The sequence below is a fragment of the Coffea arabica genome, chromosome 6c (genome assembly GCF_036785885.1).
Source record: "Coffea arabica cultivar ET-39 chromosome 6c, Coffea Arabica ET-39 HiFi, whole genome shotgun sequence".
In the NCBI taxonomy this organism is placed as follows: domain Eukaryota; kingdom Viridiplantae; phylum Streptophyta; class Magnoliopsida; order Gentianales; family Rubiaceae; genus Coffea; species Coffea arabica.
The window spans coordinates 15,725,229-15,797,317 of record NC_092320.1 but is presented as its reverse complement, the minus strand read 5'-3'; the positions used below and the strand labels follow the sequence as shown (position 1 = coordinate 15,797,317).

The 72,089-nt window shown below is 34.7% G+C and overlaps 4 protein-coding genes across 12 annotated transcripts; 1 reads left to right on the top strand and 3 right to left on the bottom strand.

Moving 5' to 3' along the window:
* Positions 1 to 23,704: 23,704 nt before the first annotated feature.
* On the top strand, positions 23,705 to 25,270 carry LOC113693779 (F-box/kelch-repeat protein At3g23880-like). Its single transcript, XM_027212463.2, has one exon. It carries the CDS (start codon positions 23,735 to 23,737, stop codon positions 24,947 to 24,949), a length of 1,215 nt encoding a protein of 404 aa, XP_027068264.1. The 5' UTR covers positions 23,705 to 23,734; the 3' UTR covers positions 24,950 to 25,270.
* A 345-nt stretch (positions 25,271 to 25,615) lies between these two features.
* On the bottom strand, positions 25,616 to 32,955 carry LOC113693778 (uncharacterized). Its single transcript, XM_072053105.1, has 8 exons — positions 32,649 to 32,955; positions 28,870 to 29,999; positions 28,486 to 28,780; positions 27,921 to 28,130; positions 27,380 to 27,553; positions 26,898 to 27,095; positions 26,683 to 26,796; positions 25,616 to 26,225 (listed from the first exon to the last, which is right to left on the bottom strand). The coding sequence occupies exons 2-8, from the start codon at positions 29,952 to 29,954 to the stop codon at positions 25,878 to 25,880; spliced, it is 2,424 nt and encodes an 807-aa protein (XP_071909206.1). The 5' UTR covers positions 29,955 to 29,999; positions 32,649 to 32,955; the 3' UTR covers positions 25,616 to 25,877.
* Positions 32,956 to 46,253: 13,298 nt separating this feature from the next.
* Positions 46,254 to 53,534, bottom strand: LOC113692473 (uncharacterized). Of its 9 annotated transcripts, XR_011815905.1 has the most exons (7): positions 52,350 to 53,534; positions 50,494 to 50,825; positions 49,858 to 50,400; positions 49,505 to 49,609; positions 49,108 to 49,128; positions 48,829 to 49,004; positions 46,254 to 48,733 (listed from the first exon to the last, which is right to left on the bottom strand). XR_011815905.1 is itself a non-coding variant. In XM_072053103.1 (4 exons), the coding sequence occupies exons 1-3, from the start codon at positions 52,928 to 52,930 to the stop codon at positions 49,898 to 49,900; spliced, it is 1,416 nt and encodes a 471-aa protein (XP_071909204.1). In that variant the 5' UTR covers positions 52,931 to 53,534; the 3' UTR covers positions 49,027 to 49,609; positions 49,858 to 49,897. The 9 variants fall into 9 exon arrangements, 3 of the variants coding, with proteins under 3 accessions (XP_071909204.1, XP_071909205.1, XP_027066688.1); XR_011815904.1 differs by lacking the exon at positions 49,108 to 49,128; XR_011815906.1 differs by lacking the exon at positions 49,505 to 49,609.
* A 190-nt stretch (positions 53,535 to 53,724) lies between these two features.
* LOC113692474 (transcription factor bHLH48-like) lies at positions 53,725 to 60,592 on the bottom strand. The gene is made up of 7 exons (XM_027210888.2): positions 59,460 to 60,592; positions 59,239 to 59,370; positions 58,918 to 58,983; positions 55,461 to 55,529; positions 55,284 to 55,355; positions 54,375 to 54,582; positions 53,725 to 53,969 (listed from the first exon to the last, which is right to left on the bottom strand). Exons 1-7 carry the CDS (start codon positions 59,943 to 59,945, stop codon positions 53,932 to 53,934), a joined length of 1,071 nt encoding a protein of 356 aa, XP_027066689.1. The 5' UTR covers positions 59,946 to 60,592; the 3' UTR covers positions 53,725 to 53,931.
* Between the last annotated feature and the right edge of the window lie 11,497 nt (positions 60,593 to 72,089).

The following is a 72,089-nucleotide window of genomic DNA, read 5'->3' as shown; positions in this document are numbered from 1 at the left end:
ATCCTTGTCAAATGTTTTGTGCTTGGTACGTAAATAACAAGTGGCTTAGTTTGGTTTTAATAGGTTGTAAATACTTGGCCGTAGTTAGAGCCAAATTTCTCCCTGGAAATCACTGGTAAGACCTATTTCCATCATAACTTGGAATCCTAATAGTTCAATTTCGAAACAAAAATTTTGAGGGATCGCATTACAATATTCTTCAGAAACTGGCACGAATGTGCACTTGAAATATATTAAAGTTTCATCTATTTTCTATACCGCACATATGTCAGCATAATCACTTTTTCTGCTTCTAAGTAAAGTAATTAATTCTTTTCCAAATAAGCTAACTGTCATTATTTACATTTAATGCGATGCTATTGAATTTGTAACAAACTATAGATACTGACAATTTACAAACACTCCTTGAAGTTATTAGCTTAAATCTTTTAGGAGTTTTTAGTTCAAAGGAGGAAGATAAACAACTTATTGCACAGTTTTCCCTGTTGCAAAATCTAAGGTATGATAGATTTTCTAATTTTTTATTTCAAGCATTAATACTTGAAAATTTGTGAGTGTTCAGTCTAAATTTTTTTACAGGTTCGGTTACCTTCGATGGCCTATTAATTATTTTGGAATCATGATTGAATTAGTTTCTTGTCATATCTTGGGAACTTTCATTATAGAGGTATCTCCAATTTCATTTGATTCATTTCATTGTTTATCTTTTTTTTACAGGTCCAATCTTTTTGCATATTTGCCTACGTCTGGTTTATCTCTGTAACACCCTAGAGGTCTATTGGTAAGGAAATTTTGTAATTTAGAGGCAAAATATCTCATTTGTAATTGATTATTTTGAAAAAAAAATAATTGAAAGAAAAGGTTTTGGATCTAGATATTCCAACCCAGTGATGTAAAATTTGTGACGACATTCGAGTTTTACTATCTTCATTCCTTTGAAGAAAGTTTTGCTGATTCACAACTATTATTACTTCCCTCTTCTAAAGATTTTTGTTCTTTTTTCCTTTTAAATGTGAAAACTAAACTTTAGTTTGTTGTTTCTCCAACATAGATTGAGTACATAGGGCTAAATTACCGTGACTTTGTTACATGCTCGAAATCCTTTTATTTGTTTGTTTTCATATGCATCCTATTTCTTGAATTTTTTATTATTTATAAATTACAAAATTTATCGCTATTACTGAATTCCGAAAACTTTACCGTCATACATAATTATTTATTTTTTTTGCTCAAGTCCTTGAAACCTAGAAAATATAGTTCTTGATGCTTTAATTTTCCCATTGATTTGTCTCTAATTTTTTGCAGTACATGCAGTTGAACTTAATTAATTTCTGTGAAAAGCACCTTGACATATCCTCACTAGTTGTAATCTTTCAAAATCATTACCTGTCATTATAACTCCTATTGTTCGCCAAGAATCAATGATTCTTATTAAGGTCCTTATGAGAAAACAGAAATTAATTAAATACCTTTTATTTAGTAACACGATTTAGCACTTTTCTTATGTACCATAAATTAGCTAACCAACATTTACCGGTCAGAAATGAAATAATAGTAACTAGTAAAGATAGATTCTATGTCAATACTATGAATAGTTCCAATTTCTTAAAACCATATATCCGATATTCCACTACGGTAAAGATATATGCTTTTATTTTGACATTTTGAACAATGTTGTCCAAATGAATTAGGGTCATGACTTCAAGTTCAACTGCTAATGGGAGCCCTTTGGCTAATCAATCTGCTGCTGAGAATTCAGTGAAGAGTATTGCCCCAGTAGTTGCATCAACTCAGGGAGAAAGTTCAAAACCATCATTGGTCAAGGGACCTACTTCAGCTTATATTGGAGTGAACAAGTTAGTGCCATATATATTATCTTTCATTCTAGCTGCTAATTACGAACAATAGCTATGGATTTATCCTAAATCCATAGTTTTTTTTAACTTGAGACAAAAATGTACGTGAAAAAATGGATTTAGGATAAATTTTGATGGCATTATTAACACTTGAAATCCAAAATGTAGGGCCAGAGGCAAAGATCATGTGTATACCTCCTTTGCCTATGTCAAAACGAGAGGTCGCTCAGGTAAAGTTTGAGACTTGTGACTAATATGCAGTTACAAGAAGATTATGTTAGCTGGCATTGCCAAGAAATATATATCCTATATACTAACATTTTCACCCCTTTTTCCTGTCTGTCTTTTTGCAGTGTATTTGGGTGAGTGAAAGCAATTTATAGTCTCCAACTGCCAAGGGATTAATTGAACTTCATTTCTTGTTTTTCCTTTTCTTTTTGTTTAATAATGGGCCTGTTTTATCATTGCTAGTTGCTCATACTGGCTAGAGTTTATCTTGAGCAGGTAGATATGCTGATGAAGAGGAGGCTGCAAGGCTTCATGACATTGTCACTCTAAAGTGCTCCGGAGCAAGAGCAAAACTGAATTTCCCGGTATATTTATATATGCAGCTCTTTCTCAATTGTTTCCGCATGTGTTTGTTTTGTGCAGATTTCGTGTGTCTGCTTTGTATCAGAATTCTTGGTTTGAAACTCTTGGAATTAGGTCTTTCCTTCAAATCTTGTGGTATATAAGAAGATTATCTGATCATTTGTTTTAGTGAACCCGGAGTATATATATTAGCTCTCCCTAGCTTAAGTGCATATTTTCCTCGTTTATTTATAGCATCACTAAGTGCATATTCCCGAGTCTGATCCTTTCTTCTTCAATTCGTTGATGCCTCCTCTATTATTAAGCATGATGAAGTGACAGTAGTGAGAGAGCTTTAATTTCTGAAATGTGAACTTATGAAATTGTAGGCAAGTCATTACCAGGACATAATGAGAATGATGAGAGACATGGATGATGAGGAGGTGCTCGCTCATGTTAGAAGGTAAGTACACCTTCCAAAAAAAAGAAAAGAAAAAAGCTTACTCTTTTTTTTTTGGTAATTTTAAAAAAAAAAAAAAAACAGCTTACTTCTGCCATAAAGTTAAGCTTGATTTTATTAGTTTTTAGAGAAAATTACAGTTTTGGTATTAAATATTTTGAATATCGGCAGTTTTAGTTTTTAAAGTTTGGATGAAAACAAATTTAGTACCAAATGTTTCAATTTTTAATACATTTAGTCCAATTGTCCGGTTCTGGTAAATTGTTACCGGAATCTGGTTGTGTGAGTAGCATGTACCGGCGGCTAAATTTAAATAAAATTTTTAAAATTTTTTGGCCGCCATAATATGTAATTAAAGGGTACTAATAAGTCATACTCTGAGTAATTAGTCTTAAAAATTAGTGCCCTTTAATTAGACTAATTACTCAGCATATGACTAATTAGTGCCCATTAATTATAAATTATGCCCACCAACATTTTTATCTTTCTTTCTTTTTTTTTTTCAAAATTCAGCCATTGGCACGTGCTACTCACATGACCAAATTCCGGTAATAATTTTTCAAAACCAATCAATTGGTCTAAATGTACTTGAAAATTGAAACATTTGGTACTAAATTTGCTTTCATCCAAATTTTAGGGACTCAAATTGCCGATGCCCCAAACTTTTGTTGCTAAAACTTCAATTTTCCGGTAACATTTCCAAGTTCCCTCTAAATGTTATCTATAAAACTTAGTCTTTAAGTCTTTTATTTTAGAGTACACCTCTCATATTCATCAACAGCCTAGGATCAACTTCATGATAATGAGTATCATTCTTCTTTGGTGATAGCTAACAACCCAAGCCTACAAAACCAAAAAGTTCATACTTCTGCCTTTTTTCTGCTCAAATTATATGTGCTTCTTTGGAAAAATCTTCACTGTTCAATTTATGATTCCTGACATTGTGAATGTATTTTTCATTTACTTCCAGGTCTGGCAGCCGATTTGCAAGGTCAGACTCCAATTATCGTGGAGTCACTAGGTCCGTATTCATTCTTAAAATCTTCTCTCTCTTTATTCTCAATTTTTGTTAGAATTTTTTGCATATACGTCAATTAATCACTATATTAGTCGTGCTCTCGTTTTCTCTGGAATTCGTGTATAATCGATAGTTATTGAATAGCAGGTACTCTCAAACCGGCGGTTGGTTCTCTGGATACCATTCCTTGGTGCATCAGGATCAGATACCGCTCTTCAGATACTCGCAGACTGTGATGCACCTCCTATCCGCACATCCGAATTCCCAAGCTCACAATGCGTTTGATTCCAGTGCACAACACATGTTTTCGCATTGCAGCTCCAGCCCCTTCAAGCCCTACGTCAAAAACTGACTTATGGTAGGGCTAAAAGCACTACACATAAGCTGATTCTGATATGATTCAGATTCGTAAAGATGTAGTGCTTTCAGATTTGGAGTGGTTAACTCCAATATTGACAGCTGAACTGTGTTTTTCTTTTTCATTTTTCTTCTTGGGGTTAGTACTTCTGAAGTTTATGCATGCTAGCTGCTTTAAGCTTTAGACGTTTATTTAGTAGCAAACAATATGCAAACTTCTATTTTTGCTATGGCTTAACTTTTCTCTTGTTCCTGAACGTACGAAGCTGCATAATTTGGTGCAAATATTTATGTTTCCTCATGGGTATTTCTACACGTACGTGCAAGCTGCTGGAACCATCTCAAGGTTGGGATTTCTTCTAGACGATTAGTGCTTAAGATAGGCATAAAACTTCACTTCTTATACTTTTTTCTTTTTCTACACTAGTAATAATTCATGTACTTTGTACGTGATTATATTAACCCAAATATAACATCTCTTAGAATAAAATCCATGGTTAAGTTTATGATGAAATCAGGAAATTTTAACAGATGAAAAATTTTCTATTAACATTTTGAATTTTATTTGTGATAATATTTTGAAACTTCACTTATTATACTATTTTTTCTACACTAGTAATAATTCACATACTTTGCACATGATTATATTAATCCAAATATAACATTTCTTAGAATAAAATCCATGGTTCAGTTTCTAATTTCATCAGCAAATTTTAACAAATGAAAAATTTTCTATCAACATTTAATTTTGAATGTTATTTGCGATAACATTTTGAAACTTCAGTTATTATACTATTTTTTTCTGCACTAGTAATATTCATGTACTTTGCACATGATTATATTAATCCATATATAACATCTCTTAGAATATTTTGATGTGAGTTAAAACAAGGCATGAGTGAATTTTGAGTTAAGAAAAATTTTAATTATTTGTTCATGAGTCCTTTTTTTCCTCTTTTTTCCTTTCCACATATATTTTATGTATTAAAATATTTTTCACTGTACATGTTTTTTTTTTTTTGTTTGGTTGCCAAAAAAGTGACTCCATAGTTAGTTGTTTTCCATTACGTACCTACTATTCGTCTTCTGCGACTGATAGGAAAGAGAAAGGCTGGAATGCACGAACAAACTTCAGCGGACGCGGGGCACGGACGGTTGCACCTGCAACCGTCCCTGCCAATTGTAGTCATTATCAACTGGCCGTAACTCTCTTTGTACATGGTATAACTTTTTTTTCACAGGATGTATTTTCACAACAGATAGTGGTGGGCCCCACACATGGCGCGGAAATCGAGTTATATCTTGTTATCTCAGCCGCACAAATTTTTGAGAGGGAATCTGGGCCGTTAACCGTGCAGGGACGGTTGCACCCCGTCCCTGCCCCATTTCCAACTTGAGCCTAGCTCTGTATGTGTTTGGTGTGGGCCAGCCCATCTGTGGGCCAACCCACTTATGCAAAAAACTTGAGGGCTTCTCAAACTTAAATACAAGGAGCAACCGCACGTTGCAATTAAAAGCTTCGGTCTTGTGCGAGAAAAAAAAAAAAAACCAGCCGCCTTTGAGAGAGACGAAGAGAGAGAAAGAGGGAGAGCTAGAGAGAGAAAATTCTTTGCAACTTTGAATCCTCAATTGAAAGGTGATTTGAAGTCCGATTGAGACGAAATTTTACACATGGAATTCTCTCATCAAGCTTTACTCATCTATCGATTCAGATTTTGGATTTCCTTTTCGTTTGGTAACACCTTTCCAAATTCATTTCTTTGACAGTTGTAGTTTTTGGGGGTGATTTTATAGCATATTTGCTTGGTTGATAGTGGTGATATTATTGTCGTCCGAATATTTCGGATAGATATGTGTATTTTCATTATTATAATAGTGGAGATTTTGACTGGACTAGGTCCCGTCGTTTTTTTCAATTTGGGTTTTCCACGTAAAAATCTTGGTGTCCTGTGCCTTTTATTTTTCTTGCATTTTATTATCACTGTTAGTATTATTACTTGGTGATTTGGTTTATTTCTATTTTAACTGATACTTGGCAAAAGAGAAATTTATCTTGGGCTAACTCTGATATTGTGTACCTGTACTGGTACCCCTTTCCCAACAAGTGGTATCAAAACAGTCAGGTTAGTCTGCTCAATTGTACCTTTTAAAAATAGATGATTCGAATAGTAGTTGCATGATAAAATTGAACGCTACTAACTATTCGATTTGGAAGCCTAGAATGGAAGACTACCTGTATTGTAGAGATTTGTTTGAACATGTTCTAGAGGATAAAGACAGACCAAGTGATATGAGTGATGCAAAATGGGCTAATATGCACAGAAAAACTGCTGGTAATATTAGAAAATGGATTGGTTAAAATATTTTTCAACATTTTGCTAATAACACCAGAGCTAATATATTATGGAAAAAGTTTGAAAGTATGTATGAAAGAAAAACAGGTTTAAACAAAGCTAGTTGTCTGTAGTAGATTACTCGAATGAGATATAAGGATGGGGAAGATATGACTGAACACTTGAGTAATTTTCAGGAATTGATAAACCAGGCAACTACATTAAATTTGAATCTGGATGATGAAGTGCAGGCTTTATTATTATTCAATTCACTACCGGATAGTTGGGAAACCATGGTAGTCCCCATCAGTAATTCAGTTCCGAATGGTATGTTGACCGTGGCTATTGCAAAAGGGGTCATGATAAATGAAGAGTTCAGGAAAAAAGAACAAGAAATTGTCTATGAGTCCCAAACCCTGGTGACAGAAGGGAGAAGCAAAAGTAGAGGACCCTACAACAGAAATGGCAAATCCAGAGGTAAGTCTGAGTTGCGAAAAAATATTGCATGCTATTATTGTAAAAAGAATGGGCATTATATGAAGGAGTGTAGAATCCTAAAATGGGATCAGGTTGAGAAAAAGGATAAGGTGAAGGAAAAAGATGATGAAGACACTACAACAGTTGTGACAACCCATGATGACATGTTTGTGTTCTGTGATGATGTTCAGGTGAATATTACCCATTATGACAGTGACTGGATAGTTGATTCAGGTGCATCCTACCATGTTACTCCTCACAGGCATTTCTTTTTAACCTTCACCGAAGGAGATTTCGGATATGTTAGAATGGGAAATGAAGTCTCATATAAAGTTGTTGGCATGGGAGATATATACTTGGACACAGATACCGAGTGTCAGCTGATATTGAGAAATGTTCGACATGTTCCTGATATTCGACTTAACCTTATTTCTACAGGAAAACTTGACGATGAGAGCTACTATTACTGATAAGGTGGAGGCAAATGAAAACTCAGCAAAGGAAATCTCGTTGTTGCCAGAGAAAAGAAGCATAGTACCCTCTACGTGACGCAAGCCAAGTTGAGGAAGGGAGAAGTAAATGCAGTTCATGATTCCTCAATTGATCTTTGGCATAGGCGATTTGGACACATGAGTGAAAAAGGGATTCAGACACTTGTTCGCAAACAGCTCCTAATTGAAGTTAGAGGTAATGCGCTTAAACCTTGTATTGACTGCATTTATGGGAAACAACAGAGAGTTGTATTTCAAAATTTTCCTCCATTTAAAAAATTGAATCCTTTAGAATTGGTGCATACTGATGTCTGCTATATGAAAGATAAGTCTCTTGGTGCTGCTGTTTATTTTGTAACCTTTATTGATGACTTTGCTAGAAAGGTTTGGTGTTTTGTTATGAAATCCAAAGATCAGTTTTGAATGTGTTTAAAGACTTTCATAGCAAAGTTGAAAGAGAAACTGGTAAGCAGTTAAAGTGTGTATGTGCTGATTGGTGGTGAGTACAGATGACCATTTGAAATCTATTGTAAGTCCCATGGGATCAGATTGGAGAAAACTGTGCCAAAAACTCCTCAAGAGAATGGAGTGGCAGAGAGGATGAACAGATCCATCACTGAATGGGTCAGATGTATGCTCTCTAATGCTAAGTTGCCAAAATCTTTTTGGGATGAGGCAATGAGAACTGCAGTCGATTTGATTAATCTTTCTCCATCGGTTCCTCTAAATAGTGATATCCCAGAGAGGGTGTGGAGGGAAAAAGATGTATCCTTTAAACATTTGAGAGTTCACTACAACAAAAATGATCTTTAACGGCATTTAAAAGTGTCAGTATAGATAATCTAACCCGACACTTTATCTTTCCTCACACCTCGGACAAGTGTCGTCCTTTCCAATGTGGGGATAGGTTCGTACTATTCAAACGTGTTAGGAAAATTATGCTGTTATAGCATCCCATTTGCCAACAAAAATTGTTTTTCTGATAATCGAAAGTGTCAGGATAACCGTAATCAGTAACAAGTAGGAGTTTTTTAAACTAAACTATGCTGACATTTTTAACTGCCAAGAGTTTTTTTTTCTTTTTTTTTTTTTTGATATAGAAGCAACCTACAGGTTGTACTCCTTACAATACATTCCGTCAATCAGAAATTCAAAGGACTTGTAAAATTATCCCAAAGAACATAATGCATATAGTAATCTAAAAGCAAAAGTCAATAGTTAAATATAATTTATTGAATTAAAAGCTAGTAACAAGTACTAACATAACAAATCCCTAACAAATACAAACTTGAAAGATTCTCTTGTGCACAAATTAAAAGATTCTCATCTCTAACAAGTAGAAAAAACTTGCAGTAGCTTCCAAACTTTCCAATGAAATGAGAGCCTTCCGGCATAACCACGAATACCCCATCAATCTTCAATTGGTTCCACCTATGTACAAAGTTTGTTGGGATCATTAGATCATCGTAGCTAGCAATAAAATTTCAGAAAAGCCACAATATAAGTAAGTGCATATATTACTAAATGACAAGGCCAAGCAATTAGTGCACCAAGTGCATCTTGAATTGTTTGTTGCAAATCATACGGTCTAATCAATTGCTCACTTGGGCTTATTGCAGTAATCAAGTACTTACAAGTTCTACTTGTCTGTCAGCTAGGAATGTGATAAAAAGTGCAGAATTTTTCAGTCCGGAATAAATAGAGGGAACCTAACATCCCATGCATCAGGGATAGATCCAGGAATTGTCTAGATTAGAAGGGACCTAAAAAAAATGAAGGTTGATTTGACAAGTAAATACTGTACGAAGATTCAGCAGGGCCCCCTTCAAGGGTAAGATAAGGATTCTTGCCTCTTTATGCTATCTTTAGTATTGAGATACATCACATAAAACAAGGAGGTAAATAGAAATTTTCTACCCACCTTTTATTTCTCAGCTGGAATACTTCTAATACAGAAAAAGCAATTCTAAAAAATCTCCTTATACTATGACGTAACCTATGAACCATATCCAAGCAAAATATTTCTGCGATCAGGTGATTTTAAGGTTGCTATCAGAGATAAATAATCTATAGCTCACAAAAAGAGTGAATAAGAGTGGCATTGCCATTTTTTTCCCATGTTGTCAGCAATGAACTCTCAGCTATTCTTCTTTTATCTTCCTGCAGCTATCACAGAAGAGTTCAGTTAACGTCTAAAGAAGATAATAGATTCATTATGTTCAGAAAAGCACGTGGATGGCTTTCTCTTTTCAATGTGAGACCTGAGAATTTGTGGAAGTCTTTCACGTCAGTCTAGAGTTCAAAAGTTTGCCCCCTTGCTTAAGTAGAAGGTCATATTGTTGCTTTGGCAGTCTACTTTTGAAATCAGCTGATTGTCAGGATAAAAGCCTAACTGACAAGTGTTAAGGTCTTATTAAACTGGCTACTAATGTAGTGACATATGAAGCTATTACTCGTACTTTCCATTCCATCACTATAATGAGACTTCAGCATTTACGTCCCAAAATAAAGCTCCTTATTTTCCCAGATTGGATATAGGTTAGACTGATTAGGCACTACTTGCAAGGAATTCATACTAATAAAACACTAGAAAAGATATTTCATTGTGGAGAAAGTGCACTTCTTCTGTCTCATTAACTAAGGTATTCAAACAGAATTACAGCTTTCTGTTTTGGTGTAAAGACAAAATAGTTAAACCCAAAATGTTCAAGAAACTAAGATGAGATATTTCTAGGACAGAACAACTTAATCTAAGTCCTTCACTTGTTCTGTCACTAAACCAACAACATAACCATAATCATATTCCAACAAGGGGACTGCATTTTTTCATAGATTAATCAGAAGATAACAAAATTTGAAATACAGTCAAAAACAACGGAACATGTGTATCTACCAACTTATAAAGCAATGATCATAATACTTGCACATTAAAAAAAATTACAAGTTCAGCTCAACTTATCACCTTCGAGTTAACAAGGAACCATACACTTATCAGCAACAGAGTCTTATGTGAGTATATATATTGACACAATTCGTTACTCATCCTAGATTGATTAAATTGACGACTATATGTAGGGGTGTGCATCGAATTCGAATTCGATAATTCGGAAGTTTGAATTCGAAATTTTTCGAAATTTTGGCTTCAATTTCACCGACCGAATTCGAATTCGAAATGGCAAATTCCGAATTCGAATTCGATACCGAATTGAATTCGGAATTCACCGAATTCCGAATTCACCGAATTCAAATCCCCTTTACCCAAGTTAGACTTTTCATCAAGGTCACTGATGTTCTCATGTAATGTTGTGGCTTCTTGCTGACATGGTTTTACCCCATAAGGAGCATGGCCGGTTGACTTCAACTCAATTGGATAGCAGAGATTTGTGTTGTTCCATGCCCCAAAACGCCTCCCCATTTTCCCATAAAACAGCTCAGAGAATTTAAGCTCTCCTGTCAGATAATTTCCGTTCAGGTAGATAGCACTAATGTTGGGTAATGCTCCGATTCTTGGTGGGATATCCCCAGAGACTACTGCAGGAATAATGCCTTAACTTCGGTGGGCTACTGTGTTTAGATTGATAGCAGCTGCTGTAAATGCCCTGTCAAGAAGAACATGCCTTTAGCTCCGCTGCAGCGCCGGCTCACTTTTATTCGACACCTTAAACAACACTTATCCGGTCACCTCCGTTTCCCCTCAACTCCAGCGTCTCACCATTCAACCCTCCCCCTTCCTCCGTTTCCCTTTATTTCACTTCCCCTATCCAGAACCTAATTCAGAAATGCTTGGAAGCTGTTTGATGAAATGCCTAAGAAAAATAAACTAGAAACATAGATGAAAGCTAAGTAAAATTACCGGCGTACCTCAATGAAGGCTGATGATGTCTGTCTCTGTTGGGCTTGAAGGTGAAACCGAGAGAGTGAGACAGTAAGCTGAGTCGGAGGCAGAGGAAGAAAGGTGACGAAGAGGCGATGAGGAAGGAAGGAAGGCAGTGACGACTGACGAAGAGGAAGAGGGCGGCGGAAGAGTAAGGAGTAAGGTGTAAGGACTACGGTGAGTGAGTGAACAGATTAGGGTTTTTGGCTTTTTGCAATATCACTTATTATTTCAATTATAATTTCAATTATTAACTTATTATATTATATAATATATATTATATATGTATTGTTAAAACTATTATAGTATATTATTGTATATAAATGTTAATATTCGAATTCGATATAGAATTTCCGAATTCGAATTCCTATTTCGAATTACCAATTCGAATTCGGTAATTCCGATTTCAAAAACTATATATTCGAATTCGACCCGATTTCGATCAATTCGAAATCGGATTACCGAATTCAACTACCGAATTACCGAAATTTCGAATTCGAAATTCCGAATTCAATTCGAAATCGATTCCGAAATCGAAATTTTTTGACTTTGCACACCCCTAACTATATGAGTTATTTCAAGCTACAGTAGAACATAGCAGTAAACATTCATTGTTGCACAAAATCAAAATGATCTCCATGCCAAAGTAGCCAGTAGAATGAGAATACTGGCTTCTAAATAGGGATTTACTTCTTGTGTTATTGTCAAAGCTACAAATTAGTGTAGTATCGATACTAGAAAATGAGTTTCTTTTCACTAAATTTCTATTAGTGTATATATTATTGAGTAAATTAATATCAGTACCAAAGGAAAGAAGGTTGACATTTTATCGAACAGGTTATGGACAACAAATCCATAAACCTGAACACGTACGAAAGACGAGAAAAATCGCGTAGCTGTGTGTATTATTACCTTGGCTTGGAGGACGACGACCTTATATCAGCAATATTTACAGTAGTAGGAAGAAGGACAAAAAGAGCAAAGTAATTTAACAGGGAAAATTTTGACCTTACCCTGAAGCTTCATGTCCCAGAATTCGACTATACACTCTTTGAGCTTCATTCTTTTTTGATTCCCAGGATTAACGAAGGAAACGTACATGTCAGATCAGATGGCGGCCAATACCCAAGAGTCAATTCAATTCAATTCAATTTACCATTTAAGCAATCACAAATCTATCTGTGAATCAATTTAGCGAAGCGAAGTTGTCGTTATAGGATGGTTTGTCTCATACCGTGCCTAGCCAAGCGCTAAGATCGATGTGGCAAATTGAAGTGTAGAGGATTTGGATACGGACCTCCATTTTCTTTGGGGGATCCACTAAAACATCTTGTATCACCAGAGGTTGCCCCAGACCGTAGACCACCGCAGCTTCAAAACAAACAAAAAAATTCATGAGAGACCGTACATACCTTCAATAGGAAAGCAAGGGTAGTTTGATTGCAGAGAGATTCAGTAGAAAAAACTTCGTGGAGAAAGGAAGATTTTGGCCGAGAGTTTTGAAAGATAGCTTGCAGAGAGAGAGAGTTTGTGAGAGAGACGAGAGGAACCAAAATTTCAATGGCCGGCAAAATGAAAGTTTTGAGATTTCACTAAGTGTTTTGGCATAGGAATCTTCCGCCAAAACCAAAATCTTCTGCCAAAACGACATGATTTTATGTTTTAATGTTTTTGGTGTATCTCACATTTTATTAAGTGTCATGATAAGGGATCTAAAGACACATTATTACTTTTATATCAAATAAAATAAAAAAATTTTAAGTATATATTATTGAGTTGATAATAAGTGTGATGATAGAAGTGCTATAATGACAGAAACCAGCAAATGTCCCTATAGTTGTGTCAGGAAAGGCAATTTTTGTTGTAGTGGTTTTTGGTTGCCGGGCATTTGTTCATATCCCCAAAGATAAGACGTCAAAACTTGATGTAAAATCAAAGCAATGCATTTTCTTGGATTATGGACATGAAGATTTTGGTTATAGGTTGTATGATCCTATTGAGAAAAAATGATCAGAAGCAGAGATGTCGTCTTCTTTGAAGATCAAATCATTGAAAACATTGATAAAGGTGATAACTCAAAATCCTCAGATGATATTCTTGCTAGCACAAATTCAGATCCAGATCCAATTCCAGTACCTGTTGATTTTAATCAAGAGGGAGCTGAGACGGAGCAGAGAAAGGATATTAATGATGGTGATAATCCTACTGCTGATGAACCTGAGCATGACGCGCCATCTGCACCATCACCGCCATCACAAGAAAAGTTTAGAAGATCTACCAGAGAGAGGAGACCTTCTAGCAAATACAATCCTCATGAATATGTGTTGTTGACAGATGGGGGAGAGCCCGAATCCTACGATGAGGCTCTAGAGTATGAGAATAAAGAAGACTGGTTACGAGCCATGCAAGAGGAGATGGCGTCCCTGCATGAGAATCATACTTATGATTTAGTGAAACTGCCTAAGGGTAAGAGAGTTCTGAAGAACAAATGGGTTTACAGGTTGAAAACTCAAGAGCACAACTCACAACCAAAGTACAAAGCAAGATTGGTTGTGAATGGATTTAGTCAAAAGAAGGGTGTAGATTTTGAAGAAATTTTTTCTGCTGTAGTAAAAATATCATCAATTCGAGTTGTTCTTGGTATTGCAGCCAGTTTGAATTTGGAGATCGAACAACTTGATGCGAAGACAGCCTTCCTATATAGCGACTTGAAAAAAGAGATCTACATGGAGCAATCGGATGGGTTCAAAGAAAGTGGTAAGAAAAATCTTGTATGCCGTCTCAAGAAGAGTTTGTATGGGTTAAAACAAGTACCGAGACAGTGGTATAAGAAGTTTGACTCCTTCATGACAGACCATGGGTACCACAGGACTACATCTGATTACTGTGTTTATGTGAAAAATTTTTCAGATGGTGATTTTGTTATTTTCTTACTATATGTTGATGACATGTTGATTGTTGGTCGTGATACTGTGAAGATTGACAGGTTGAAAAGGGAGTTAAGTAAATCCTTTGCAATGAAGGATTTGGGTTCGGCTAGACAGATACTGATGATGAAAATCTCACGTGACAGGCAAAATGGGAAACTCTGCTTGTCTCAAGAAAAATACATTGAGAAAGTGCTCAACAAGTTTAACATGAGCAATGCTAAGAAAGTCTCAACTTCACTTGCAGGTCACTTTAAATTGAATATTAAATAGTGTCCTACAAGTGAGAAAGATAAAGAAGACATGAAGAAGGTTTCTTATGCTTCAACTGTTAATAGATTGATGTATGTTATGGTTTGCACCAGGCCAGATATTGCTCATGCAGTTGGAGTAGTCAGTCGGTATCTCTCTAATCCTGGTAAGGAGTATTGGAATGCTGCCAAATGGATTCTCAGGTATCTCAAGGGAGCTTCTAGATTATGTCTATATTTCGGCAATGGTAAAACTATGTTAGATGGATACACTGATACAGATATGGCAGGTGATCTTGATAATAAGAAATCCACATCTGGGTACTTGATGATTTTTGCAGGGGGAGCAGTGTCATGGTAAAGTAAATTACAGAAGTGTATCGCCCTTTCTAGTACGGAAACAGAGTATATTGCAACCACTGAAGCATGCAAGGAAACTCTTTGGTTGTAGAAATTCCTTCAAGAGTTGGGTATGAAACAAGAGAAGTATAGTCTTTATTGTGACAGTCAGAGTGCTATTCATTTGTGTATGAACTCCACATTTCACTCTCGATCCAAACACATTGATGTGAGGTATCATTGGATTCGGGAAGTATTGGATCCCAAGTTGTTGACGCTTGAGAAGGTGCATACAGATGATAATGGTGCTGACATGTTTACCAAAATATTGCCTAAAGAGAAACTCTTGTTTTGCAGACAAGAAGTAGGTTTGGTGGAGCCCCCCAAATAAGCTGGAGGAGGAGATTGTTGGGTATGGACCAGCCCATTTGTGGGCCAACCCACTTATGCAAAAAGCTTGAGGGCTTCTCAAGCTTAAATACGAGCAGCCGCACGTTGCAATCAAAAGCTTCGGTCTTGTGCGAGAAACAAAAAACCAGCCGCCTTTGAGAGAGACGAAGAGAGAGAAAGAGGGAGAGCTAGAGAGAGAAAATTCTTTGCAATTTTGAATCCTCAATTGAAAGGTGATTTGAAGTCCGATTGAGACGAAATTTTACACATGGAATTCTCTCATCAAGCTTTACTCATCTATCGATTCAGATTTTGGATTTCCTTTTCGTTTGGTAACACCTTTCCAAATTCATTTCTTTGACAGTTGTAGTTTTTGGGGGTGATTTTATAGCAGATTTGCTTGGTTGATAGTGGTGATATTATTGTCGTCCGAATATTTCGGATAGATATGTGTATTTTCATTATTATAATAGTGGAGATTTTGACTGGACTAGGTCCCGTCGTTTTTTTCAATTTGGGTTTTCCACGTAAAAATCTTGGTGTCCTGTGCCTTTTATTTTTCTTGCATTTTATTATCTCTGCTGGTATTATTACTTGGTGATTTGATTTATTCCTATTTTAACTGGTACTTGGGAAAAGAGAAATTTATTTTGGGCTAACTCTGATATTGTGTGCCTGTATTGGTACCCATTTCCCAACAGTATGATATCGCTGGAATTCGTGCAGGAACCGCAACCCACCAATCATTGAAGAAGTTGCCAAGTACCTTCAGTCGGCAATAATGTGCAGGTCTTCGGGAGAAGATCAAGGCCACAGTTCGTCTGGACACCATTCCTTGGTGCATCAGGATCAAATACCGCTCTTCAGATACTCGCAGACTGTGATGCACCTCCTATCTGCACATCCGAATTCCCAAGCTCACAATGCGTTTAATTCCAGTGCACAACACGTTTTCGTATTCCAGCTCCTATCTGCTTTAAGCTTTAGACGTTTATTTAGTGGCAAACAATATGCAAACTTCTATTTTTGCTAACAATACGCAAACTTCTATTTTTGCTATGGTTTAACTTTTCTCTTGTTCCTGAACTTATGAAGCTGCATAATTTGGTACAAATATTTATGTTTCCTTATGGGAAGTTCTACACGTACATGCATTCAAGCTGCTGGAACCATCTCAAGGTTGGGATTTCTTCAAGACGACTAGTGCTTAAGATAGACATAAAACTTCACATATTATATATTTTTTTCCTACACTAGTAATAATTCACATACTTTGCACGTGATTATATGAACTCAAATATAACATCTCTTAGTATAAAATCCATGGTTAAGTTTCCAATGAAATCAGGAAATTTTAACAAATGAAAAATTTTCTATCCACATTTTGAATGTCACTTGCGATAATATTTTGAAACTTCACTGATTATATAATTTTTTTCTGCTCTAGCAATAATTCACGTACTTTGCACGTGATTATATTCCCCCAAATATAACATCTCTTAGAATAAAATCCATTGTTCAATTTCTTATGAAATCAGCAAATTTTAACAAATGAAAAATTTTCTATCAACATTTTGAATGTTGTTTGCGATAACATTTTGAAACTTCACTTATTATACTATTTTTTCTGCACTAGTAATAATTCACGTATTTTGCACGTGATTAAATTAATCCAAATATAACATCTTTTAGAATAAAATCTATGGTTAAGTTTACAATGAAATCAACAAATTTTAACAAATAAAAAATTTTCTATCAACATTTTGAACGTTATTTTTTTGTTCTTGCTTAGACAAACGAAATATAATTTTACAATTATAATTCCTATATGAACCTCTACTGATGGTCTGCTGATGGTAGAACCATCCTCAGAAGCAACCAATCAAAGGGACAAGGTTCCCTGAAGATCATAGACTTGTTGAAACAGAATCTGACCAAGTGTCCATGTCAAAGGAGAAAAGATGGTGACAACCAACCCAAAAGAGAACATCAAGTTGCAAGTCCAGGCACCACTGGAATAATCCATTATATAATAAGGCAACACCTAGTCTTCTTGCCACTGCAGTAACCAATGAATTAAACCAATGGTTTAATTTCTGATGAAATCAGCAAATGTTAACAAATGAACAATTTTCTATCAACATTTTGAATGTTATTTTCGTGTTCTTTCTAAGACAAATGAAATGTCATTACACAATTAGAATGAATTAGTTATTTAAAAATAAAATATATGAAATGTGCTCGTGTCCAACTTCACATGAACATTTAATTATTCTACTTTATATCTTTCCAGTTGAACATTTCAATGCTTTTTTATGAATTTGAATTGAATAATCTAAGGTGCATTGTTGAATTTGGATTTTTTACACTTTTTTCTAAGTGTTGTTGAGATTAATAAAGAATGTAAATGATTTATACTGCTCAAATTATCTTATATTGACTATTTAGTTGTCCATTGAAATTCAATTGATAGCAATAGTTGGATTCTTTTATTTTTGTAGCTCTTCATATTGATAAAAGGTACATAATTATGCATTTGTCTTGTGATATTCACAACAAAATTCTCCAATGAATATGGACTCTTTTTTTCTTATATATTTCTCTTTTGTTCTAAAAGCATCTATTTCTTTGATACTGCTATTTTTTATAATTTCAAAACTATGGCTAATGTAATTGGTCACACTATTTCTAATAAGAAATTGCTTTAGATAAGAAACTTTCACGCACATAAGAATTAGAGATGAGTGCAATGGTCACTAGATAGTTTTATTAGAGAGTTTTTTATTTTAATTACTAACATTATTGAGATTTAATCATTTGGAATGTTTTATATTTGGAGTTATTACCCCAATTAAATGCCACAACTTTAACTGAAAGACAAAAGGGTACTATAAACACAACAAAAACTAAGATAAAATAGTTCTTACACTCTATAATGCCAAAACTCATCATATTTTTAACATACTTTTAACATAGTAATAGATAACAAATAGATAGATAGATAGACAGACACACAGATGTTTTATTCACTTCTTTACATGGTGAAATAACATTTGAATTACATTTTGTGTGTCAAATTTACAATGTGTGCTTGACTTTGTACTGTCTATGTATTTGAGTTGGTTAAAATATACAAGACACATTTTAAAAAAGAATTCTTAGTAACAAACTCTAATTGAGCCCCCAAGTCACAATAACATATAAATAGGGCTCAGGACTGGTATGGTTTTGCACCCAATTTACTGCACATTGTAGTTTCGCCTATAGAATAATGTGAACGTTTAGTACTCAAATTTTTAAATTTTTACCACAACGACTCAAATGATAATGGACGATAAATTCCTTCGCATAAATTACTAACCTAAGTAGTATGCTAATGCTAGATAATAGGAGATGGTGATGTTTCTCTAGCTAATGATCTAACTATATACCCAATTGCACAATTTCTGCCCAAGTATAACACGTTTCAATTAGCAATTAGATCTTGCAAACAAAGTTAAAGCCTTTTACTACTATTTAAGACCACGAATTGGAGGTTGGAGTGCAAAACATTATAACCCTAACTCTGACCACAATGGAAAGTGGTTACAGTTCTCGTTTATACTAAACTAAATGCTGCCACTCTAATAATTTACTCTTATTCTTACTGGGAACGAAACCAAGATTTGTAGAAAAGTGGCAAAGGTGAAATGTACAAGGATTGAATAAAGTCTAATAAAAATCACAATTGCTTATTAAAGAGTTTAGCATAAATGGACTCGGCACTCTGGCGGAGGATAGTGAATGTGAGTCGACAAGTAGAGCTCTCTATGCTATGGGTGGTCAAATACGGAGCATGTCATTTTTGGTACGATAATTGGTCGGGGGATGGTGCTTTGTTCCTCCAAGCAACGGTTGTCCCAAATTTATCGTTCGAAAATTTCATTATCAATGGGCATTGGGATGTAAATATGTTATGTCAGACATTGCCAAACGAAATGGTGCCCTCCATTCTAGACCACTCAGTCCCGGAAGAAGGGGGTGAAGTTGAAGTGATTTGGATGTCCACGACATCTAGAAAATTTTCTCTAAATTCAGCTTTTCGGGATATTAGACAAGCCCGTAACACGTCGATGGTATTTGAGAGGATCTGGCATCCTAGGCTTCCTTTGAAAGTTTCATTTTTCATGTTGCGAGTGTTGATGGGAAGGTTGCCGGTACCAGATAGATTATGTAAACTTGGTTTTCACTTACCTTCAAAATGTTTTTGTTGTCATTCATCATCTTAGGAGTCAATTGAGCATCTATTCTCTAATGGCCAGATAGCCTCGGAAGTTTGGAATTATTTTGGAGGAGCATGTGGTCTGGAATTCCCAGCATCATCTTTGCAATTCCAAAGCATCATCTTTGCGGCCCCGCATAGTGAGTTGGTGGCTGAGTTCACATGATTCTGAGATACGACGATTTATTGGATACATTCTTTCCAGTATAGTTTGTTGGCAGATTTGGAAGGCAAGAAATAAAGCAATGTTTGAGGGCGCCCATATGAGGTCTTCTGCCATTTGTCATGCCATTTTTCGGAAATACAGTCCATGGTGGGAATTCAATTTAAACAAGGTTTTCGAGTACAGTCATTTCATCATTGATATGATTTGTTGTATTCATCTAATATTGGGGTTGCATACAAACTTGTTCGATGGGACAATAAGCAATTAGGTCGATACATTCTTAATACAGATGGCTGTTCAAAGGGTAATCTAGGAGTGGGTGGAGGCAGTAGGGTTCTTCGGGATTCAAAGGGCATGCTTCTGATTGGTTTTTCGGCATGTCTTGGAGAAACTACATGTCTCCGTGCAAAGGCTAGGGCCCTTCTTATTGGTCTTCAAATATGTGTACATAAGGGTTTTGGAAATCTATATGTGCAATCGGATTCTTTGGTATTAGTTGGAATTCTTCAGCATCGTATTCATTGCCCCTGGCATGTTCGACGGGAGATCAGGCAGATTTGGAAGTTCGTGGAAGATTCGGATCGTTTCTCGTACTGTTACAGGGAGGCTAACACAGTTGCTGATGCGTTATCCAATGTGGTTGTATCGCATCCAGAACAACAACTCAAGATATATGAGGCCTTTAATTCGTTTCCAAGATTGGCTCGTGGGGCAATTCGTTTGGATAGATTAGGAATGCCTTCAATCCGGAAAATTAAACTCAACTAATCTCCTCATGTATTTATTTTGTTGCTATTCTAATATAAAAGAAATTTTATTAAAAAAAAAAAAAAAGGAAGAGTGTCAAGTGTCTAACACAAATGTAAGTGAAAAGTGTCAAGTTTCTAATACTCATTTATTTTTTATTAAAAAAAAGAGTTTAGCATAAAGCAAAGCATGTAATTGATACAGTAACAAATTCTCAAATAGTTAATCAATTATAGCATAATATTCAATATAAAATATTTACATCTAGCAAAATAGGTATTAACTTGCTTCATTATAATCCATGAAATCTAGGCATTCTAAATTGTCCATGCTGTTCTTCTGTAGAGTGAAAAAAACATCAGTCTAATTTAGACCTGTGCCGTTACTTTGTACTGTCATTCCATCCATATCATAATTTGTAATTTGGACTTGGGCCACTATTTCTGTATTACCATTTTATGCATTTCACGAAGTTTGTGGGGGAATTTTATCCAAAAAAAAAGTCCTTTTTGTTGTGGGCACCAGGAAACTAAAACCAAAGAAATTTCTTCACTCTGAATACTAATTACATCAAAAGAATTTTACAATTCTTTTTTGGGATGGGGGAGCGGCCCCTCACTGCCCCCTGTAGTTATGTAGGAGCTTAATTTCTAGGGAAAATTGTTCAAAACATCCCTCACATTTTTAAAATAACTTTTTTCGTCCATCACTTTTAAAAGTATAATTTTACGTCCCTTACAAATTCATATTGATCAAATTTGGTCCCTACCTAGGTTTCTGACTAGAGTTTAGTTGGAATCCATTACGTGTCTTGCACGTGATTATTTTTAAGGGGCAAAATTATCAAATTAAGTTTTACATAATCCGATCCATAATCCCTCACATTTTGCAAAATGAATTTTTTCGTCCCTCACATTTCACAAAATGAATTTTTTTATCCCTCATTGACTATGTGTATGAATAGTTTTTTTTAATCCACATATATCTATTTGATTTCATTTGAATAATACGAATAGCATGTAATATATCTCTATTTGATTTCATCTAAACAAGTTAATTGTAATTGTACACATGCTATTCAATAGATATATACATGGGTTTAACACTAGCAATTTTATTTTAAAGTCATGAATATATTTATTTGATTTTACCATGTGAATTTGTTCAATATTTATACCCTTTTCTCTTTTAGTAACAATTCATTTATTTAGTTGTATAATAAGGTTATTTAATTAATGGGTCCTAAATCGAATTCTGTAGTCATACTAACGAATTGCAGTTTAAATTTGAAGTTTCTACTCACCACCTTTAAGACCAACAATTGAATTACTTATCTTGTGATTGTCTTAAAATTTAAAAGTGCCAATTACTTTTTTTTTGTCATATTTTTTCTTTGATTTTTTTAATCCAAATTTAATTCGATATAAACACTCGATAATGTCCAAATTATTTGATTTCATCTAAATAAGCTAATTGTAGTTGTACGCATGCTATTTGTATTGTTAAAGTGAAATTAAATAGATACATATATGGATTTTAAAAAAACTATTCATACACATGATCAATGAGGGATGAAAAAAATTTATTTTATAAAATGTGAGGAATGAAACAATTCATTTTGTGAAATGTGAGGAACAAAAAAATTCATTTTATGAAACGTGAGGGACAAAAAAATTCATTTTGTGAAATATGAGGGACTATGGATTGAATTTTGTAAAATTAATTTGACAATTTTGCCCTTAAAAAATGATCACGTGTAAGACACGTGATAGATTCCGAGTAAAAACTAGTTAGAAACTTAGGTAAGGACCAAATTTGACCAATATGAATTTGTAATGGACATAAAATTACACTTTTAAATGTGAGGAACGAAAAAAAGTCATTTTATAAAATATGAATGATGTTTTGAACAATTTTCCCTAATTTCTAAAACTGCCCCTTGCTGGGGCCGAAAAAATTCTATGTGGTTTACTTTGTGTAAAAGGTATAGTCCAACTAAAGTGCCGGTAAAATTGTTAAATTGACTAAAATAAAAATACAGAGACTAAATTTATTTGATAAAAAAGTTGAAGGAGTAATTGAGCAATTTTCATTTAAAGGTTCAAATGGACGTTCCACGAGTGGCTATAACATTATTGTGGCAGACAATTGCGAGTGGATTCTCCAACATTATGTCAAATATGCCAAAAATGCCAACCTACCATGTAGATGTCCCCAGTAGGACAAATAATTACTGTGTCTTTTTCGTTGAAAACCAAAAAAGAATAATGATAATAATGAAAGAGTAGAACGTCAAAGCTGAAACAGAGAAAGAGAGCATCTTTGACTGCCTATTTTTCTACAGTCTACACTAGTCTTTGAACGGATAAGGGGTACAAACGGTTGCAGGTGCGCTTGTCCACAAACGATTGAAGATGCGCTTGTCCACAAACGGTTGCAGGTACAACCGTTTCTGCCTATTATATTCATTTTTCACTGTGTGTAACTTTCATTGCACACGACGTAATTTTACAACACTTTTTTATGAGCCCCACACATGACGTAGAAATCGAATTACAAGACATGATTTGAGCTGCATAAAATTTTTTGACCAAATCATGACCGTTCCTGCCCCATTTCCTCTTTGAACCATCATCCATGACAAAACCAAAGGGAAAACCCCTATTTTAATTTTTTTTTTCCTTTAATCGGCCAATAATTTGTACCACTTCTGCAAAAGATCTCTTTAAGATATGTTTTATTTTCTAATAACAAATATTAAGTTTCCCTGTACGGTATATTTATTAAATTGACATATGTTGGTAATTTGCCAATTAAACATTTTCTTGAAATTGTCATAAAATTAATAGAAATTAAACAATTTTTTAGATAATGTACCAAATATTAATAGTATAAGCAAAATGTAAAAAAAAAAAAATTGAAAATTTGTAAGTGTATCGGTCACTCAGTAATGACCTATACATAGCTTGTATTATTTTATTAATTATTTAGATCTGTTATATCTATGTACAATTTATGTGATTTGATTTCTGCTATTAGTCTAGATTTAACAAGATTATGATGCTTATAAAAGAACAAAAGCTGTATTGATCACTGAGTGAGTGGTTAGGGGTTTAAATTGCAATTAGCTTATAAACTAAACGTTTAAAAGATTGTTTGATAAAAGGGGTACTATCTTGTTAATAAAAGCCTGGAATATCAAAGTAGAAAACATCCCATGATACCGCCCATGGCCACTGAAGGCCAATCCATGGCTCATCCACCAGAACAGGATTCCGTCCAGTCTATATTTTCTATGCCAGTGCCTCATTTTCCCCAAGAAATCATCACTGAAATCCTCTCCTGGTTGCCTGTAAAGTCACTGGGACAATTGCAATGTGTTTGTAAATCATGGTTTTCTCTGATCTCAAGCTCCAACTTCATCAAAAACCATCAAAAATATTCATCTAGACATCCCAAACATGCTCTGACTAAACTGGTTTTACAGGCCAGTGAAGACAATCCTGATATCCTTTCAACTTTTTCTCTTCACTCTTTGCTCAATGGCATCTCCTCTATTGAAGTTGTTGAGCAGCTTGTGCTTGATTCTACTATTAAAGAAGATCCATATGACATCGTGGGTTCTTGCAATGGATTGGTTTGCTTAAGTAGCATACCTGGAGTTCTGACTCTTTGGAACCCTTGTACAAAAAAATCGAGAACTTTGCCATATGATTATCATGAGGTTGAGATACTTTACACTGGGACGAATATTTCTGACAGGGTTAGGGCTGCAACGGATCGCAGTTATTGTGCGACTCATGCCTTTGGTTATGATGACTCTAATAATGATTACAAGGTTGTCAAACTGTATAGTACTCTTACTTACAGTTTTCCAAAAGTAGAAGAACAATACGTGTATGCCTTGGGAGTTTATAGTTGGAAATCTGATTCTTGGAAGTTGATTGATGACGTACCAGATGGCTTTAGTTCCTGGGATTCTAATGCTCTTGTGAATGGAGCTCTTCATTGGAGATCATACGAAGATGGCTCAAGGAGTACCCCCGTGATCATGTCACTGAACTTGGAGGCAGAGAAATATGGGAAAATTGCAGTGCCGGATAATCTACGTGGTAAGTTTGATTGGAAGTTGAGGGTTGTAGATGGATATCTTTGCATAGTTTGCACCTTCGATGATGGTACAATGGAAATCTGGATTATGAAAGAATATAGTGTGTTAGAGTCATGGACTAAAGTGGCTTCAATACCAAATTCTGCGATATTAAACAACTGTGCTTCACCATTGTTTGTGTCAGCTGAAGGTAAGATTCTGTTGCGGATTCTGTCGCAAGATTTAACCTTGCTGGACACAAGAAACAAAAAAGGAGTGGTTTATTACTCGGAGACAATTCATTGTGCTTTTCTCTTTACTGAAAGCCTAGTTTCGGTCTGATTCTCAAAATTATAAAGCTCACAGAGTTGATTTCCAAGGTCTTACAGGAGATGCAATCAAATCCTTCTTCTCAAACGACAAAGAAACGCAACCTGGAAGAGAAACTAAACTAGAGGCTTGCAGCTTTTCACCGTTGTTTTTGGATGGAATTTGTTGATATTTTACCGGCTTGTAACCTACTTATCTACTTAGTATTGAAACTCCTCTCTTCTTTGTCACCCCTACACGTTCCTCCCTTCACCCCTTGAACAGTGTTGAATCAAATTCCAAGGTGAACTTCTGTCCCAGCTTCAAAGAATGTGAAATATTCCTTATTGGTCACTTAGTTGTTTTCCTTGTTGCTTTTGGACATTGAGGCCATAAAAAAATCTGATATTCGGAAATTGGTTTTCTTTTCCCTTTCGAGGCTTGTTGAGGATGAGTTAAATGATGGTGATGAATGAAATGAATGAAGCGTTGGAGAAGTTTACATCAAGTGGTGAAGATTGTGCTGCAAGGAAATTGGAGGACTTCGTCAAATATAATCAACCAAAACTTTGGTTTTGGTTCAAATCTAAACTTCATTTGAAAGTCCTGACTTTTCTGATTGAATGCCGCTTTCTCCCTAATCCTTTTCCAATTATGTCATGAATGGTCATTAACAAAAAGCCGGACCTCAGGCGAACATCATATAATGGTTTCAGATTCCCAATTTATTAATCTACACTAAAAAGCTGACGCAAGGTCCTTCCGGAAGCGTTTACAACATGAACTCAATCTCAGTGTGATGCTACCAATTATCAACTGCATGAAAAATATACAAAACATCTGCCAATTCAGCTGCTAAGTATTGCTTTCTTGATCACACAGACAACGCTTTTTGACCGTAAAAAGAAAAAAGAATAAATTTTGCAGCCGAGGGGAACCAAATTCCCAGCAAGCATGCACCCTATGTTGCTTGCCAAACCTCGCGAAGCAGTTCGTACCTTGCATTCACTCCAACATGACTTGTATCCTGCTCGTTTTTCTGACTTCCATTTGGAATTAGATGCTTTGGAGAAGACGAAGACTTGTCAACGATAATTGCCAGGGGAGAATCCAATTCCACCAGGTCCTCATCACTGGTATACCCCTTGCTCTGTATGGTAGATGCATTCCTCGACAGCTGTGATTTACTACCGGCCTCAGCAACTTTTTCTGCCACATCAGAGGAGGATGGGGGTGTATAGACAACCGAAGCCGCAGGATAAGGAAAAGTACTAGCAGCGTCTCCTGAAAACCTCCTCTCTATGATGCACTGCATTTCAAAGTGGAAAAAGTAAGTGAAACAATTCCAGAATTTTAATAGTTGGAAAAGGTCGTCATCATGCAGACAACCATTCAGATTATCTACAACTACGTTTGGAGGTGTGGTACGACGAGGACAGAGGACTTCTAACCATTTAGTTAGTCAACAGCTTAATATACTACCAAAGACATCTCTAACACTGAATCACATAATGTAATCATAAACATGGCTGTAGCTTCAAAACACCACAAGCATGTAAGCATCTTTTGCTATGTAATGCTGGAACCTGCTAAATATGTCCATGTAACATGAAGGTTCTGTCCACAGATTAAGATCACTTTTCTGCATGATTCTCTCATGTTAGAAATTCTGCAAAATTGTGTTCTATAATAAATCAAGTCATTATGAATTCTTTTTATCATTATCAATTCTCTACTTCTCTGTTTGTCAAAAGATATGCTAGTACCTCAGCGTTAAGAGCCTCTAATACAGCTCCTGGAACAGAATCAGGGCAGAACTCATCAGGGGTAAAATTGCAAAGTATCCGTTTAACCAATGGAAGACTGATTTGTGGGCATACCTGCATATTACAAGACACAACAATAAACTTCCCTAAGAGGTCCACCTAAAATAAAATAGAAGGTAACAAGTGGAATTCATCAATATAAACAAAACATGGACCTCCATTCGAATTGTTCGATCCATAAGCATGTCTTTTGGAAGCATTAAAAGATCACTCAAAGCACTAAGAAGATAGAAACACTTGGGTTCATCTGCACCTCCCTGACCATCATCCTCACAAATGTTCTGATCATCTTTGATCAAATCACCAGCACCCATGCCAAACAAATCAGTTAGCCATCTTGTCCAATTGCCAATCTGCAAAGGTAATATATCCTCATTGTTATAACCCGTACAACGTACAATATGAAATGTACTTTTATAAGATATGAGTCTTAAAACAGCTACTTTTCCACATTTCAGTCAGACTCTCCAGAAGCCTCCAGAGTCAAGGGGACGGACTAATTTCATGCAACCATTAGATAAAGTAGCACATATCTTGGCATATGGCCAGATGCAAATGGATTCTCTTTGCCTGAGTTTCAAAAAATGCAATCTGTATGAGGTTAGAATTTATTCAGAATTAGTGAGAAAAAACTTACAGAATTTTTGAGCTGTGCACCAGAGCCAAAACTTAAGTCTCCAGCAGGAATAGGCAAAACCCTGCAGTCAACTATGGGATCCGATACTGGATCAGTTGGGATTTCATGTTCTGACTCCCTAAGAATAGCGTTGAACATGGCCACATCTAGTCTGGCAAGACATTGTTCCATGACCTAATGAAAAATGCAGCATCTAGTTAAAGATACGACAAATATAAACAAATATGGAGGTTAAGCACATGAAAACCCAAAAGATTTAAAAGCTACAACAGTTGAAGCTAATTTTGCAAAACCAAGCTCCACCAATACAACCTAGTCACTGTCAGAAGAAGATATGAGAAAAAATACAATGGATAAAAAAAAAAAAACAGAGAGAGAGAGAGAGATAAAGAACCTGACAAGAAAAGAAAGTGGTAACTGGAAGGGATTTTCTTTTCCCCCAAAGGGAATGGGGATTTTTTTTTTTTTTTTTGGGGGGGGGGGGGGGGGGGGGGCGGTGGGGGGTGGTTGCAGGCTGCCAGGCAAACATAAACATACACACCTTCCTCGCCAACACAGGCAAGCACCCACATTCATGGCCTCCTGCCCGAACAGGACAAAGTCTCCCAAAAGCATCCTGGAAAGCATTTTTCCATAAGTTAATGGAAAAACTGCCTTGCTGCTGATCACCCAAAGGAGGGCCCAATATTCTACCAAGAACTTTGTTCTTTGTGTGGTCATCATTGGGAGATTGCATATTCGGAGTTAAGGTCTGAAACATAAGAAGTTAGACTTGTACCAAAGAAAAGATACACATATAAACAAAACCTAAGTAGACAAACTGCATAAATTAGTACACCACCTACACAGCTTGTGAACAATCAATATGAGACACTTCTATTTTCCGACAATTCAATTTGACAAAATTTGCTCTATAGACAGATTGAGTATTAGCTATACGAATATGTCACAATGATAGTTGTCTTCTTGCCAGGCACAATGTGAAAATAATTGGTTAACATAACATAAATATGTATGTTTTTGTTATTCTAACAAAACGATTGTAGTTTCACGCAAAAAATGTATAGAAAAATGCATTTATAAACTGAACAGCATAGAGGAATCACCTGCCACCATATTGACTCAACTATTCGGGAGAACATCCACGACTCAACTTTCTCTAAGGCAGCAGTAAATGTCCTTGTTTCTTGCCAATCATCCACCACCTGCATGAAACTCTGCTTGTTTGGTAGTTTGCTGCCTAAATTACTCTTCCATTTAAGCGACGAGAACTTTGCTTCACCAATCTTTCCTCCATTTGACTCGAATGCTTTTGCAACAGGACTTGATTGACATGCACTTCCAAATGTCTGAGAGATAATTTCTCTCAATACAACCGTGTTTGACAGCCAGAATGTCAGCCTTACTCAAAGGAGCAAAAGGAAAAATTTGTTAGATAAGGAAAAAAGGAGTAAATTCTAGACCATATAAAAGACCAAATTACTACACACCTTGAGACATCATGGCCACAAGACTTTGCAATCAAAACTAGTCCAGAAACAGTATTTCTAGAAACAGTAGCTCGCTTGGCTGGAGACCAGTGTTTGCAGGCGTGAATATAGAGCCTACACAAGCGTCTAGCAGGCGTATGCACCTTATGCGCAGAGCTACCATGCTCAGGAACCACAGAATAAAGTGCAACTTCTAAGGCAGCTACCTCCCTAAGCTCATCTTCAAGTTTCTCAATTCTTGTTTCCATGTCCTGAATCTTTTGATCTGAAGCTGTCTTGTCTTCATTCTCACCATTTTCCTCAGTTTTTACTGGTTCATCATCACTTCCAACACTGTTAGCACTAACTGAAGTCTCATCCTGTATATCAACATCCTTTGCCTCTTCAAGTGGTTTGTCAACGACTCCTGAAAATTCTGCTGAAGGTTTTGGATGCACTTTGATAGTCTTCAAGTCATCATATATGTTTTTCCCTGTCCCTTTAGAAAACTCTTTGTTCGATGTTATGGGCTCATTGATAGTACTTTTTGATGCTTTGGGTCGCGTATTATCCGAACTCTGATCAGATTTTGCTCTTCCAGGCTGAGAACTACCAGCAGGTAGATCATTTTTTACTGGAGTTTTAGAAACCCTTGAAGCTCTTTCTATCTTCTCATCATCAACTGCCGCAATATCTCCTTGGGATGACACTGAATCATTAGTCGTGTCACTATCTGATTCTTGCTCTGAGTCTTCATTAGGCTCATTACCCACATCATGAGAAGGATCACTTACTTTGGAATTGGTATCTTTATCAACTATTTCAAGTGTTTTTACATCAGGAGATGCTGCTTCAGACTTGTGGACATCATCCACGTAATCTATCAACATATTTTGATAAACTTCAGATGGCTCTGTGCCTGTGTTTGGGTCACCCACTAATGTACCACTGTCAGCTTTAGCTGATGAAGCTTTCACTTTATTTCCTTCTCGTTTCAAAGCATTTCTGTCACTCTTCTGTTGAAAATTCTGATCTCTTTTCTCGGGTTTTGCAGAAATTTTCCTTTGATTATTTTTCAGAACTTTCTTCCTGTCAACCTCTTTCATGCTTTATATTCACTTTTTTAACTGCATTCCAACAAGCAGCTACAACTGAAAAAGAGGAACAACCATTCATAAGAAAAAGTTCAATCAAGAATGTCTGCAGCAGCCTAAATATCACGACATGACAGTGGCTTTACAAGTCTCTCTAACCAATCTCAGGGAGCCAAGCTAAGGAAGGAATTTGTAACACACTCATAAATGCAGGAGAAAGGAGCGGAGAATTCGTTTTAAATGTTTTTTGAAAAACCTGATCATGTAAAGAGAAATGATGAACAAATGACATCCTGAAATTGCATTAAATTTCAGAGGAATTATAAGAAACTGGTACTTTTGGCACACAATACTTGTGTGCTTATTTCAAATATATATAATTAATTAATTTTTTTACAATAAGTTGTCGTATGTAGAATCATGTTAGAGCATGTATGATTTTTTTTTCCAGAAATCTATAAGCTACTCTTTTTTATTTAAGAAATTATTACATTTAAAATCATGGTAGAGAAAAAAGAGGGGATGAGGGTAGTTGTACTTAAAAAGTTAAATTACTGAATATGCACAAACTTGGAGCACGCCATAGGAAAAACAGCTACAATGAGAGACAGGCAAATAATTAGGGCTGGCCAAAAGTATATGGTTCTGGATACAGCCTTCATGACACCACTTGAACAGGACTCCACTCCAGAGAAACTGTATTTACTATATACAGTAGCTTACACAAACCAACTATGGAGTTATACACTATGCAACAACATGACAAAAAGAATCAAGTGTTATTGGCAAAAAGTGAGTTTCACCACAAGTCATGCACAAACAATAATCAAGTGAGTTTCCTTAGCAAGCTGTCATGCACAAACAATAATCAAGTCATTGCACTTGTTAAGACTTGGTGTTTTGTTTTTACCAAGCAGACACTCATTTAACTAGATCTTCTTGTAGCAGTTAAATTCTCTATTTTCCCCATTTGAAATTCTCTATAGCTAGACAATGACTGTATTTTTTAGGAGAAAAGGCAATAGTAGAGAAAATGTGGATCCTTGAGTTACTCTTACGTGAGTACAAGCGTTTACAAGAATGTAAGTGGGCTTAAATCAAAACAAGAATACTGCTATTTTTCAATGACGACCAAAAAAGAACAATTTGAATGACAAAAGAATAAAAAGAGCGAAGCACTACAACTTCTTGGATAGAAAATTAGGCAAAACTATTCCAGCTTCCTTTTTCTTTTTTGAGCACAAATCTATTCAAACGGAGATACAACATCCAAGAAATGCAGCCACAGCATAGACTCAGGCACAAAGAACTGACTCTTTCTTTCAGAGGATGGTCATTCATAAAAGTCCAACTCAAACTGTGAGTCAAAATCACAATGTTTTATGAACAATTTCTCCCCCATCTAAGAAATCTTGTGTTAATCGCTCCAGCACAAAACTGCTTAGCGGAGCCAATTACTATAGTTAAACCGCCAATTTAATTGCTTAGTCGAGCCATCTAATAAAACTTTATGTTAATTGCTGCTTAACAAAGCTGTTTAGTGGAGCCAACTACAATAGTTAAGCCACCTAATAGGACCTAAATCTGCAGGAGTCTTAACTGGCATATTATCACTAAAGCGAACCCACTTAAAGCAACAGACAAAATGTGAAAACAGGACAAGATGGTACTGAATTCCCTGCTAGATAGACAGCTAGCGATGTACAATTGAAGAATTTACAGTGTACATAGTTTCACCAATTTGCTAATCTAATTTACCGCTACTCAAGAAGCAACAAAATCATCCCAACTGAATATTCTGATGGGGAGAACAAGTTGCAACCCTGTAGCATAATTATTAAGCAACATGATTGTGACATAATACAGCTGTACTAAAAGCATATGTTTACGATGACAGATACTAATTCACAATTGCTTAAGTCATGGCGACAGCAAATAATTAAATTTTCCATACGAACAAGAAACTTAAACAAAACATATACAGAAATTTTAAAAAAAAAAAAAAATACAGAGCAGACAGTTGTTTACGACCCTGTGCATAAGTTTACTTATATTGTTTCCTCACCTCCATTTCAAGCAATGCTGATCATTATACCATCATCCCATAAGAAATGAATAAAAAGAGAGCAGAGAAAATTCGGTAAAATGAAGAAAGCCGAATTCCGGGGAGGTACATGGCGGTTACAGCCTGGGAAGTGGGGATTGTGGAGCATAACCGTCAAATCTCAAAAGTCGCAATTTTCCAAAATTCCAAACCCATATCCATACATTGAGAGAGGTCTATTTTTCAATCAGTTCAATATCAAACCAACGAAATAAAAGAAAAGGAAAAAAAAAAAAGAAAAAAGTAGATAAGGAGCGAGAGGAGGAGGAAAACATAGAGATAGTAATAGATTACTTTTTTGCTTTTTTATTTTAAGAAAAAAGGTACAAAACAGTGAGAATTCTACTGGTAGCATTTCCCAGAAAAAATATTCTGAAACCAACGGCAGACGCCGGGCTACTAAAAAAGTCAAAATTCCTCCATATCACTACACACACTTTCCGGAATGGGAGAAAAAAAAAATGACATCATATTTCATTTGATCCAATACAATCTCCTCCTTTTTCTTCTCTAGTAGATGAAAAGAGAAAGAGTATAACTCAAAGTTCATACGTAAAATGCTGTGAAGAATACAGTAAAACACTAAAAAAACAGAGACTCACCCAAATTTCAAGTTTGCTTCTTTAGCTCCAGAGCTTCGGATGGAGAAGAGAAGATCACAAAAAGGAAAAATGGCGAAGAATTTCAAGTTTCGTGAGGAAGAAGCAGCGGGCGGGAGGATCTTCTCAGACTTGAAAAATCGCAAATGGCATGATATTACTGCGTAATTTCAACGTAATAAGCAGAATTTTCGGCGTTGCTGAATTATGAAGGGAGAAGAAATAATGATGGAGATGAATAAGTGTGAGGCGAAGCCTGCTTACTGCTAGCAGAGTACTGGTGCTGGTGTATGGAGAAAGAAAGCTGTTTAGATTGCTGGAATTATTTAATGATGATGATGATGATGATAAAGATGGGGATTGACCGGTTAAGTTGATGTCGGTGGGGAGAGAGTCACCGGGAATGACCGGTTACGCTACGCGTTTATTCGTCTTGACTCTTGATGGATGGATTCTTTGTTCTTTGACTTCTTTCTCATGGGTTGGTAAATTACTGTATGGATAATTTGGGTGGTTGATTTTTTAAAATTTTTCATCTCATTTTTTATAAGTATATTTTTTTGTAAATAAAGAAACCACAGGTATCACAACTAATCCTATTCGAGTTAGATCAAATCACATGTAGGGAAAGTATAATTAAGGGATGCAAACTACTTCTACTTGCACCAACATCTGCTGGTAATAAAAAAATGTCATTGAAAAAACATATTTAACAAAAAAAAAATCATTGAAAAACATATTTAAAAAGTCATTAATTCCCTTTTTATTCCCTTGTAATCTAATTTTGTTGTTAACATTCTTCCTTACTTTTTTTCACCGATCTAAAATGAAACCATTAGGGTCTATTTAATAACATACAAAAGTGCTGAAACTGAATATTTTCAGATATTCAGATATTTTGAGTGTTTGATAAATGAAAATTCATCTGCTGAATTTGTTAAGTAGTGCTGAACTTGTGTGTATTTTTTTCAGCACAAAAATCCTAACTGAATGCTTAATTCTAATAAGAATCAATAGAATTACTTCAACTACTTTATCTTATCTACCAAATCCACCATTGTTTGTTAATTATATTCAAAATTCTTATCTAATTAAACAATCTGATATTCTCTATCTCACGGTTTTTAGTTTCAATTTTCTTCCTTTTAATGACTTTCACATCTTTTACATACTCCTCATATAATATATTTCATCTTTTATATTAATTTGATTTAAAAATAAATATTGTCATTTTCATACCCAATAATTTTAAGTTAATTAAATCATAGGCTCTATTTTTTTTTTGAATGAAAAGATATAAGGGCTAAATTGTCAAATTAAATTTATTAAGCATTCAGTTATAAATATTTATCAAACAGTATAAAGAAGTTTAGCATTAAAATTATTCATATATTTCTTTTCAATACTTAAAATTCAGCAATTTTCAGATTTCAGAATTCAAATTTTTGTTTGGATTGCTGTTTATTTGCCAAAATATATTTGCTTACATCATCATTACAATTTTCAACACACCTTTTTATCTTCCCAATTACCTTTTTATCTCACATACATCACATCACAAAAAGTGCTACAGTAAAAATATCTCTAATAATTCACAATCCAAACAAATTATCAGTTTTATCAAACGGAACCTTACTCTTTTTTCTTATAACAAAATTTTATAGAAAGGGTAGTTTTAAAGTCGATCAAAGATGGGGACTGTTATAAATAACGACTAGTAATTATTCTTGAAACATTCCTTGAGCTATTTTATTAATTAAAAAGATTTCGTAGAATATGGTTTTGCTGTGATTCAAGATTCCATGACTGGTACTAACAAATCAAAGAAAGAGGACAAAGGTCATTGAAAAGAAATTTTAAGGGTGAAATAATAAAAATAGCAACATTTATATGAAACATAATACTAATTCTTTGTAAATGAACTATCAAAAGTAACTACTGAACTTGACCCAATGGTCAGGGAAGGGAAGGGCGTTTAGAGTTCTCTTCGCCATTAGTGTAATTTATAGATATAGCAGTTGAGGATGGGAAGGGAGGGGTGTCTGTGCACATACAAAATAGTTTCTTTTGTTTTGTTGGCATTAAATGGCTGTCCGTAGGTTTATTGACCCACCACCTAAACCACGTACTATCAGAGTAGTGATATTGCAGTACAACTTGCAATAACCGGCAGACAAAGTGACGAGTGAGGGGACTAATTGAACCTTTTTTTTTTTTTATTAATATTCCTGATTAATTGAACGTTAGGGACTGCTGGATAAATATGGCAATTGAATATGAGCGTAGGGATCAGATCATCAGACAGTCTCATATGGGGACGGACAACGTGGGGAAACATTGGCCTTTTTTATTTGGAAAGCAATTTTTCAACAACAAAAAAAAAAAAAAAGATTACGTTTGTTTCGTGTGCATATTTTTTTATTATTTATTATTTCATATATATTAAATCGTTATAATATTTTTTTAAAAAAAAAATCTAAAAAATTGCAATCAAAACAATGACCGAAAGCTAGATACCTCCTTAGCAGTCCTCATCAGCTACATCTATAACCCAATTGAAACTATCATTGCCAATAAACTTGAATCATAAATATCCTGCACTTGTGAAAAATAGGCAAAATATTTTTACCAAATTTATGTCATATTATATTTTTCAAAGATGAGACTGCAAATTGTTTGGCTTAAATATAAGGGTTTTTCTAATGGGTATCCATATTGACACTCGTTAACGCACTTAACATTTACCTAATTTGCCATATAAATATACATACTAATAATTATTATACTCCCTTGCATTTATATACTTTCCTTGTTTAATTTTACCTACCCTCTCTTGTATTTAATTACTTTTTCTAATTAATTTTACATTTTCAATATATAATCATTTGAAATATATCTTTAACAAAGCACCCGTTAAACAAACCCTAAATATTATAGGTCTCAAAGGCAGAACTACGGTTTGATCAGATTGCATGTGTTACCAATTAGAAAGCAACAAGAAATTAGAAACGCTGTGCATTATTTTTGGCATTTCTCCATTACTTGCAGTATAACATGTTCACTGAATAAATTCAAACTATCACTCTGATTTCATCGAATGATATATCTTTTTTTTTTTTTTGGAAGGATCGAAAGATATTGAAAACGAACGGAAACAACAAGATAAACAACTGCCAACCAATTTGGAGAAATAAAAAACTAGACTGCCTCAGTCTTATGCAAGAAAAGAAAAACAAAACCAAGAAATCAAACAAATAATTGCAAAATGATTAGTGGCCTATGAGCTCAACTGCATGCTATAAGAAATGTGACAGGGACAATACATAAGAGGAATAGTGCTGCTCTAACGGGTGAGACGGAGATGAAATAAATAAGAAGCCGGTGGGAGTCACCGACGAAGACCGCTACTCAAATACTAGGCAAAGCAGAAGAAATTTTGATGGATGGGGAACCAAGCTCTGGCTTCTTGCTTCCGTGCCATATGTTTCATTATTTTCATGTGTGTGTAAAATTACCTTTATTTTTCCTCTATCATTATTTTCCTATAGAAAGCAACAACTGGACAAAAGAGGGTTCAAGGAACCGTTCAAGTTCTACTTCTTGCATATGGACAATACCTCAAGGAACTTAAAAGGGTAGATTTACCATCAAGAAAAGTCTTTAGGTAGATGCACCGTTTTGTTATTAACTTTGTGTGTGTTTGGGTAGGAGATTATTTGGGACATTTATTTTTAAAAAATATTATAATATTTTTCGATGTGATACATGCAACGATTAGTAAACGCGTTAATGATACAATCAAGTCAACGTGCGTAAATAGGATGTAATCTAACTTCTGGAGTTTTTGGTATGATTGATCTTATGCATTTGTTTTGGCTAGACTATGATTTAGATCTTCTAGCTAATACTTTGTTTATCTTATTTCCTAACACACTACCAAAAATAGTCAAGTCACAAATGTTTCGTTCATTCTAAAGATGAACTAAGACACATTACTGCATCTTTAATCAATTTCTAACCAAACACTTTAGGAAATGACAAGCCATTAAATCATCATCCATGAGATTGCGAGTTATAAATTTGTAATTTGCCCGAGCAATCTAAAATTATTATATATAGAGCATATATATGAATCATATGTTGGGGGTAGGATTAGGTTTATTTCTAGGAGTCTAATCCTAATTTTCATTTATTGCGACAGAATTGGGAGTGTAGTAGTTTTGCATTGTTGAGAGTGCATTGGGTTAATGACATGACTTGTAATTAATCTTGTATGCGTGAGGCTACCTACTGCAATTTTTTCTTTTTTCTTTTTTTGTGTAAGATGATGTGATGTATTCCCATTGTTCAATAATTGGCTGTACTTCATTTTGGCCAACAACAAAAGACAAGTTGAGGTATGGTCCAAATTTGAGCAAATTATCCAATGGCCATTAAAACTTTTAGAATTGTTAAATTTTGATTATTAAATTATTAAAAGTCTGGTTTTGATCACTAAACTATTTAAAGTTTAAATTTCGAGCCATTTCGTTAGCTTTTATCGTTAACTATGACAGATCCGAGTGCTCGCACGATTCACAAGACAAAAGAAAGAGGCAAAGTTAACGATTAAATTTGATGAAATGGTCAGAAACATAAATTTTAGATAGTTCACCGGCCAAAAACAGATTTTTAATAGATCAGTAGTCAAAACTCGACGATTCCAAAAATTTAGCGGCCATCCGAATAATTTGCTCTCCAAATTTTTTGTTGTACTATTTGGTGTGAAGATGACCTTTTTTTTTCTTTTGGTTCTTTTTGGTTTTTGTAAAAAATGGTTATTTTTCGTTTTTAAACTAGGGACTTCGTCATTTTACTAAGCTATACCATCAAGATGTTTGTGTTCTCAATGTACTTAGTAAAAATTAATTTTGCCTTTGTCCTTCCATCGTGCTTCAGGTCTACAGGTCCAAGACACGATCGGAGTTTTAGCAGTCAAATCCAATTATTTGAATTCCGTTCTCTTAATCCAAAATGGATATGTTAAGTTATGAGTACTCAGATTTTATAAGTATTTATCTATAACACTCTACTTTTTTAACGTAGAATGGGAGTATCACACATTCACTTTTACATCTATATGTCGTGAATAACATTCTAGTATATTACAGATCTATGATGTTAACGTGGAAAATTGCAAGCTAGTAGTTCTAAGTTCTCGTGAATCTCAGATGATAAAGATCAAAATCGCTATTTTATGAATTTCATAGTTGTGTTCTCGTAGCTAGCCAACGGATACGGCCTCGTGCATGGTCCTATATATAGCAATTTAGGTTAATTTTTTGCAAGAGATTTGTCACAGAATTAACACATTCTTATGTACTTTCTACGATAAAAAAACAGAGACTTCCTTATTGCTGTTTTGCTTTAAACTGTGGATCATGTAACATTACAATTACGGAATTGATGTTGGAAGGAGAACATGTTTTCTAATTACATCAAGGGGTAATCCGACGGATAGTAGATCACTACCGACTCAAACGAGTGCCTATGCACCTGCTAACGGAACATTTTAAGAAATTCTGAATATTAAAATGTAGGACAGGAGATTCGATCCCTTGACCTATACTCAATTAAAGTTTTAAAACTCTTTTGATTACTCTATGAGTAGTTGGTTATGCACTGACCGTTAGATCCAGTGTCGTCCAATTTCGTCCTATGTTGTTGGCATCCATTAGATCCAATACTGACAAAACATTCATTGGATTCTCTGCAAGGTACCTAGTTCTAAGAAATTGCCAATTGCCTCCGAGATAAACACATAAACAACGAAAAATAAGCATCAGCCGCTGAATACTACTGTAGTAATTTTTGTCAAGAAGCTAGCTTTAGACTTACTGGCTGTGGCATCCAGTTGTTAAGAGTGAGGTTCACAGCAGCCATGGCAGACTCAAGATTTTGATAGATGTTATACACGTAATGGGTTCCACTTCCCCTAATAGGCCAAGTAATAATTCTCGAAAACTTCCCCTAATAGGCCAAGTAATAATACCCGGTCCCCAATTGTGACATTTTATCTGCATGATATCTTATCCTCTAGATTTTGAATTAGGGCCAATGATTTGAGCACAACAATTTGGTATTGTTGCAAGAACCCGGAAAAAAAAAAATGGAATCAAGATCCGCTGCATTTGAATGGATTCCCTTCATAGTCCTTTGTTTGGTCATGAAAATTTACCAAGGCGGTAGTACATAGTACTAAAACTTATTAAGAATAAAGGATCCATTGTTGAAGAAACATCCATTTTTGAATGCTACAAGTTTTGAATGCTATCCGTTTGGATTGGGTATTTTTTCAAAAACAAAATTTTCAAATATAATGATACAGTAATACGCAAATAAAAATAACTCAAAAAATATTTCATCTATACGATATCAAATATTTCAAAAAATATTTATAGTAAACATTTTTTATATATACTGTTACAGTAAAATTTTTTAAAAACACTCCTAAAAACAGCTAACCCAAACGGATAATTTTGTGCCATTTGTGTACCTCCGCATTCACCATTTAATTAAGACTATACCCATAGAATTCAACTTCTTGCTTGAATTGTCCAATCACCACAAGCTTTGCAAAGAGCTTCATTTTCTTTGTTCGTTTTTTCTCTTTTCCTCCCGAGAATGGAAAATTTCATTTTGGGGAAAAAATATTTTTTTAAAAAAGAAAATTGCTGCTGTTGTGGCATCTAAAATCGAATGCAGCGGTTGCCAGGTGTCCAAAAAGTATAGTTTCTTAGCCGTTGATTGGAATTGAAATGAACACGAATTGTTCTTTATTATTTTTTTAAGTACTGGTCAGTGGTCGCATCTCATCTCGGATTCGGTGACTGACTAGAAGAACTTTTAAAAAAAAAATTTTTTTTTTTTTTGCCAAATGCTAGTGTGTGGGGATTTTAGCAGGTATCCTGTCCCAAAAGTGGAATGACATGATGCAAAAAAGATGTTGCATTCCGTTAGTTTAAAGGCGAATTTCTGCACTGTCTAAAGGCGAATTTCTACTAACAACTTTACTTTATTTGCATTGATTGTGTTTGGACAGGAGATTATTTGTTCAAATTTATTTGCTTACATCACTATTATAATTTTTAATATATTTTTTTATCTTTTTAATTATCTTTGTTATCTCACATACATCACATTATAAAAAATGTTATAGTAATTATTTCAAATAATCTCGTATCCAAACACACAACGATTAATTGAAAATCATCACAATTTTGGTGTTTGCTTTCATATTTTCTAATCAGATGCTATGAATTTTCTTATATATTGATTATGTAAATATAATTATTCCAAAAATTCACCATTGCACGTTCTATTAAAGCAATCTTTAATTTTGAAAATAACACACTATTCGCAATATAATGTCGAATTAACTAAGAATAATCATATATAACTACAAATGTATAAAATTAATTATTAACTATAACTGAAAAATTTTAATAAGCCAATTGTTAAAAATTTTCATTTTTACCAACTTCCACAACTAACTTAATTAACATAATCATAATTATCTACAAATAAAATAATTAATCATTAATTTAATAAAATGAGCATTCATTAATTGCAAAAAAAGTTAACTAAATACACATAAAAAATCATAAGCATAAAAAATTGGTCAATAAACTAATAAACTATAAACCCAAAAAGTAATTTTTCATAACACATAATCATATTTAACTATATATGTTAACTGCACAACTAAATTTATTACCATAATCATTAATAGTGCTCAGTGCACACCTAATGTGTGTGCAATCAAAAAAATACATAATATTTAAAGTCATATATTCTAAATAAAATTTTTATTACTGTCATTTAAATATTTTTCATAAAATAATTTTATATGGGTAGTTATAATGTTTAGGGATAGTTATCTTGAAAACATATATTTAAATAGTTAAAAGTAAAAACCGTCATGAATAGTTATAGGTAGTTAAAGTAAAAGTAATTTTTATAAGGGCAAAAAAAGGAAGTTCATAAAGTGACATAAATGTTAACCTCAATATTAACTACGAACCCCTTCCTCAAGCTTTATATATAGTATAGATTATCAGTAATTAAAATAATTACTTATTGATTTATTTAAAAATATATATTAAACACAACTAAAAGCTATTAACTAAATATTCAAATTACCCAAATACACGTACATTAATAATACCTACAAATCCAAAAATCTATTATTCATACCATAGTAGTATGCTGTAAATGTTTACTATCCAATTATATTGAGTTTGGATACCGCAGTTGCCTATTTTTAGTTAACTAACTAATTATACGTAATACCTGGCAGGCAGTCACCGCATGTGGCGACTAGGACATAAATACAAAAATTCCCCTAATGTTCCGACATCAAAGAAGAAAAATCGAAAAGAAAAAATATTTCACAGTTGCCGCATTTCATAAACGAGATCCCCTATTGGTAGAAATTCGCCTTTTTAAAGTTAGTACTGCTACTTTATTTGCAAATACTAGTGATTCATTAGAATAATTTGAATATGCTTTTGCTTTAGTTTTGTCATGCTGCTACTTAAAATCAACATTCCAAGGAAGAGAGATGGATTAGATGGTACGAGAAAAGAAGTGTACGTAGGAGTATAAGTGAGAGGTTCACATTTGAAACCATCCATTTACACCAAAAAAACTGTTTTAAAAAAAAAATCAGCTTCCCAACAAATCTCTCGGTCTTCTTTAAGGCCTAGTAGAGGCTGCCCTACTAACTTTCTCCTAGCCCCACATCGTTTTTTCGGGGTTAGGGGGGTTGGATAGTTAAGTCTCCAGGTTTGTCTCAAGAGTTGCCGACTTTTGAAATTAAATCTGAAATTAGGTTTAATTAACTAATTTCAAAAGTCTGAAAAAAAAAATCTCTTGGTACTCGCTGGACCAAAATTCTACAAATCCCAAGGTGCAGTTACCCTTTCAATAATTCAATTGCAGAATACCTTTTTGCACAGAGTATAAAGCTTAAGAACTGTAAAATAGCATTATTGAAAACAAAACATATTAAAATAAAGATTTACATTATACCCTCTGCATCGTCCATATGAAACATGTCATTTGCAGGTGACATGAGAACTTCGTAAGAATGGTTTATGTACACTGTACCATATTGTATTCTTATGAACTGCATGAACCATGAAGATTTATTACTTCAACACGAATATTGATTAAAGCAATTACTAGTCAAACTCAAACTGAAATTTAATTCAGAGGATGAATGATAAATTTAGGCCTTGTATAGATTATCATTTATTAAAGCAAATTTTCATATATTTTTTGTAAATATTCCTTCTGCATAATTTTCGATCCCTTTTTACCTCGCGTGTATCATATTTTAAAGAAGTGCTAGAGTAATTCTTTTCCTGCAAACTCGCAAAAAATGCAATTCAAACGGGCTTTTAGATCTCAAAACGATTTTGACTCTCACAATCAATTGAGATTTAATTTCGTAAGGCAAAACATAGGACACAAGAACTGCTAGAAGCAAATGTACCTTGCGATCTCATCATGAACCATGAACTGCTAGTACGTACAAATTTAATCTTGGCATACTATAAGTAGATGCAACGTCGCGTGCTTTTACTAAGATAAGAGAATTTTGGAAGTTCTTGCCTGATTATATTACGTCCCAAATCAGTCATTTTTTTGGGATCAAAGCAAGCAGATATGTTTCTCTAATCTTTCTAGATAGATTGAAAAGGAAGACAATGTTGTCAGATGCCAACCATGTAATTGCCCCTTTGGCTTTGGGGGGTAGAACATTACTCAACTTCGTCACAAAGCCAAATCTAGAAGTATTAAGTGCATCCCACATGCATGCATGAACTTGTAGAATGTTGACAAAGTTTACTTTTACGTAATTAAAAAGGGGAAGGTGTGAACTCTTTTCAAAACCTTGAAGGGAGAAATCTCTCTCTCTTATTCTCCCATTTATAGCAAGCAGGTGAGTGAGATCCAAAGGTACTAACCAAATTCGTCTGAATCCATTTACGCACTCACTTGGTAACTAATTAAATTGTGCAATAATTAAAGTCAAAATGACATTTAGGATGAACGCGAACTAAAGAAGCGGAGCATGGCTTTTTTACGTTTTTCTCGTAAACATATTTGTCAGTTACCTTTTCACTTCATATATGCCAAATCACCGTAATATATCTTTCTATAAAATTTTCATAAAATAGCAATCCAAACGTGCAGATCTCTTTCTTTTATCTTTCTTTCTTGAGCTATTACTCTTAGTTCTTCCTTAGTTTATAGATTGTTGCTCACATTTGTTTGCTCGAAAGTACAGATAAACACCCTTTTTTTTTTTTTTAAGGTTGACCATGATAAGATATGATTGCAAATTCGCTGGCAAAGCTTCCAATGCATGATGATGCAGCTTTAGATCTGAGTCCCCGTGATCAAAAGTCATGGGACGAACGTTAATCCCAGTCCTATCTCACGGCCTCCCCGTGCACCTACTCCATGCTATGGACTCGAATCAATTAGGTCCAAATTCATTTTTGTTTTCTTTTCTTATTAAATAATACAAGTGCCGCGATTATCTGTCAAATGTCAGTCCGTGAAACAGCACGGATCAAACCTGGCTTTGGGCTTGTTTTGGGCCTTAAGCTAGTGAATGGTTAGTGGCTTAACTGATTATTTCTTTCAAATATTATTTTACTTGCATCACAATTACAATTCTTAATCGATTTTTTTTTAATCTTTAAAACAGCTCTTTTCTTTTCTTTTTTTTTCCAAAATCTTCTATACGCCACATTATGAAAAGTGTTATAGTAAATTATTTCATTTTAGATCATATTTCGAATATCTTTACAAAAAATATTTTTATTTCATATGCATCACATCACATCACAGAAAATTGTTACCATAATTAGTTCAAGTAATATTTTAAATAATTTTCTATCCAAACACACTCGTACTATTTCTCACCTGTCTTTCAGCTACTGAAATGGAAGTGATTTACAAAATGTTAAAGAGGAAAGATAGGGATTCAAAGTCAAAAACGATTCTTTAAATTGTCAAGGAACTCGGCAACAGAGGGAAGAACAGGTCTTGTTCCTTAATCGGAACCTTTCTCTCTTCGATGTAGTTGGGCTCATTTGATCATCATTTTTAATTGGTTTGCGAAATCTGGCTTTGAGTGAGCCTTTGGGCTCATGTAATGAAGTCGACGTACATATAATTCCAATGTCTAACACTCATTTTCCGCCACAAGCAGAAAAAACTTACTTGTGTCCAATGGGTCCTGACTCCTGCGCACTGCCTGCCAATTAATAGCTTTGGCAGGCCTCCGTTGGGCTCTCTGTCGTTGTTGGAAACTACTCTTCCCCCTTTCACTTTCAGCGCGCTCAAAAACTCACCAAAAACATCCCATCGGCCTCTGGCAAATGAAAGGGAGCAGCAATAGAAGAAAGTGGGGTGTTTGAAATGTTGGTGGAAGAAAGGCATCTCTGGCATTACATAAAATGACAAAAAAGGAAGTGTGCGTGGCCAACAGGAACACAAGCATCTAATGGCGTTAGTCACTCACTCAATGGTAGCATCTGAATATTTGTCATATGAATTACTGGCAGACTATTGATTAAACTGTCGGAAAGGACCCAAAAAAAAAAAAAAAAAACCCAGAAAAACCACACATTCTTGGAAGCTGCAGGTGGAATGTACTGTCCTCAGACGATCTCCTAAGCATCTGATCATCATTTCCATGTTCCTACTCCCGCAGCATGTTTTGCCAAATGACCTACTTCCATCCACTGAGGATACCAACTGAAAGTACTTGCATATTCTCGTTCAGCAAGTTTGACAAGCAACCAGGTGGACTTTGGTATCAAACCACAACAAATCCCAATTTATGCTTCAAAGGTACTCAATGAAGGCTTCACGAATGAACTACTGAGCATGCCGTCAATTTCATGTAACAGGAGAAACTTCAATCTCTTAAAGCATCCTAGAATAAGGGAGATTAAAATAAAAACAAAAAAAGGATTGCCCAGAATTCACAGATTCAAGGATCATCACCTTCATAGAGAAATTTTAGTTGAACCTACTGAAGGTAACACCAGCTTCAGAAGCTATGATGTCAAGTTCATTGTTTGCATATAAGCCAACTGATATGTTAAAACACGTTCTGATTGGTCAAGGTACTTTCTATTTGCCTTGCTGATGAAGAAATCTATCATGCCTCTCAACTCCAAAAACTAGCAAGCTTGCAAAAACTAAAAAGAAAAGGATCAAAAGGCCATAATGCGCTAGTTTTCTTCTGCCACATGCTCAGAGTACAGGTCACATCTAAGTATTCTTGTTTATTTACATCATACACCACAAACAGAACTCTCCAATAACAATAATCAAACATGGGTAGCACCTCCATCACTGTTTGAAATACTTGATTCAACCCTTACAAGAAACAAGGCCCAAGTCTACCACAAGTAATAGTTGGCTAGCTGGTCAAAAGTTTCTGGAGCTCATTAAGATCTCTGTTTAAGGTGGCATTGTTTTCTTGCAAATCAATTTCATAGGCACCTCCAAAACAGATTACTTCATTAGACTGATTAATCGCAGTGAGCCACACATCAAACAGACAGAAGTACTTTAGACCTAAATGTCAAGTTAAACCCATTCCCAAAATAGACCAACTAAATGTAGTGAATCACAAAATGTTTGTGTCCGTGGTTCAACAACATTTAACAATATTCTAGCAACCCAAGTAGCCTCTGTTTATGAAACAATATCTTGAAACATAGAGAACTATATACTGCTTCATATATGCAGGAAGCAGACACATTTTTATTGAGTGAAAATCAGAAGCCCCTCCTCCTCACTTCCTTCTTTATCCCCAAAAGAAGAAAAACAAACATCTGAACAGATAACCAAAAAAAGTGTATGGACACCTCCTCCAGAGTGCTCAACAAAATGCATGGGAGCAAAGGAGACAGCCGCTTACATTTCTTCTTCAAAGAGCAAACAGCAGGGATTCCAACAGATGAGCTTAAAGTATAAGCATTCCAATTATCTTGAAAAGACCACTTTACAGTGCTTGTGAATGTTGGTGAAATTGTTATGCTATATGCAAAACCACATAAGGAGTGGACCATCAACTAAACTACAGATAACAAACATCTAAACTTACCTTCTAATCAACTATAGTTAAGGTTACCAACATACGGGTTCAATCACCCGTAAATCCTACATGAACCACAGAAGTTCGAGTAAACTGCATCAAGACGCAAGAAATACATATCCAGTTGGGGTCTGGAAGTTCCTTAACCATTATGGTATGAAGACATCCTTATGAATGGATGAGTAAATATAACCAAGGTTCCAAAAAGAGCAGCAACCGGAAAGCCTAATTATCCACAGAACCACCTAAGGTCCAATACCACATCAGCCAGAAATTTGCACGGTATTTCATGCTAATTCTACCAGGTTCCAAGGCATTTACTACAAAACACCGCCACTGAAATACAATTCACATAAATATTTGAAACTATGGATACACAATAACTGCTACTCCAAAATTAACATTTCAGTGAATCAACCACCATAACTAAGATTAAATTCCAATAACCAAAAACTTATGATTAAATTACAAAAAACATAAGCTTTTATGTAAAATTAACATATTCTGATTGCAAGATCATAAGGCTAACATAGTCAAAATTCCAGTAAATAAAAACGCAGTAAAGTAAATTTAAAATCTCAAAAGATTTCATATCTCCCAGAGTCCCAGCTCCAGAAGTCAACCAAAAACCCTTATTTTCAACTACACCATGAAAACATATCAACAGAAGAACCAAACCCCAAAATGACTATTTCTTCATCATCATCCTCCAGATTAATCAGACTCCTGCGAAGCAGCGGATTCAAGCTCGAGGCGTTCTAGGGCTTTCTGGTGTGCCCAAGTCTCGAGAGTGAGATCGGGCTTAGCGTTAAGCCCGACGCCGAGTATGACGATAGTGAGGAAACTGGTGATGTAACACGGCAGCTCCCAGTCTTCCCATTTACGAGACTGTCCCGGCGGCGGCGGCGTCCGGTTGAATAAGTAGCCGTTGGGTCTCTCTTGGTGGCCCGGTGTAGCCCATCGACTCGGCCCGTGGGCGTCTCCTCCTCTTGTTCGAAGGGCTGGGCTCAATCGCGCCCGCAACATGCCTGCCGCTGTGGCCAAGGGTTTCGGGGACGGCATTTTTCCACTGCGATGTCGCGTTTGGGAACGAAGACTGAGCTCTTCAGTGACTAATCCACTTTTGTACCCTTAGGATGGATCTTAGACTGAAGCGGGCAGATATCGGTAACACCATACGGCGTCGTTGTGGCTCTCAAGTCTTTTACCTTTTTATTTTTCTGAAATTTCTAATATGAATTTTATTTTGTTTTTTTTTTATGTCGAATTTTCTTTGGTAAGAGCACTAAAATAGTATAATAAATATTTTCTTGATTAATTAAAAATAAAGAAGAAGTATTCGATAGTCCCTTAAAAGATTTATAAGTAATCTTACTTTGAAATTTACATTACGACCTTTATTATTGAACATAATTTACGACTAAAATTGGATCGTTTTATTACGATAATTTTGAACGGTTTATGTAGAACTACATGTACATTTATATAAAAATTGTACAATGTTGGCTTTTGAATTAACCATGAGAAAAAAAAAATCCTGATTACAGAATAAGTTGAAGTAGAAATGTGTTCATTGTTTTTTATTATTATTATTATTCCGTCACCTTATTATGCCTATATAAAATTCTTTTCATGATATCTGCAACTGTTAAAAGTTCTTTAAACTTGACCAGTTCAGATAGGCTAAACAGAACCTGTTCCCCGCCCCGAGTCCCACATCGTTTGTGGAGGGCGTGTGAGTTTAGTATTTAAGTTTCGTGCGGTGCCAAAAGTCGCAATTGCCTTTTGGTATTTCTCGTGCAGTTAATTTAGGTGTTAAATTTGCAAATTCTTGACAAAAAAAAAAAAAAAAGATAGGCTAAACAGAAAACTTACCTCAAATGTCTTGAAATGTGGCTTCGAAATTTATGGAAAATTTCAATCTCCATGTTCCACAAGCCAAGTCTGAACTGAAAAGCAGGGGTTTACAAAATTAAAGCATATTACGTGAGACAATTTGTAGATCCTTATTAAGCCTTTCACGGTGAACAGAAATGCTTAGTAAAGGAAATTGAACTATTAAAAAAAAAAATCCAAAAGTATCACTTCTTGAAAAGCTTTATAGCTAAAATATAAACAATTGCTCATCTCAACTTCAAATAAGCTGAGCTAACAGGGGTGCTTCCATAGAAGTCCAACCTCCGGCATATGCAAAGCTGGCTTGTATTCGTCTCAGCAACTCCACACAATGAACAGTCTTCATGCTGTTGTCTGCCAAGAACAGTTGATTGAAACTTTGCATCTTAATTTTTTATCACATATGATAGTTCAAGAGAAATGTTATGCGGTCCAGTGTCAAGGATCAGTATCTGCGCTTCATGGAGAACAAGGAACTCCTCCGCAGGAAATGATACAACCATCAGATGCAATAACTATGAGATTATGCTGGTCAACCCCCTCTCAGGATATCCTCCTCAGCTCTTAAGTGGTTAAAATGTCCTTGGAAACTCCTCGACCAACTTCTTTCAGCATGTACGTGAAAGTCATTAAAAAGCAACAAGTTCACGCCCCTAGTTGCTTTTTCTATCTTCTTTGCCCATAGCTGCTTTCCCAATGGTAAACAACACTACATATTACATAAGATAACTTTTGAGCAACTATGGATCCTCCCTCCTCCCAGCCCCACAAATCAAAGTGTATCTTTTCTTGATGCTGAGTGGTGACAAAATCTGTGCTTACCCAGGTTCCCACATAACTGTTACCATTTCATAGGGTCTCTACATTATCCAAGCATACACTCTAGAGACAAAATGGTATAAAATCCACCTTTTGTATGATTATCTTACACCCTTCACCAGTAGTCTCCACATGAGCACTTTCCATCAACAATATTATCATATCGTCCTTCGTCCCACAGAGATGCTTCTCTTCGATAAACCTGGGAAACAAACTTGGCAAAGTTATGACAATCAACACAAATCCGTAGATTTTTTGTAACCCGAATAGGCTTTCCTTGAGGAATAGCAATTATACCGAATGCCAAAGCTAGTTTTTCACTGTGACCAAGCAGCAGCAGCAACTCTCTCTGCTCATCATCAACATCATGTAAAACACACCCCTTATCGGGAACATATCCAGCTCCCTTGATCCTGGCTGACAATTCTCTTACCTTTCCTAATATCTCTTCAATTCTTGGATGTGATCTATCACTAGCATGAAAGGTATGGAAGATTTTGAGAGAGATACAACACTACACAACCATGCAGGTGGTGGTGGTGAATCAGTGATAGAAAGTCGGATTGAATTTCACACCTTTTTCTATATTGAAACTGTCTGAAAAGAGATAGACAAAGTGAAAACTTGAGGTAGTGACTTAATGGTAGCAAGGGGATTCTTGGAATGATTTTTTTTTTTTTTCCCTTTTGTGATGATGAGATAATAAATGTTGGATTTTCTTCTATAGAATGAGACTGTTGTGTTTTCAATAATTTTATTCTGCTGGAGTTTAAGACAGAAACTTCTAAAAGGTAGTGATTCAGAGGTAAGAAACACATTTGATTTTCATTTTTATGAAGAATAGAGATTATGAGGTATTTCTTTCCCTTTTTACCTTTCTTTTCTGGTTTGCAGAAGAAAACTTCTTAATATATAAATACCAGTTCATAGGTCAGAGTATTCCAACTCATATTTTTGATTTGCAAAAGCTTACTGATTATTTGGTAGTTGAACATTAGGTGGAAAATCTATAAGCACTGGAAATTTCACTCTTTCACTTCACTTCGCACCATCAGGGTATGTGATCTAGTAATGACACCTAACGAAGCCAAATGAGTCATTCAGTTTCAGCATATCACATAGTATACAAGAAAGCTCTGAACGTTCATTTTTCAGTCTGCAAGTATGAAAACAGGCAAAGAAAACCATTTAGGCATTATTAAGCATTTCAGTATCTGCTGTGGAAATGCAACCCCTAGTAATGTGTATACAGGTCTGTGATGTGAATTTCTGAAAGTACATCGAAATTGATCGATACCATAAAGCAGAAACTATGCGTCTAATCACCTCGTCGGATGTATATGGCCTCCAAGCTTATTGTTGCAGCCTAGATAGTCGCTACTTCACCAGAATGGAAACCTGAATGGAAGTTCAGGAAAGAGATGTTATTCACAGTAGAAGGCCTGAATTCAAGAGGATTATTCCACCTGGCTGAGTTATCCTCAAACCACCTCATGTTCACATTTTGAACAACCAAACCATCTATGTGTTCCATCATGAGCCCTGCTGTGCTGTGATTCACAAGTCCTTCACATCCTGGACGGTAGTCGAACAGACCACCCGCAAATCTTGTCCGTCTTCTGTACGTGAGATTTACGTTAATGAACTTCAAACTGCTCAAGATTCCATGTTTGGAACCTGATAAAAAGATGCCATTTTCTGAAGTTGCCGTGATGTTAATGAACTGTAAATTGGAGATTGAACCCTCTTTTGAAGTCGAGTCTCTCGGGCAGGTAGTTACATAAATAGGCTCAGCTCTTCCCCACCACAAAGGATCATAATATCTTGTGCTGATATTTATATTGGAAAATTTAATGTCGCTAACATTCCCTGCAGCAAAAGGAGAAGCAGCAGCATTTATCAGTCTAAATTTCGACTCAGATACAGCTAAGATTCACTTTCCATGTGATAATGATGTCTTACCCCCATCTCTTATTTGGAAGCCAAGCCCTCTATGGGACTGATAAATAGTAATATTGTCAAACAAAAATCCCTTGAAATCATACCAACTAGCACTGCCAAGCTTGATTGCTGAAGATTTTGTTCGAATCCAGGAGTTGGTTGCAGTAAAGTTATAGACAGGTCCTGTGGATGACTTTGGACAAATAGCATCATCTCCTGTATCAATTCTGCATCTTGTGATGAATGTGTTATTGGAATCCTCTATATCAATCCCATCATTGTTAGGTGAATTGAAGTTTCCATATATTGTAACATCTTCCACTGATGTGTTTTGCGAGCGGACAAGGTGCAAACTGCAACATTACGAAATGTACTTCAGATTGCATGTACAAACACGGCAGCACTCAAGTAAATGATGCATGCTCTTTCATACATACATTGAAAAAGAAAAACTACCATTCACCACACAACTATATAATACCATTTTGTGAGAGAGTCGTAACTCCTCGTTTACTACTTTTTATTTCTTGGAGGCCGGGCACTCATCCCCCTCCACCTTCTACTTATTTCACTGTTTTTAATAAATAAAGAACTGACATCCCTCCCGTGAACAAGTTTGTCAGACTATATATATATAGAATGGGCGCTAACTTCAAAGTATTAACAAAATTCTCAAATTATGTGTTTAATCATGCAATGCACAAAATGTAACTAAAAAATCCACCTTTTTTGTGAATCACATATCGATTAGAAAAAAATAAAAAGAGAAAAAGAAGAAAGAAACATGTATAGAATAAGATGCATCACATACTAGACAAGGTTGAAGACCCTCCTTGGCTGATTAGTGTGGTAGTTTTACTGTGATGATTATCTCCAGATAACTTATCTACAATTAGCATGCATCTCTTTGCCTCTTGTGCTAGAGAAAATGCTTCATTTTGAAGCTATATTTTACCTGCCTGTTCTCCTTTTTCCATCCCATTCCCCAGTCTAAAAGGTCATAAGTAGCCACCAAGTAAAAGGAGTACTTTGTACTTATCTAATCTATTCTATTTTACATACACTGAGGGAAGTCTAAAGAGACTGCGTAAGAGGCAAGTAATTATACAGATTCGATTAATCAAAAGAAAACTTGACACCACTTTTAAATTTTTTTCACTATAAGTGAGGTTCAAACATCCGACCTACAGTCTAAAGCGGGATTTAATCCCTTGTTGGTGTTTGGCTCAATGGTTGAGTAGTTCATATTCCATACTAAAGAGTAAAGCGACAAAGAGGCCAAAAAAGAAATTCTGGCCTATTACCTAACTTCAAAAAGTTATATATATATATATATATATATATATAAGGCCGGCTCAGTGAGATTGATGTCACAGATTCCTTGATTGAATTGTATTTTTTGGTGGAATAAACTTTTTTTTGAGTTTTCGCGAAAATATTCTTTGACACATTTTAACTTTTTTTAAGAGTAAATTTTATATATAATGATAATAAATATACTAATGATACATGTATAAAAATTAAATTTTAAATTTAAAATATATATAATTATCATTTATCCAAATGTGACAGTAAATATATACTAGAAAGATTACTTCTTTTTTTAATTTCATATATGTACATTTAAAAAGAAAAAAAAAGATGTAGTACTTGTTTTAAAAAAAAAAAAAGAAGAAGAAGAAGAAGATAAGAGTTAGAGCGTGTTTTATACCCCCAAAAAAAAATCTCGCAAAAAGAAATCACAATCCAAAGTGGGGGTCCTTGCGTGCCTACAGCTGAAGTGAAGTGTTGCAAATGTCCAAATAAAAGATGAGGAGCAAATGAAGGACGAAGAAAACTGAAAAAGAGTTAGAGAAGTGGGACGCGCGTAGACGTACCACCAATAAGCGGGCTCGATAAGATTGACGTCCCACACTCTGACGTTCCTACAACCGATGAACCCCACCAATCTTGGCCTGCACTCGTCCCCCAAACACGCCCCCGTCTCGTTCCAGCTCACCATCACATTCTTCCTCTTCTCAAACCTCTTCACGAACTTCAACCCCTGTCCGTTTATCTCTCCGCCGCCGGTGATCCCCACGTCTGCTGCATCCTCCGCCAGCACCACGTACCACCTTTCCTGCTCCCTCGGGTAGTCTTCGATCTTCGTGCCCCCCAATATGGTGGCGTTCTTGTGAATGCGCAAAATCACGCTGGATTTTAAGTGTACAGTGGCCGTTAAGTACTTCCCCCGCGGGAACTCCACGTGGCATGATGGGATGTGGGGGGAGGTCGAGACGGCGGCGGAGCAGGCGTCGATGGTGGATTGGATTGGAAGGGTGTCGTAGTGGACGCCGTTCCCCCTGGCCCCGAAGTCTTTGACGGAGAAGGAGAGTGGCGATGCGGCGGCATGGGACAGGATGGTGGCGGCGTGTGTGCGGAGCGTTATTAGGTGGTAGAAGAAAAATGGGATCAGCATTTTCTAGGTAGTGGAGTCCTTTGGGATATGTATAATTTGACCAATTCGACTACGGCAGTAGCGTCTTTGTTGTTGTACAAAAAGAGTCCTTCACGCAACGCTTACTTGGAACAGTGAACCCTGAATGATTAAATCATTCTTAGGATTTTCGGAGAATCATAGAATTAGCTCCAAAAGTACAAACGGCTAAAAAAAAAAACAGAGAATTGATGATGGTGAGAAAAGAAAGAGGGGCATCTTTCAGACAAAAGTTAAAGCATAAATGCTGCTTCTGGTTCTGGATCTCCATTTTACATTACTTTTTTCAACAGCCTGAATCAGACTTTTGTTGTTTTATAAACCTAATCCCAGAATTAACCTCAAAAGCCGGCAACTCTTGAGGCAATCCCAGGGACTTATATCCCAACCCAAACCCAACCCCAACCCCGATGTGGGACAAATGTACCTATAGGGGGGACCTGCTGCTAAGTGGGATACTACCACCCAATACCCTTTCAACCCTGAGGCAATTTGTCTTTTTTCAACAGCCTGAATCAGACTTTTGTTGTTTTATAAACCTAATCCCAGAATTAACCTCAAAAGCCGGCAACTCTTGAGGCAATCCACCATTTTACATTACGAATCAATCAATCAGAGCTCAAACGTGAAGAATGGGATTGAATGACTCTCTATCTATTAAAAAGGGCCTATTGACATGTAGGAGTGTTATGTATATATATATATATATATATATATATATATATATATAGGAGGAATAACAACAAAATAAACTGCAGTCTACTACACTCAAAAGCTGAGATAAGAAGATGATTGCATTATGGATGGATGGATATTCTGCCAGCTGGTTAACCAGAGAATGTAGGAACCCAATGAGGAACCAAATGAATTGGCCGAGGCATCCTCTCTACGCCTTCCTGCTATTTACTAACATAACACTACTATATGTGATTTATATACAGCTAGCTAGCAAGTAATGTATAGCAGCTTCAGGACCACCGCCTTCAAAGCTCCATTTTCAGCTGATTTGAGTGCAAAGAAGCTGCAATAACACAAAAACAATTACTATTACGTAGAGTCAGTAGCTTCTTGGATGGGCTAGCAAGTAATATTATGTATTTTCTTTGAAGCACTTTTTTCCTTTTTCTTTGCTTCCACTGGTTCTTTTACTTGGATCTTTTTGGATGAAGCGAATGGTGGGGTTTACTAGCTTCAACGGAGCAGAAATGGGAGCCCAACTGGGTAAAATATCATATATATAATTTTGAACCACTGGTTCCACATTTTAATTTCTAGAGTATGATGCTGTATGCAGACTGAAATAACCCACCCACCATTACAGTTGAAACGGGTGCGAAAATAGAAACTACTTGGGAGTACTATAGGTACTAAAGGACACAATCCAATCCATACATAGTTTTTAGAATCACAAGAAGATTCGCATTACCTGAATTTGCTGAAGAGTCATAGCTCAACAGCGAGTTTTCTGGAGTAATAAAGTTAGAATTGTCTTCTTCCCGACCCCAGATTGGCTGATGCAGTCCATCTAAATGCCACAGCTGCTGATACTGCTGTCTGTTCCCGTGTACCTGTTCTTCAGGCCACATTGATGGCATAACCATGCCCTGGAAATTCGTTTCTATTGGGGATCCACTCTGCAATGTTCAGAAAATTTATAAATTTTCCATTCTAGAGTTGAAAATATACAAAATGGTCTCTGGGAATATAATAGCAAGAAAATCATCACTAGAAAGTCAGCATAACTTCATGTTTTTATACAAGTTCAATGAGTGGCACACATTCATGGCAACTCAAACTCCCCATTAAACAACACAAGGAAAATGAAGGATTCCAGGAAGGATTGCTTTTCACACATTCAATGGTGCTATTGCCTATTGTACACTTAGCAACTCAGATAAATGCAACTATGCAACAAATCCAAAAGGAAGTGAGAAGATTTAGCATTCCATGAGTGGAATAGATACTGTAAGCAAAAAAGCAAAACCCTTCTGGCATTGCTGATTGATTTTTTTTTTTTTTTTTTGGATTCAGAAAAATGCAATTCCCTTGTTAGAAAAAGACAGAGCATCCTTATACAGATTGCTTTAACTGAAGGCATATTTATCAGCTGCTTAAGCTTTAGCAGTAGTGCAGAGATGACAGATAGCACGGGTGGTTCATATTTGACACTCCAGAGATACCTCCTCAATTCTCGGTTTACTCACCCCCGTATTTCATATCACTGGATATTTCATCACAACAATCAGGATGATTCAAACAGATATGTTTTAGCAGTACTCTTATAGACCATTGAATTCAAGACACCGAAAGAGATGCAGGAAATAAATACACATACCTCTGCTGCAAGTAGTGTGTCAAGATTGAAATCAACTCTGGGATTAACGGTAGCAAGTCTCATTGAGAGAAACTGAAAGCCAATCAAGAAACCAACAGGAAATCGATTTAGCACCCATAACCGTAAAATCACCAGATCACATATACCAAAAAAAGAATAAAGGACTTGAAGCATGACCTCCACTTGACGTTGTAAGCACTGAACATGGTTAATGATCTCATCCAGCACCATTGCAGTGCCTGAAATCTGGAAAGAGACAATACACAACTGAGTTGTCGGGTGACAAACTATTAAAAAGCAAAAGGAGGATCTGATTTCTCTACTAATGTGATTCTTAGTTCAAGTTATCAACTAATTGATGGTGTTTCACATTGAAAACCTGTTTAAACAATAACTATCTCTGTCTTGGCTAAAGATTCAGATTCCTGTGGAGCGTTTAAGACCGAATATTATGTTAGTCTTAATTAATCATTTTCAAGTGCAGCACCATCAACTATCACTATTGGAAATGGGAATATAGAAAAACACATTGCAGGATAACAGCAAAAACTGCCTTTGAGATTAAAATAGAACTAAAATATGCTGACATAGATGAGCATTTGGATTTTATTCTCATGAACTGATTGTTTAAGATATGACCACCCATGTAAGCACAAATGGGTAAAAATTAGTCTATAAAGGAGTAATGATTGCAATGATGGAAAGCAAAGCAGTTGGAAACAGCTAATTCATAATAGCAGACCCCACTTCAACTTGCCTATTTATGCTTTTCTCTCCAGGTACATCCCAAACTATAGGCGATCTACGTGTGCTAAACAAAATAAAGTACTCTCAAACTAAAGAAGTTGCAGCAACTAAATTTGTCCTTTCATCCTTTCAAGTTTGGGGCCTCACAGCAATTATATCAACCCAAAATTTCAGCCCTGAAAGCTCAGCGATTCTTTGGATTGGAAATGTTAATAGAGCCGGGGAAGCATTCATTGAATATTACCCCTCGGTAGTATTCATTTAAGAAGCTTTGGGCGGTTTATGTCAAAAACGCTGTTTTCATACAAGGTACAGGGCTTAATTGAAGGATAACCTGATTGCACTGTTAGTCTATTCATTCACTTTTCCCAGCCATCATATCTTATACAAAGTTTCTTCAGGTCCTTTGAGTACACAAGTTCTATATCCTTCTATTAAAGTTGTCCTCTAACTTGGACAAAATCATTTAAAGACTTCTCAAAATTCTACTCAATTTCACGAAATGGAAGAAACCCCATCACGGATAAGAACAGCAAAATTATAAGATCGCCTGAAGAGCTTTGTATCAGTTCGAAACTCAATAAGAACAGCAATAAATGATCACTAGTGGAAGTAGTTGCATTTAATCATCTTTGGAAGGGCCTAAAAAGTTTCCAAGATTACAATAATAGCATCAAAAGTAGTTAGCTATTTCCTATAGTTCCCTTATTTCCTTATCATCTTATAAAGACCCTTATTAGCTTGCAAGATTAAATGCCAACATAAAGTATCATAACTATGCAAGAGCAGCAAATTGAATGGTAAGGCCTACCCCAAACCATCCCCTTACTCCCCACTCAAAAAGTCACCATAATATCACATAGCCAAGTTGCCAACTTAAACAAATGGAATAGCTTCCCCACCAACTGGACCATTAAGAGAGAAAATCAATAAAGGGAGAGGAAGTCCGAACCGACTTTTACATATTGCCAGAAATCCAACCTCCCAACGCTCAAAAAGAAAAGGTAGTTTAACAAAAGGGATAATTGCAGAAACCTCCCCTAAGGTTTCTGACATTTGCACTGACCTCCTCTGTAGTTTGAAAAATTACACTGACCTCTCCTGAGGTTACTAATCCTCTGCAAATTCAGTCCAAACGATTAAAATATTGTTTTAGGAAGTGAAATTAAAATTTTTTACCAAATTTATCCTTTGTACTACATGTCCAATGAATGACAAAATACTACAAATCAATTAACAATTAATAAACTTTAAGGAATATAGTTTATAGGCAAATATACATTACTTATTTAAAGTACCGGCTCTTTATAGGTATTTTACTTTCAAACATTTAATTTAATACAAATATTTACGTTCAAATACAGATTTATATTTGCTTTCAAATATTTAATTTTTGTTAAGTACAAAAACTACCAATCTCCCTTCCGTAAAAATATTAATATAACACTTTTTCAATTTTAGTTACAAACATTTATGTATTTAAGATTAATTAAATGATTTAGAATAAAATGCCCATAAAGAGCCAATACTTTACTCATGTAATAGATGAAAGCTATAAAAAATTAATACTTTATGGGCCATTTCTTTTTTTTAATATTTAATTTATATTAAATAAATAACCTAACGATTTTCTTTTTGCAAGAATATTACTGTAACACTTTTTGAATTTTACTTACAAACATTGATATATTTATCATAAATTAAATGTTTGAAAGTAAAATACCCGTAAAAACCGGTACTTTAAATGAGTAATGCGTGCTTGCCCATAAAGAGCTAATAACTATTTAAAGTACCGGCTCTTTATAGATATGTTACTTTCAAACATTTAATTTAATACAAATATTTTACGCTCAAATACATATTTATATTTGCTTTCAAATATTTAATTTTTATTAAATACAAAAACTACCAATCTCCCTTTCATAAAAATATTAATATAATATTTTTTCAATTTTAGTTACAAACATTTATGTATTTAACATAAATTAAATGAATAAAATGCACATAAAGAGCGAATACTTTACTTATGTAATGGATGAAAGTCATAAAAAATAATATTTTATGGGTCATTTCTTTTTTTTAAAAAATATTTAATTTATATTAAATAAATAACCTATCGATTTCCTTTTTGCAAAAATATTACTTTAACACTTTTTAATTTTACTTACAAATATTGATATATTTATCACAAATTAAATGTTTGAAAGTAAAATACCCGTAAAGAGCCGGTATTTTAAATGAGTAATGCATGTTTGCCCATAAATTATACTCCTTAAATTTTATTAATTGTTAATTGATTTATAGTACTTTGTCATTCATTGGACATGTAGCACAAAAGGCAAATTTGGTACAAAATTCTAATTTTACTTCCTAAAATAATATTTTAATCGTTTGAACTAAATTTGCAAAGGATTAGTAACCTCAAGGGAGGCCGGTGTAATTTTTCAAACCACAGGGGAGATCAGTGCAAATGTCGGTTTTTGCAATTATCCCTTAACAAAATAACAGAAGTGACCTAAGAAGAAAGGACCCTTCAACAAACAAACCCTGTAAAAGGTAAAGCAAAAATATGTAAGATTTATGAGAGAGACACTTCAACATCAGCAACAGACTCGGCCACTTCTGTTGGTGAAAAAGCCACTACCTTTATTCCCGTTAAAAAGGTGACAGCGACACAAAACATCACGTTAGGCAGGAAAAAATAAATTAATTAAAATTAGCCAATAGTACTAATGACCCCAAACAAAAAGGCACAAATCATAATCAGCAACTATAAAATTGGGAACTAGATTTTCCCATCACGTAATCCAAAATCTAATCATCATGAAAACCAACCATTAACTAAATGACGAAACGACATTTCTTTGTGAAGAAAACGACGTCCAACCTTGTTACATCCGGGGACCAGCTCTTGTAACAGCTTCATCCTTGCATTAATCTTCTCTCTCCTTGCCTACAGAGATCAATTACCCAAGACAGAAAAAAAAAAAGAAAGAAATATATCAAAATTCACTTCAGAACGACAAAATCCCATCAAAGTCCAACTCTTACAGAACAAAGTACAACTCCTTAAAACAGAATTAATGATTGAAAAACAGAATTAGAGCTCCGTCTCCATCATTTCCAACCTAAAAACATGATTAATGACTAATGACGATATAATTAGAGCTTAATTACATGATTAGACGAGGAAGAGATTAATTATTACTCTTTCTGCTAAACTATGGCTATCCGTGGCCTGTCCTCGGCGAGCTCGGACGTGAACGTAAGGAAGCTTCTCGCGGCCGTCTTCGGAGGTTTCATTTGCAGCTTTTTTGCCCTTCTTGTTAGATTCTTTGCCCTAATTTTAACAAAATTTGGAGTTAACTGCACAATGATCACGTTAATTAGTTAAATTACCAAGGAGAAAACCCTAATTTCGTGAATTACCTTTTTCTCCCTCTCCTTTCGCTTTGCAGAATTCGGATTCTGCTCAACGGCGGGGTGCGAAACAGCTGGAGATGAGTTGGAGTTCGGGTTGGAATCGGAGTCCGCTGGCTCTTGCTTCACACTTTCCAATTTTGCCCTTGAGTTGTCATCTGAATTTACTAAGGTCGAGAATTTGGCAGCTCGGTCCACGAGAGCGGTGTCGGAAGGGAAAATAAGCGTCGAAGCCGGCGGAGGAGGAGGACATTGACTGAATTGCTCTAGGGGTCGTGTCACGGAAGGACTTTCAGCTATGGCGGCCTCCGGCGAGTGCACTAAGAGCTCCACGGCTTGATTTGCCGGAAGTTCAAGCAGTGCGGTGAATGAACTCCCAGAATCCGGCTGCACAGACATTAGCCGGTGAATTTCTTCCCCGACCTGGTGGCTAAACTCCCCTCCGATGACTTCACAGGTAGCGGATCTAGCTTGAATAGCTTCCATTGAGTCCATTTCCAAGTTCCGACTTGCACTAGTCCAGCCTAGCCCGACCCGACCCAATTGCTAACAGACACCTTAACTGTTCCGCAAAAGAGCTCAAAAAAAGAGGGAAACGCTTTTCCAAGAAATACTTTTTAAAAAAAATGGACTTTTTTTTTCAGTGCTACGTAGAAAGAAAGTACAAAACTTAGAAGCAGAAAAAGTACTCAAAAAGCTTTTCCAATGGCAGAGAGAATTTTGGAAGAAAAAGAAAAGAAACTTTCCCGGCTTCCTTTTCTCCCTCTACCCTCTATACGTTTTTCTTTGTGCTCCTTGAAAATGTCTTCTTTTTTTTTTTCGGTGGGTTTGTGGAAAATGGGTTCTTGTTCTGGTTCAATGGCGGTCAATCTCTAGCTATTTCTTCTTCTGCTGCTGCAGGGGTGCCGCTGCTTTCGAGTTTATAGTGGGGGAGTATTATTGAGAAGAGAAAGTGGGTGAGAGGAGAAGGGCCAAAAGGTAGCGAAACGAGAATGAAGAAGAAGTAAATAGTGGAAAGAAAGCAACGTAACTTGGTCTGGTCTGGTCCCCTGTTTGTTCACTGTAACATCTTCTCTCATGTACGCCATTAATACTACGTACTCAATAACAATAACATAACATATTAACATAGAGGCAAGGGTACTGGGACAGGGTATTATTGGGCAGATGCTTATTGGGATTTGGAAAGGAAATAGGACGTATCTGAGAAGGGCACCGCATGATATCATCCTTCATACAAGTACACTGATTTATGCGAGTCTTACTCGAAGATGTAAGGAAGCCGGTCAAAACTAATAAATTGGTTCACATTAATGTGATTGTAATCACTTTGTTGAAATAATCTTTGTACGTTAAGTAAAATGTCATCACAAATTTTACTTGGAATTGGAGAGGACAGTCCAGTCATGCTAGATGGTAATATCACGTGTGTTTGAAATGGCAATTATTTAAAATAATTATTGTAATATTTTTTCCTATAATAATATGATGAATTTGAGATAAAAAATAATTTAAAAATAAAGAATATATTTAAAAACATGTTTGTAATGCAAATAAATAATAATTTATCTATTTTTTTTAGCAATTTTAACTTTATTTCTAAATATTGAGTTTGTTTTTCTTAATAACATATGAATTTTGAGTCTAGTACTTTAGCAATTAATAGCCACTTGAAAACTAATCCAACAAGTGGAAGATATTTGAATCCTCCCACTGTCTTCTTGTGATCAGGGGCCTTGTTTGGATTGCAATTTTTCGTCGAAAAATTACATCATTTTCCGTAATCACATTTTCCTATAATCTTTTTTTCCTCACTTACATCAAATCGCTGCAGTAATTTTTTCATGAAAAATCATGAAAAATGCAATCCAAACACAACCCAAGTTTTACTTGATTGTAATGCATAACAAGTTTATTGGACGTTTTGTCACACCGGTTTTCCGATAACCTCTTTTATTCGTTTATCACTTCGAATTTTCTGTTAATTCAGTTCTGGCCGAGTTTTAGAAATTTTGTGTTTACCTATAAATGAATTACAATCTCGATTTGACTAGTATTCAATCAAAAAATCAGATGACATTAAAAAAAATTAAATTTGGGCTTGATACCCTTCAACTGAAAATCATACAAGTTTTTCTGGAGCTAAACTCGATTAATCACATTCTTTCATATGTTAATTTCAAGATTTTATGTATGATTTAGGTGTGCTGTGGCCTATATTATAAAGTTAACTACAACAAGAAATCTTTTTCTATCATTGTCTTATAATTAAGTGAATTGTTTGTGGAGTGTTTTTATTAGGAAACATTCCAATAATTCTTTATTGAGTTTGAAGTTGATCTTTCAGCCGTATACGTCATACTGCATAGCACGAAGAACTAATGCGTAGAAAGGAGGAGGCGCGTAGTAAACAGCAGGGGGACAGGAATAGCCCAATGGCGAGTCGGTGGTGGGGACTGGGAACTGGCGGGGACCGATTAAACCCATTCAGCCACACCTCTGTTTTTTTTATCGCAGCGGATGATGTGTCTTTTTCTTCGCATTTACTCCTTTTTTAGCTGTTTTTCATTTTCCGAGTGTTGCTTGCGTACTCCTAGAATCTCTTCTGCCTATTCATCCTCCTCCACCCCGCCCCCACCCCCCCAACCCCAAAAAAAAAAAAAAAAAAAAAAAAAACCCAGAAACCAAGCCCAAAACAAGTTTTTGGTTCTTTTCTTTTGCTAAAATTTAGTTTTTATTTGTCTTGGGAAACTTTTCCCATTTGCGAACAGTATAGTTTGGGTTATTCTAATTCCTTGTAGAAGTTTGTGGGGTCTTACACTCTTACTCCCTAATCAAAATATTAAGAAAAAACGGAGACCAATTAAAAAATTTAAAGGGATAATTTCACAAACCTTCCCAAAGGTTTTTAACAATTACAGAGAACTCCTTTCAAGTTTTAAAAATTACGCACACCTCCCTCACTTTTATTATTTATGTAACAATGTTGGTCCAAAGAGTTAGATTTTCTCTCAAAAATCCTAAATTATCCTTTTGTACAAACTTAAGAAAGAAAAATATAATATACTCAATTATTTTCTTCCACACTTTGTACAAATGAACAAGCCTAATCCCTAACAACCATCCAAGTATAAGAATAGTCATCTTAAAGATCCCAAATTGCAAATATAGCATTAATAGTTGCCATGGAAAAAAAAATGCACACACACACCCTCATTGAAACCCATTTTATACCCTAAAATTAAATCTCAATACTCAAATACCTTTTCAATACAAGTTAATATAACCAATAACTATCATTACAACCCTCCTATGGCCTTAATATTTCAAAAGTAAATAATAAATTCTACCTCCATAATAAAATCATAACAAAAAATTTATAATTCAATAAAAGAAATTCTTATGTAATTATTGACAATTTGTACATGTTTTTCTTGAGAACAAACAGAATATGATAAATTTCACATCTTTAGTTCTTATTCCTATTTTAATCATCAATTTCATTATTTATCTCTCTATCACTACGAGTCTCTTCATTTCCTTTTAGTTTGACACACAATCTACTCCTTCTATTGATTTTGTAATTTTAATTTGCTAATACCCATGAAACTAAAAATAATAAAAAGAGGGTATAACAATATATTAACTAGAAAAGAGAGGAGCAAAAATAGATGAGAGACAAAAAAAACTTTTTTTGGGTTTTGTAAATCTATTACCTTAAATTTATAATTGTCTACCAAGTAGAGGGTAGTATAGGTATTTTACTATGCTAAGGGAGGTAAGTATAATTTCTTAAACCTAAGGAGAGCCGAGTAAAATTGTCAGAAACCTCCCTTGAGGTTTCTGAAATTATCCCAAAATTAAAATGAACAAAGTCTGCCCAAGTTCACATAGAACTTTTCACGAGGAAGGAAAAGAGAGGATTTCAATGTTAAAATTGTACAATAACACCTACAAATAAGTCATTTACTTTTTGCAATTTTTTGATAATATTACATGAAGAAACCACAACGTGTGTGAAATTAAAACTTAATACTACTATTACAAATTAACCCACAAATAGTTGAATGAATACTAACATACAGTTATGAACAATTCAAGTACGCTGAGATTTGAACTTAGATTCTCTAATGTGTGGGACATTAATCTTGATTACTACACTAAAGTCTTTTTGGCACAAATAATTCTTTTACTCATTAAGCTGTAGTGCATGTATTTACGACTATACTTTGAGATATAAATTATTTAGTTATTGAATAGAAATTTTAAAAAAAATTTATTCGACCATGGTTTTTGAGTTTTCAAGTTGAACTTGTCATCACTCAAAGTTTAATATCACAAACATAGTCAATTCTAATTACTATGATTTTAAGTTTGAAGTTATTAGCAGCGACCATCACTTGGCACGCTACACACCAAAAAGAAAGCAAGAATTCGATAAATTCCAAATTGCACTCTAGTAGTAATCCAATCCAGCTTCAAACCTGCAAATTGTCTGTTTAAATTGTTATTTTCTGATGTTTTGTAAAAAAAATGCAGCTGTTTAAATTGTTATTTTCTGATGTTTTGTAAAAAAAAAATGCAGCAACTTTATGTATATGAGATAAAAAAATAATTGAAAAATATATTAACGAAAATGTAAAAATTGTTATTAAAAAAAAGGCAATTCAAAGTTTCCAACTGGATTTAGAGGTGGCAAAATGGACGGGATTTGCTTGGGTTTAAGATGGAACCGAGTCATATGGGTTTGGGCCCAATCTTATCCATATGTATTTTGGGACTAACTTGGGCGGGATTACTTTGGGATAAGTTTAGATTGATCCCGCCCAATACCCAAATCTATTTTCTATATATTTTTTTTCCTTTTAATTCATTTTTTATTTTTTTTATATAACTTTAATATTTTTGATTTATTAAATTTCTTTAAGTTTTATTAAATAAACATGCAAGTGCTTTATACTCAGAATTCTCAACAAAAATTGGATTAATAAATAAAGGAAAAGATAGATATAATACAGCCATATTCCAACATATATCAAGATAGCCAAGGCACTTAGGGTGTTGAATATTTATCCTCATTATTGTCCAAGGATGACAGGTCTAAACTGACTGAAGTGCTGGAAATTCTTGTAGATAATGACTAGGAAGACTGCTAGATTATATTCGCTGGTTTGACTATAAAAATTGTTAAAGATAATTTTTGAATCTAAGACTCCGTTTGGATTGGCTATATTTTCAAAAAACAAAATTTTCAAATACAATATTACAGTAATATACAATAACTCAAAAAATATCTTATCCATATTAGTATATCAAATATTTCAAAAAAAATTTATAGTAAAAATTTTTCATATACATTGCGACAATAAAATATTTCAAAAACACCCCAAAAAACAGCTAATCCAAAAAGAGCCCTTGTTATTTGAGCCCAATGGGTACCCAAGTATTTCCCAAAATTTTCCATCAATTAATGGGTACAATTGGGATTTGTCCTATTTTAAACCCAAGTCAAATTCCAGTACTCATCCCGCCCAAAATCCCTATAGGCATGAGTAATCCATCGGGACTTGAGACAAATTGCCACCTCTAACTACATTATAGCCCGAGGTGAAATTGGAGCCTAGAACAGGTTGTAGACTTGACCCTGGACCAGCAATAAACCAAAATTAGGTCTCTGAAACAGCTCTGCTGCATGCATGGCTAGACATTCTTTTCCAGTCCATAAAATGCCCTACAGGTGTACAGTCTTTCTCAAGTCTCTTAGACTTGGGCACTGCTACATATTGTAGCTCAAAAGAGCACAAACCTAGGGTAGTAAAACCAAGGCCGCTAATGAAGCAATCACAGTTCAACGGTTACTACTTCATCCTCCAAATTTGTAAAACCCTCAAAATAATCAAAGATAGGATGGTCAACAGGGAATCTTATGCTGTGGTCTACTCGTATGGCTGAAGTTTTTGGAGGATCACCATTCAACAAGGTAAGAATTAACCCCTATTGTCAATGATCAATTGTTCAGCACCTTTTTTAAACATACATATTATTATCTCAAGCATGTAGCAAAAGTTCTCATCGTAGGAGCAAATTGTTCAAGCCTTGGAATGTATCGTTGGAGACTCGGCTTCTTCTAATAACCAGTTGCCCTGCAAATCAAGTAGATTTTGGCCCCTTGCACAAGCTAGCGGTACTGTTTGGATTGCAATTTTCTAGAGTTTTTGTAGAAAATGCGGTATATTGATTTGATATATTGTAAAGTATAAAGGTAACAGAAAAATGTATTCATGAAAAACGTAGAAATTTTTTAGTGATCTTTCATCTTCTTAAATTTGTTTGGAAATAATTTTAATTCTTTATATGATTATAAGTGCCCCATGTTTGTGGGATTATAAGTGCCCCATGATTATAACTAAAGAACAATAGAACTAGTAACCCACAAACAGTAAGATGAAAACTAGCATTAGTTCAGGATAAAGTCAAGTTGAGCGAGATTTGAACCCACAAACAATAGATCATTGTTGTTAGATTACAAACAACGATCATCTTTTTTTTTAAAATTAATTTTTTATATACTGACAGTGGATATATAATCGCCATTAGATGCATGATAATTAATTTGAATATGAATTTGAAATTCAAATTTTTCATAGATGTCGTGCACCTGACTACAATAATGTATACATTGATATAAGATTAACTTCTTTTTAAATTTTGAGAACATTTCAAAATCTTCCTTTCAGCGAATAAGAAAAACTAAGAAGGAAACTTCCTCATTTTCATTTTGTTTTGCTGTCAGATAAAATATATTATTGTCTCTCTCTCATTTATTATTTTACTTTCTGTTTTTTTTTTTTTTTTTAACTTCCCGTGTTTTTAATCCATTCCTCAATACAAATTATCTTTAATCAAAAGTGAGAAAGAGTTAGTTACCCAACTCGAAAAATCACTTCTCCTCGACGCTTTAAAATTCAAGTTGTTCTAACTTTCTTTTATTTTTTTTCGCTTTACTCTTTAACAAGTAAAGTTCATACTATAATAGTTTTTTTCATGAAAATCAAAATCCTTGATAAGAACGCAATATGTGGCTTATTTTACTGAGGGTTTTCTAGTGATTAATATTGTATCAATGTCATAGCATTAACACATTTTCTTGTAATGGTGAAATATTTAAATGTGAGGGTTGCTATTAGTTTTAATTGATGAAGCAAAAAATCGAGTAAGGTGCCTAAAGCTAAACGCCAAAGTAAGCAAAATGCCTATAATTTGCATTCAACCGCCCACGCAAATTTTACCTATTTGATTCTTATGAAAATCACCCGTAAGTTCGAAAGATATGCATAATTAATACGGATTATGAAGGGAAATTATTTCAATTACATCGCTTAAGTGGGTATTTAATCATGATTAGGTATCCTCAGCATACTCTGTTGTTTGAGAATGGAGGAGCGGTCACAGTCAAACAGCACAACAAAAGAAAAGGCCCGGCCTTCAGCCACACTGGGCAAATATATACCACTTTGCTTGCCAAATCTGGAAGTACTTAACAGTAGTATTGCCTTTTTCTGTTTATGCCACATGTCGATCACGTGAATAATTAGTTTTTTTGCCCCAGAAGTTTTATTGTCAACTGAATTTATTTTAATATGGGCTGAAGACTAATTGCTCACGTGATAGAACACATGCAAGTGCTTAGCTTAACAATTTTTTTTTAATGTTTTTAAATAATTTTTAAAAAATTATATATCAATGCGTGATAATAAGTGACTGGATTTTGGTAATAATTGACAAAAATCATTCAATATGATCATGTTTGATAACGCAATTCAGTACTTAAATTTAATGAATTCAGATCTTAACATGTCCAGATGTGTTTGATAATAAAAAAATAGTTTATTTTCATTAATTAAATGGGTTTGAATTGTGTAGGTAGAGCTTACTACAGAAAATAAGTGATAAGTTATTCACTTATCATTTAATGCAGAATGCGCTTAAATGTTAGGATTAAGTATTTAACAATTAATAACTTAATGAATTCAAATTTCAGATTTCAGATTTTAAACTTCGGACTTCATATTTTAATTTTATCAAACATACCCTAAATGTGCTTACAAATTAAAAAATTTAAAAGTACATTTACTTTTCACCTAGAATTGCTCATTCCTGAGATATGTGGGACCAAAGTTGCAATTCTTTCTTTGAAAAAATATGACCATAATATTGTTTTACTCTTTCAATGTACAAACTTTGTATCATTCAAACTTAAAGGGGTGAAAACTAGGCATACAAACTTGTCATTGTATATGACAAGTTTGAACACTTACATATATGTATTTTTTTTTTTAATAGAGAATACAACATGGGAAACATCATGTGCATTCAAGCGATACAAAAGTGGACTATTTATAAGCATTAAAGAATTATTATATAAAACATATAAATGGTAGCTAATTAAGATTACCGATCAACCAACTACTTAATCTTTTTTTTTTGGATATAATAGAAGTCAATATTATTAATAAACTACAAATCATCATTGGTTATTGATATATCTCAATAGTTGTATCAAATTTAAAAGTTTGACAGGATTGATTATGTAAGAAAAATATGTGTAATCAAACTTGTCGATTATATATTGCCATTGTCCATTATTATTACTTTTTGGGTACATTTTCTCCGTAGCAGATTATTTTTTCAAATATATTTGCTTACATCATCATTACAATTTCCAGTAAATCTTTTTATCTTTCTAATTATCTTTTTATTTCACATACATCACGTAACAAAAAGTGCTACAGTAAAAATATCTCAAATAACTTACAATCCAAACAAACCTGACTCGAATCTTACTTATAAAATCGATGGTAACAAGCCAAAATCACAATTCCCGTGATCTTAAATTTGCACATTATATAACTCTGAATGTTGACAGCACCAAATTCATGAAATGGACAAAGGAGGTTAGAGAGCCAAGACAGTCAAGCTATAAGGATTTAAAAATAATTACCTAATTTGCTTGAACAGATTTTTTGCTTTTCTTACCTTTTGGTTTATGAACTATATTTAACACAGTAAAAATAAATAAATGGATTCTGCCACAACTTTGGCCTTAAGCTTCAGACGTTCAAATGACAGTGACGGAGAGAAAGGGGAACAAGAAGGCAGACGAAGCAGATGTTGGCAGATTGATAATTGCGTGTTGTACAAAAGTTTTTAAGCATGAATGGATTGAATACCTGAATAGAGTACAGCCGATTTTTGGAGTTTCCACTCGTGTAGGAAACAAACAGTACGTACTAAAATTTAGAAACACTTGCCATGCTTCCCAATAAACGATCAAGAACCTCTGATCCAATTTTGTTCTGCTTGAATTAATTGCATGAAGCCGTATTGACCAGGTTCCTGTTCATTTAAACCGGTCTCTGCCATTTTTGAGACTCAGCCTCTGGAATCATGAGCTTCGGCCTCTTTATGCTCATGCCATCACAGTCTGCAATTATGCTTAACCGGACGGACCTGTTCTTGTTTGCTGAGATTTACAAGATCTTTGACTTGGAATTTTTCTGTGTCTTTTTTCCTCTTTTTCTTTTGCCGAGGGGGGGAAGGAGAGGATTTTTTTTTCCTTCGGGAAGAACTGAAGTAAATTATCAAGGGTAAATTGCAATAACATCCCCTAAGGTTTGGATGGCAAATTTTTTCAAAAAAATTTTTCAGTTGCATCATAAACACATTTTTTAATTTACTTTTTTTATTTCATATGCATCACATCACAAAAAATACTACAGTAATTATTTGGAATAATGCTCTATCCAAATAAAGCCATACAGAGATGTTTGGATATGCATTATTTGAAATAATTACTATAACAATTTTTATGATACGATGTATGTGAGATAAAAAAAAGTGGTCGAAAAATATGTTTATGATGTAACCGAAATATTATTTCACAAACAGGTGTTACACTTTAGAGTGTATTTTGTCTATTTTATGAATACGGTGAGGTAAACTAAAACCAAACCCTAATTACAATTTATACCTATATTTTGTAATATGATACATGTAAAATAAAAAGGTCGTTGAGATAAACTATCGTGTAAACTTGTCAGCAAACCATAATTTTTATTGTGTCCTCCTTTGAGCTTTATAGCTCAACGCTTTAACAATTTAAATGTTGGAAGTTTAGTTAACCTCTAAACTGACCCCCTTAGAAATCCCGTGTGTGGGAGAAAATGTGCCGACCAGCATAGATAAGTCGCAGTAATTGTATTTACTGTAAAATAGATTGTAATCAACCTTTTCAAATCTCCAACTTCAAATGGTTTTTTACCCATTTATTTTGTATACAAATGTCATCAAAAAATAGATTAATCTTTTTTTTTTTTTTTTTACATTGACGTGCTTGTAATTTTCTTTATTAGTAAATTCGGATGTAAAAGACATATAAGCTTTTTTCTTTTTTTTTTTGGGAATTCCACTTTGTTTTTGTAGCATGTACGACATATATTCAAACTACCCTATTCATGTAAAAAACTTTTTACAGAGACTAATTTTTTCTTTGAAAATTAGTTATTGTGGAGGTAAAATTATACGTTTGGGTATTCACATGAAAATTCCCTGAAGCTGAATCATACCAGTATTTAGTTTGGCTTTGGGGAAAATTGTTCGAGTATTCTTTTTAACTTCTTATTTGAAAATGTACTTTGTCCACAAATCTTGAACGAATCAATTTGATTCTTAATTTTTTTTTTTAAAAACCTTAAAAATTCTCCATTCCTTCCATTTATTGTCTTTAGTCTTATAACATTACTTCTAATTTTCTTCAATTTTACAATATTATGGTAAAATTATCTTTTTCAGTCTATGATTCTCCTTGAATTTTTTTTTTCAATTTCAGTTTGATTTTTGCCAAGAATATATAATACTTTCAGCGGAGCTAGTTTAAATTCCCCAAAGCTCCACCTCTTTTTTTCCTGTCTTTTCTCATTGACGAGTGTCATTATGGATTTTAGGAATATAATACTAAAATTCTTTGAGGAATCATTTTAGCTCCAATTATGAGGCAGGAAATGATGCCTTTCCTGAAACTTTTGGGAATCGAAGGAGGCAGGAGAAGATGATGATATAGTAACGCTGTCGTATCCAACAAACCACTGAATATATGAGTTTGGGAGACAAGCAGCTGCCCCATTGATGAATGGGGGCCAACCCATAACAATTCTGTGCATGTAAATAACTAACTAATCATGATTCATGAGATGCCCAATTGACACCTATCATATCTTGTTTGCCAAGTCCTATCTGGGAAGAGCATGAGTTGGCCATGATTCATTGCTGGTTGACAAAAGGCGAAGAAAAGTGAACTGAAAAAATGGCAAAAGCTAATGGAGAACTGTTCCCCGAATTGAAAACTCAGACAGGGCAACTGTTTAATTAATTACTCCGTCCGTCCATCCGTCCCAAATTGTTTGTCGCATCGCATCGCCTCGCCGGATTTTAATTTTTTAAAAATTAGTGATTTGATGATGTCAATGGACTTATTTCTAAAGTTATTCTTGAAAATTTAAATTTCAAATGTGAATTCAGTATGAAGTATAAATAATGTGTTGATTATGTTGAGAAAAGAGATCAAAATTAATTTTGACTTTAATAGGATAATAAATATTTTGAAAAAATATTCGAAAATAAAAAGCATGATATTTTTAATGAAACGGAGAGAATAATATTTAAAAATCCATTACAAAGAATATTGTTTTTTTTTGGGGTGTTTGTGGACCTAAAAGTTCAAGTCAAATCCACAATTGATTTTGTGGCAAGCTCTCAACGTGAAACAATTTATATTTCTTTGACTTTTGTGCTTTTACAATTTTCCACCCAAGTATTTTTCATCTTTTTTTTTTTAATACATTAGCTAGCCAAAAGGATGAACCATTTATCTTCCGACTTCAAATAAAAAGGGTTCACAATTTCCATTCATATTACTTTGATGTATTGAATGATTTTTTGTCTCATCCCTTGCTGCAAATTTAATGAGGCTCTCTGTCTCCAAGTGTGCTTTTCTTCTTTTTTTTTTTCTCCCAATTGTGACAAAAATTTCAGAATAAAATCTTTTAGCCCACTTCTTGTGGTATACATTTTTTTTTTCTTGAGGTATATATTCATTGAGCAAAGTGGCCAGACAAAAGAAAGTACAAATTCAGGAATAGGACTTCCAAGTTGACATCAAACACTAGCAAGTTAAACGCAAGTCGTGCTGTCCCGCACAATGGGCTTCAAATCCTCTGTTCCCAAAATAGTTTCTGTCCCCTCTGTCTCTTATTTGTACAGCTGTCACGTGTTTCTAATATTTTATTAACCCAAACTCAAATAAATCAATAATAATTGGTTTATAAGTTTACTCAAAATCAATTAAAACAGATAATTCAAAACTTTTTTTAATTTTTTTAACAAAAAAGAGTCTTGTTGATTTGGAGTAAAAAATAAAGAAGAGTTTTAGTTGGTTTCTAGGTTTATGATCAACAAGACTCTTTTTTGTTAAAAAAGAAAATAAAAAAAGTTTTGAGTTATCTGTTTTAATTGATTTTGAGTAAACTTATAAACTGATTATTATCGGTTTATTTGAGTTTGGGTTAACAAAATGCTAAAGAC

Coding starts and splice junctions, on each gene's coding strand:
- LOC113693779 (XM_027212463.2), top strand. CDS start 23,735: ATGATACCGCCCATGGCCACTGAAGGCCAATCCATGGCTCATCCACCA.
- LOC113693778 (XM_072053105.1), bottom strand. CDS start 29,954: ATGAAAGAGGTTGACAGGAAGAAAGTTCTGAAAAATAATCAAAGGAAA. Junction 26,797..26,897: donor ATCGAACAATTCGAATGGAG/GTCCATGTTTTG, acceptor TGTAATATGCAG/GTATGCCCACAAATCAGTCT. Junction 26,226..26,682: donor TAGAGGCTCTTAACGCTGAG/GTACTAGCATAT, acceptor TTTGAAATGCAG/TGCATCATAGAGAGGAGGTT.
- LOC113692473 (XM_072053103.1), bottom strand. CDS start 52,930: ATGCTGATCCCATTTTTCTTCTACCACCTAATAACGCTCCGCACACAC. Junction 50,826..52,349: donor ATCGAGCCCGCTTATTGGTG/GTACGTCTACGC, acceptor GTAATGTTGCAG/TTTGCACCTTGTCCGCTCGC. Junction 50,401..50,493: donor CTTCCAAATAAGAGATGGGG/GTAAGACATCAT, acceptor CTTTTGCTGCAG/GGAATGTTAGCGACATTAAA.
- LOC113692474 (XM_027210888.2), bottom strand. CDS start 59,945: ATGGACTCAATGGAAGCTATTCAAGCTAGATCCGCTACCTGTGAAGTC. Junction 55,356..55,460: donor GCTTACAACGTCAAGTGGAG/GTCATGCTTCAA, acceptor ATTGGCTTTCAG/TTTCTCTCAATGAGACTTGC. Junction 54,583..55,283: donor ACACACTACTTGCAGCAGAG/GTATGTGTATTT, acceptor TGAACATTGCAG/AGTGGATCCCCAATAGAAAC.